Raw genomic sequence first — 61,851 nt, 5'->3', positions numbered from 1 at the left:
TCCGGTGACAGTTCTGGTCGGGATCAACTCATTCTTCGCATTCGGCACAACAGTGATGCCACCCTTCTTAGGAACACATTGGACCGGGCTCACCCATTTACTATCAGCAATTGGGTAAACCACGCCTGCATCTATCCATTTGATGATCTCTTTCTTGACGACCTCTTGCATATTCTCGTTTAGTCGCCTCTGATGCTCTACACTTGGTTTGCTGCCCTCCTCCAACTGAATTTTGTGCTCACAGATCCCAGATGGGATACCTCGAATATCTGCTATGGTCCAACCAATAGCCCGCCTATACTCCCTCAATACCTCCAAAAGCTGCACAATCTGCCCCTCAGTCAATAAGGCTGAAACAATCACCGGTAGTGTATTTTCCGGACCAAGGAACTCATATTTCAGGTGCGATGGGAGCTGCTTAAGCTCCAACTTAGGTGGCTCCATGATCGAAGGATTTGCTAGAGGAGTTGTTCTATTTTTCAGATCAAGATTCAGTTTCTTTGGGTGGTATGTGTATGAGCCCAACCCAACAAGTGAATTTACTGTCTCCTCATAGCCTTCCATGTCTTCAGCATCGAAATTCATCAGAATACCCGCCAAAGCCTCACCCAAGCTCTCTTCTTCCATCTTGTACTCCACTGCTTCATCAACAGCATCGTATGAATCAATTACCGAAATACTCTCATAAGCACTTGGTAACTTCATCCCTTTACTGGCTTGAAAGGTCACTTCTTCATTGTTGACTCGGAACTTGATTTCATTTTTCTCAAAATCCATCAAAGCCCTCCTTGTAGCAAGGAAAGGTCTCCCCAGAATGATAGGAATGTCCCGAACAACAGCACAGTCAAGAATCACAAAATCAGCGGGCAACAAAAATTCACCAACCCGCACAATCACATCATCAACCACCCCAACAGGTCTTTTGATAGACCTATCAGCCATCTGCAGCCTCATCGTAGTCGGTCTCGGCATCCCCAAACCTGATTGCTTATATATAGCAAGGGGCATCAAATTAATACTCGCCCCATTATCACACAAAGCACGAGCAAAATCATGGTGCCCAATAGAACAAGGAATGGTGAACGCACCAGGATCTCCCTTTTTCTGGACAGTTGTGGTTGAGATAATGGAACTCACAGTGTGAGTCAAACTCACGGTTTCATGTCGAACCGTCTTCTTCTTAGTCAGCAACTCCTTCAAATATTTTGCAAAACCGGGCATCTCCTTGACAGCTTCCAAGAAGGGAAAATTGAGAGATAACTGCTTCAGCTGATCATAAAACTTCTCAAACTTAGCATCTTCATTCTTCTTTACCAACCTCTGAGGAAAAGGAGGTTTAGAATTGAAAAGTTGTGTCAAAGGGCGAAGAGCCCCTTTTACAGCCTGCTTGCTAGTGTCATCAGTTTCTCTCACCATCTCTAGAATATCAGCAACCTTCTTGTCAGCAGGCATCTCATCAACAATAATAGGTGTTTCAGACTGCACCTCATTCTCTTCATCTATCTGCTCACTATCAATCATCTTCTCAGCAGCCCCCTGTGTTGTTTTGCCACTTCTAGTAGTGATGGCAAATGCACGGTCTAAACCGCCTCCCCCATTTTTGGGATTTGGAATAGTGTCACTTGGAAGTCCTCCTTTTTTTGGAGGGTGCTGCTCTCTAGATATATCCCTCATCTGCGACTCAAGCTTCTGAATAGCCGCTGTATGAGAACCCACTGTTTCTGTCAGCCCAGATAAAGTCCTTTCAGACTTCGATTGATTAGCCAGAATCTTCTCAAGCATTGCTTCAACTTTTGAACTACCCTGCTCTGTCGACTGCCCTTTTGGTGGTATGTAAGGATTGGAACTCTTGTTCCCAAAATTGTTGTTGTTACTGTAGCTCCCTTGGTTCGCACCACCATAATTATTGTTATAGTTCCCAGAGTTGTTGTAAGCACCTTGACCTTGTTGAGGTCTCGATTGATTCTGATTCTGATTCTGATAACCACCCTGGTAATTCTGTCTTTGATAACCCCCTTGAGAGTTATTAACATAATTTGCCTCTTTAACCTGCATGGGTGGCCCATCAAGGAATGGACCATCTTGAGCATGGTACATCCCTTTTGGCAAAACTACATCATCCTCACAAACATTTACTTTTTTGATCTGAGATTCATCGAACTTCTTCGTCAGCAAGGAAATATTTATTGCAAGCTCTGCCAATGTTTGTTGGGTATCCTGATTCTCCTTCACTATATTCTAGAGCATAACAATGCCATATGGTACCACATCAGCATTGTTTGAGTGCCAAGCCTGATTATGAGTTGTCAGCTTGTTAAGTATGGTGGTCACTCGTCGAAAGGTCTTGTTCATAAAACACCCATCAGCTGCATTGTTAGCTACTGACTGTGTCACTGGATCTAACCCTATGTAGAACTTCTCCATCAATATATTTTCCGGAAAACCATGATTCGGGCTCTTCTGCAAATACTCTTTGAACCTCTCCCAGGCTTCATATAGTTGTTCCCCCGGTCGCTGCTTGAATTCATATATCTTGTCGCGAATCTCAGCCTTCTTGCTAGGGGGGTACCACTTTGTAAGAAAAACAGCTACCATTTCTGCCCATGAAGTAATCAAATTTCGGGGCAGCTTCTCGAACCATGTTCTTGCCTCCCCAGCTAAGGAATATTTGAATAACCTCAACCGAATAGCATCTTGTGGAACATTTTTCTGGATGTGATTAGCACACACATCCACAAAATTCTGCAAATGACGTTGAGGGTCATTCTCAGTAGAGTTTCGAAAGTATCCCTCAAGTTTCAACAGCTGGTATAAAGATGAGTCAATTTTCACTGTAGCAACTCCAACTCGAGGTTGAACAATAGCAGATGCATAGTCCTCCTCTTGAACAAGTACAGCAAAAATATTCTCATCATCAGATTCATTCTCCTGATTGTTCAACCGATTCACCTGATTACCAGCACGCTGATTCTGCTGATTTTGATTCATGTTCACCTAGTTTACACAGAGTAGAAAACAAGGTGTGATGGAATAAGCAAAAGACTTTAATCAAAGCAAACACTATTTAGTAATTTCAAAACCGTATTCCCCGGCAACGGCGCCAAAATTTGATACGCTCAAATTACACCTATTAATGGTATAACGCGGATGTTGTCAAATATAGTAACCTAACGAGGTTGGGGTCGAATCCCACAGGGAATATGGTGTGAAAAGGTTACTAAAATCGTAGATGCTAGGTTTTAGGTCTAATGTCTTAATCCGATTATTTGTGTAAAAGTTGGTTGTTTCTATGACTAATTGCTAAAATATTGCTTTGGTGGAAATTTATGGTAAAAGAAACTAAGGTTGTGTCCCCGCTAGATAGGGTGTATGATCATGGGTGTTGGTCTTGATATACTTATAATGGATCATTATATGAATGCACTTAATCTCTATATGTGTAACTTAACCTTCCAAAATACGGACCGTAAAGTGGTTTACGCCCACGTCGTTCTCTCAGTTGTGTGCAACTTAACCTTCCAAAATACGGACCGTAAAGTGGTTTACGGTCCGTAAACTACTTGGTCGTCTTTCACTTTGCTAATCTTAGACTTCCTGCCAGATGCTTGAATGACTAAATACGAGATGGAATACGGACCGTAAACTGAAATACGGTCCGTAAACTCAGCTCGTAAATCACCATCTTCTCAGCTAGACTTTCTGTTTCTAGGATCCTTTAACACGACCATGGAATACGGCCCGTATTGCAGAATACGGGCCGTAAACTTCAATTTACGACCTGGTTCTGCCTTCAACTGTGATTGTGCCGAATCTGTTCCTTTACCTAAAAAACACTAAAAACCACGTAAAATCACATAGGCTTGCTTAAAAACAAGTAAAACTTAGAGTCAAAAAGCATCGATTGTGGCGTAAAATCACGCCACATCACTAAGCTCCGGGGTAAGCCCCGTGCCCAGGTATACCTTTCTGTCCGGTAGGTACTCGAACAGGATGATCTGCTCCAGCTCCTCTACAGTTGACTTGGTTGCATCCGAGTCGTCCGGCATAACGAACGATCTGGGTACCTCGAAATCATCCTCTTCATGCACTGGATCCGACCCGGTGTGCTTTGATTGCTATTGGGCGTGCTCTCCTCCGGTTACACCCTTTTCCTTATGAACCGATTCTATGGGCCGAGGCGTTGCTTCCTCTACTGCGAACATTTCCCTTGCAGCGGGCTGTGCACCTCGAATGGTTTTTACCCCTTCCGGGGTGGGGAATTTCAACAACTGATGCAGTATTGAGGGCACGACCCTCATACTATGTATCCAGGGTCTGCCCAGTAATGCATTATACTTCATGTCCCCTTTGATCACGTAGAACACCGTTTGATGAATGGTGTCATCGACATTTACAGGCAATGAGATCTCCCCATTTGTGGTTTCACTTTCCATGTTGAACCCGCTGAGTACCCGGGCTACCGGTACAATCTGATCAAGAAGCCTTAGCTGTTCGACCACTCTCCACCAGATGATGTTGGCCGAGCTACCTGGGTCAATCAAAATATGTTTAACCTTAGTCTTAAAGATAAGTACAGAAATTACCAATGCATCATTGTGCGGTTGAATGATGCCCTCTGCGTCCTCGTCGTCGAAGGAGATAGAGCCCCCGGATAAGTGATCTCGGATGCGCTTCCCTTTCCTTGTAATGACTTTTGGCTCGTTCGCTCAGCAGATCTCGGAGATGACCGTTCTTTAGTAACCGGGCTACCTCTTCTCTCAACTGGCGACAATCCTCGGTTCTGTGACCATGGGTTCCGTGATATTCACTCACCATGCTCGGGTCCCGTTGGCCCGGATCCGACCTTAGAGGTTTCGGTCATCTTACATCCGGGACGCGACCGATGGTCGAGACGAGGCCCAAAGTACTAACGTTGAAGTTGTACTCCGATATCTTTGGCAAACCCTTGTTACCGGCAGAACTTCCGGCGTCGCTCCTGAATGAGAGGCCCCGACTGTTTGACGGGCATTCGACCCGTTTACTACCCCGACTTGAGAAACGGCTTGGGCTCACCTTTGACTTTTCTGACCTAAAACTTTGCCTCTCCGAATGGGAGTATAGCCGATACCTTTCCTTCGATGATTCGGCCTTTGTTTCATAACCCTTCCTTGGTTTCTCAAAACTCCTATCCATATTTATTGGGCCCGGGGGGAGCTCGAATTGATCATCCTCCACGCGAATCTTCGACTCGTACCGATTATGGACGTCGGCCCATGTCACAGTCTCGTATTCCAGCAAGCTTTCTTTCAATTTGAACGAAGCTGTTGAGCTTAGAACATTGAGCCCCTTTGTGAAAGCTTGCGCGGCCCATTCCTCTGGAACCGGGGGGAGTTCCATCTGTTCCCTTTGGAACCGGTTGACGAACTCATGCAGTAACTCATCGTCTCTTTGGGTTATACGGAAAATATCGGCCTTGCGGGCCTGCACCTTTTTGGCACCGGCGTGGACCTTGATGAAGGCATCGGCGAGCATTTCGAAGGAGGTGATCGAATGCTCGGATAGATGGTCGTACCACGTCAATTCCCCTTTTGACAGAGTTTCCCCAAACTTCTTCAGCAGTACCGATTCAATTTCGTCCTCCTCTATATCATTGCCCTTTATGGCACATGTGTACGAGGTCACGTGCTCGTGCGAGTCCGTTGTGCCGTCGTATTTCTGGATATCCGGCATTTTGAACCTCTTCGGGATTAGCTTCGGGGCCGCACTCGGAGGAAAAGGCCTTTGGATGTACCGCTTCGAGTCCGGTCCCTTCAGTAGAAGCGGAGCCCCCGGGATTTGATCCACCCGAGATTTGTATGTTTCGACCCTCTTCTCGGTCGATTCTACCCGTTTTGCCAAAGTTTCAAGCATTTTTAGAACCTCGGTGGAGGATCCAACTCCGGATCCATTGCTCTCAATAACGCGTGGCTCCTCCCTTTTGGGTTCAGCAACACCGCTCGTTTTTTCCGGGGTCGCTGCTTCCCCTCCGTTTTGCAACCGGGCTATTGCGATTCCCTGTTCGGCAATCGTCGTTCTCTATTCCTGCAACATTTCAAAAATCAAACGTAAATCAATATTATCATTTGGCGTACTCGGTTCTCTCCGGTCCTGTGCCCGGGACAAAGTGACAGAATTGTGGGTATTTAGAGGGTCAGTGGCCGGTAAGGCGGCATTCTCCTGATCGACGGTGTTTTGTCGATTGAGGCCCTCCCTCGAATTAACGGGATTAGGGTCAATGGGGTTTGGTGGTCCTCGTGGACTGCTTCCATCGTTTTCGGCCACGATTTCGTTGTTGTTGACGTGACCGGATTGCCCGCTGTCGGCCATTTAGTCCATTTTTTCAAATACGAACAGAAAGTGTTTTTGGTTTAGATGGGTAAGGTAGAGATCAAGGAAAAAGGCCACTATTATCTATGCCCCACGGTGGACGCCAAACTGTTTACCCCGAATTTGGATAATCAATTAAATTTGTGAGTGGGTATAAGATATGTGGTTAAGTCTCAATCTACTTGATGAAAGAAAGATATAAATATAGATATGGTATGACGAGAGCGGTGATAATCTGTGATTTTGCTATATACTCATATGCACACTAATGTATGAGTGTTATTCGATTGAAGAAATGCAAGAAATAAACACAACAAATGTGACCGAAATCGGGTACTTGAGAGAGAGATTTTATATATATATTGCTAATACAGAGTATTCTTGATGTGTGAAAAAACCAACCCCACAAAGGAGAGGGATGAGCTCTATTTATAGTGTTGCCTCTATAGGCCTCATACAATACAAATCCTTAAAAAATAAGAGGAAGGACAACTCTGAGCGGGATAGGTTGATCGTACGGTCTGACACACACATGGTTGGTGATTGACCATGACAGGACGCTACCGACCCGTGGCTCACGCGCAACGGCTCTACCGGACCAATAGCCACGGATATTCAGACTAACGGCCCCGACCGACCCGATGATGAAGAAACCGGACCAAACGGTGCCCCTGCTCAGCTCCGGTCCGAGCGATCCTCCGGTTCAAAATGAAAGTCTTCACCCATGTTCTTGTAACCTTCTTCCTTCGGTCCCTCGTCTCTCCGGTTTGACTCATATCCGGTTTTTACCGTATACACTATTATTCATTGGTTGAATTTCTATTGAAACAATCACATAGTTCTCAACAGCCTTAATTGCCCTTTTAAGTTCTAGAATTCCATCTCTTTAGAGTTTTGATTTCGAAAATTTGTGATGCATCGATACTAGAATAACACATAAATCTAGTGCAACGAGATTAGGCACATTGGATAGAAAGAACGTCACTCTAAACGTGCCTAATTAATTAACCTCACTACACCAACGACTTATATTGTTTTCCATTTTATTATACCCTACCTACGTTAGCAACAGCATAGTAATAAATATGCAACGTGACTAATAACTTGAAATAGTTCGACAAAGGGTGTCCATGAAGTCCTAGGTTTGGTTTAAGTATGTCATATATGTTGTTCTTCCCAAAACAAAGATTGTAATATTATAGTACTGTGATAACTTTATCCTTTTCTTTTTAACTTGTTAAGGAAAGTTCATTTTTTCCACGAGTCTTTTATGCCAACTGGTAATTTGCTGGTGTGGAAAACAATTTCTGCTTTCACCTAAAAGAGCTCTTTTTCAGTTGGTCAGGTAGAATTGGAGTACCCAGAAAGGGTTTTAAGTTTTATACACTGAATTTTGTAAATATAAAATGGTAATCTTGTAAGAATACTAACTAATTTAATATCTCTGGTTAAATTATATTAATTCTACATAAACTCATATATCCGTATTGGAGTCCGATTATATCCGGATTTGTATTGCGTTAGGGCCCCATTCGGAGGGAAGCACTCCCTACCAAAGATTTTTCCATTTTCAGAGCTCGAATCCGAGATCTCTGCTTAAGGGTAGAGTAGATGTGGTAATGATCGATAGTACTCTAACTATGCTGTTAGTGACCTTTCTTCAAGAAAAATGACTGTACACTACTATTATTTTATAGAATAATCATTTCCTTTTCTGGAACTGAAAGTTAGGCTACAGGTTGCTTCATTCTGTTTCCATTATATTAGTTATACGTTAGGTCTTCCTTATCATAGTTGCACAGTTATTACTACCTACCTTTCAATTTATGAGATGATATTAGATTCAACAAGAAATTTAAGAAAAATGAAAGGCACTTAAAATTTATAATTTTAAACATGTTACGACATGTGGGTGAATATAAAAGCATGTCATTAAAACAATTGAAAACTTAAAGTGAAATTATTTTTAAATATAAAATTATGTCATTCTTTTCAAACGAAGCAACAAAGAAAAAGTGTCTAACATAAAGGGTGTATTCGGTAAGGAGGAAAACATTTAATTTTCTCATTTTCGTTTGGTAAAAAAATTTGAAAAATATTTTTTTTAAGTAAAATAAGTTCCCTAAAAATGAGGAAAATGACTTCCCTAATGAAAGTATGGAAAACAAGTCCCACAAGTGACATTCCCCCACCACCTAACCACCACAACCCACCAAACCCCAATCACTCCTACCACCCCACGCATCCCCCCACCACCACCCAACTCACCTCCCCCAACTCTAAATTAAAAAAAAAAAAAAAAAAAAGATTTTTTTGTGTTTTCTACACCACCCTCCATAAAAATTTAACTTTTTTTTTATAATTTTTTTTTTTTGGTTTTTTACACTACCCCACCCCCCCCCCCCCTCCATTTTTTTTAGGTTTTCTACACCACCCCTCCGCGACCCCTACCCCCTCACAAATTTTCTACTTCATATAGTATATTATATTTTACTTTTATTAAAAATTATTAAAAAAGTGGAAAGTTTGTGTGGTTAAATTTGGTGTGGAGTGGATGGTTGTGGGTTGTCATTGAGGGTGGGGGCAAGTGGAGTGGGTGGTTGTGGGGGTGGGGGTGGGGGTGGGGTGGTGGTGAGGGGTAGTGGGTGGTGGTTGGGTGGGGATTGTGGTTGGGGCGGGGTGGGGTGGGGGTTGTAAGAAATTTTTTTCCATTTTTATAATTCTTTTATAAAAATATATAAAATAGAAAATTTGGGAGGGGTGGTTGTTTTTGGGGGGGGGAGGGGGGAGGTTGCGCGGAGCGATGATGTGGGGTAGGGTTGGGCGTGCATGAAGATGAAGTGCATTCGAGGGTGGTGGTTGGGTGGGGTGGGGTGGTGGGGCTTGGGTGGGTATTTTTCGAAAAATATTTTTTACTAACCAACCGAACATAAAAAAAAATAAGTAAGAAATTCACTTATTTTCCACTAGCAACCGAACATCAAGAACACATTTTCCTTCGTACCGAACACACTCAAAATGGAACTAATGGAGTAGTTTATAATACTGAATCGCGTGAATTTCAATCTCTTTATTGTTCATTTTCGCATTAGTTTATTTCACTTTTCATTAAACCTCACATAATGAGTTTGCTCACAGCTAGCTCCAAATTCGGAGTCTCGATCTATAGTTTAAGACTCCAATTTTTGTAGCTTAGTCTATATCTACAGTTAATGTGATTTTGTATCGAGACTCCCTTTCCCTTTGTTTTAGTATACGAGATTTCGCAACCTCAATGTCCTCTTTTTCTTGTTGTAGCATAAGCCTTCGTCGCACTTTCATCCCTTTGCCTATAGACAACGGCTTGACTTCGCTATCGCTCATGACTTGGTATAGCTTCAAACACGATTTATATATATATATAGAGAGAGAGTCAATATAAAACTAATCCATTTACAATAGATTCTAAAAGTACATAATATGAAGAGTAAAAAATTTTATAGTCGATCTCAACATACTCGGAATTGAGGTAGTGTTGTTTTTATTGTCCTCAAATCCGATATGACGGCTGAACATAAATTGAAGCAATCTCCATTATTAGCCCCATTGGTATTGAAAGGATGAAAGTCTTCAACAAGTAGACCAAACTTATATTGAAACACAGAAAAATTATAAAAGGCACGAGAAACAAATGATCTTTTTTATTTTGAAAAAGACAGGCTGTGAATTGCAATATATTAGAGGGAAACATATGGAGACAGCTACAACATAATAATATTGAATCCTAGTGCATTGCTGCTGGACTTTTTGTTGTGGATTTCATTCTTATGAATAGTTTTTCTCAGAAACTGATTCTTCAAGCTCAATGCCCCATCAATTGGGGCCTTGCAAACTAATTATTAGATAGATATTAATGAAAATTCATCTGGGATTTTTCCTGGCCCTGATTTTTAATCATCTTGATTGCATTATATGGTTTTGTCTCTGGAAAATTGATAGGTGATATGAACACAACCTATGATGGGGTCGTCTAAATCCAATTGTTTTTATTATGTGTCTCACACAACTGAGAGTAGTTGTGCGAGGCACTTTTTTATCTCACAAAAAAGTGAATTTAAAATTTGTGTACACAAAAGTGTAAGATTTGGGTCCATTTCTTTGTGAGATAAAAAAGTGTCTCACGCTACTAATGTCAATGGTTTAAAACACATCAAAATTTTCGTCTAAATCCACTTCTCTACTTACCAACGACAGTAGGAAGAAAAATAAAAATGGACCATGGGGTCATCTCTGAAAATGTGTACATTTGAAGATAGTTCCATGACCAAGAGGCTATAAGTCAAATGTCAATGCATGTTATGAGTTGGAAGTTGGAACTCAGTGTTCTCTTAGCTCTATCTTCCCATGTCGATTAAGCAAAAAAGGAATTTTATAATGACATGGGTAAGAAAATTCTCATTGTTGGAAAACTTACAGAAACCATCTTATAACCAATTGTAGCTATTTTTTCATAATTACCATTCGTAACTTATTTTTTGAGTATTTCTGGATGTATTTAAATTCATGAATTTTTTTGTATCCTATATTTTTGGGCGAAATTTTAGTGGCCTAACATGGATGGAATCACTTGAAAATGACACTGTATTTACTCGAAAAATACATTGTATTTACTCGATTTACCATGTAAATACATTGTATTTATTTATGATGTATATAAATACAGTCAAATACAGCTGTATGTATATTTTATGAGTCAAACAACACATATGTATTCAACCATGATTCAAATACATATGTATTCATCCATGATTCATATAACTCCGCATCCATGATTCATTCAAATACATATGATTCAAATGCGTTTAATTTAAATACACCTGTATTAAATTCATTCAAATCAAAATATAATCATATACATATATAAATACATATGTATTCAGCCATTATTGCAATATACCTGTAATTATCACCAGTGCTAATTAGCGGATCGTCTATTTCTGGACGTCTCTGATTGGTTGGTTTTCTTCTTGATCTTCCCATCCACAAGCTACTGGAATATTTTGGCCGTGAACCCATTTGGATTTGAGGTATGAGTTTGGGGAGGGGGAGGGGAAGATCTGCGAAGTTTTCTCAACTCCGTCTCTATATTTGGTTTGGGAGCAGTGAGGTCTAATGTATTTTAACCCTGTTTATTGTATTATCTACGGTAGGTAATTTAAATACATATTATAGCTATGCTGGATAATTAATTTAAAGTGTAGTTATTAAATACTCTTATGCTTTGAACACAAGTTATGATGGGATTAATTATGTTGGGATAAGTTATACTGAGATTAGTTATCCTGATATTGTTTCTTATTGATTGTTTGGTTTGTTGTATTCAAAGTAACATGCATTGCATAACTTTTTAGAAAAGGTTGTTTGTTTACAAAAATACACTCCATCTTATGTAGTAGAAAAAGGGTTTTGAGAACCTCAGGGCTATTTTAGTCCATTTCACCGTCTTATCCTGGGATTAGTTATCGCAGGATTACTATTCCATCCTCTGATTGGTATAAGTTATCCCAGCACTATTTTTAATCCTGGGATAACTTATCCCACTATTAGTAACCAAACAAAGGATAAGGTGGTACTAAATTTTTATCCCATCACTATTTTTGCTTATCCATCATACTAAACCTTCCCTTATATGTTAGCTATACCATGTAAAACCCCCTTTATTTAGATTGTTGAGAGCTCACTGGCACAGCCCAATCGAATATCTTCTTAAACTCTCCTGATGGCTCGAGACTTAAGTGTCATTGGGATTTTGAGCGGTCATTTGAACTTTTGACCCTATTTTGTGCTCGTCTTTAATTTTTGACCCTCATAACAAACATTTTTTTCGTGGAACATAATTTATACTTTTGCATCATAATACTCATAAGTTATATCCCACATGATTCTTGCCCCTAAAGAACTTATTTTGCACTAGACATAAGTTCAATTGTTAAAAGGCAAAAATTAAAGACCAGCCCATTTGAAGGACGAAAATTAAAGACCAGACAGTTTGAACAGAAACTCATGCAATTTTTCTTCTATTTTGAATCTACTATGATTATGAACTTTTGGCCCGACGACACGTGACAACAAGGAAATTTGGCACCGTTCATATGCCTACTAAATGACATAAAAATCATAGTTTATGAAGTTGAAACTCGGTATCCCATATTCACGTTTCATGTTATAAATTTATATGCTATAACTGAAAAAGTTTTTCATTAAAATAGCTTACAATTTTCAATTCTATCGATCTCTCTGAATGTTTTATCCAATTATTCCCCTCAGATTTCTCAAATTTCTCCCCAGATCTCTCTATCATTATATGTACTGAACGCCCTCTCTCGCTCTTGCCAAAATCTTTCAATATTTTCTTCCAAAATTTCTCTATTTCATTTTTTGCCTAAGAAATCGTCATTAGTTCTTCATACATGTTGTGTTACCGTGCCAAATTTTATTTTATTTTTCTAGTTCTCCATCAGTATGTTGAAGACCTTAGACTGAAAAACACCATTAAATGACATCAAACTTGGTTCAAATTTTTCAATCTGAGTAGTTGTAATTTGTCTCGATTGGATGATATTGAATTTTGGTTGAAAATATTTTAAGGAGCTTGAATATCAATTTTGGAGGTGTTTGGAGACTAATTGAGGTGGATCTGAGCTGAGTATCAGATTGAAAACTTGAGGTTGAAGACAACTTCGTTTGTGTATTCCCCATTGTTTGTCATGTATATCCTCATGTATATCAATTTTATCATGTTGTATATTCATTTATCTCTTGTATATAATCTATATATGTATATATCCATGAAAATAAGTCTGTGATACACGGATATTTAATTTGATATACACATGCCGCAGCAGCGTCCATAAAAAATTGTATGATATACAAGTGTCACAGAGGCATTTTTAGGTCTGATTTACAACTTGAAATAAGTCCAAATCACCTTTAACCTTACTCAAATTTTGCATACAGCCTCTCCAGATGCTTCCAATCAATTCAGTCCGCACACACTTAGAGGAGTAGGACGTGGGAGGGCAAATTTGATCCAATATGTGAAAGGAGGGTAATTTTTTAGCCAATTTTAATACATTAAGGTATTTTAAACCATTTTTCATATTTTAAACCTCCCATGAAAGATGCTAGTTCTCCAAAGAAAAGATGGGAGTGGATAGTGAAATAGTAAGAATAAAAACTATTACTTTATCTGTCTCAATTTAAGTGTCGTTTCTTTAAGTGTATTCTAAAATGAATTATACATTTTTATATTTAAAAATAATAATTTGAAATTTCTCATTTCTCTCTTAATGAGACGATTTATAGGTATAGCTATATAAATATCATCAGATATAAAATAAAGACGAAACAGTAGTACTATATCAATTGTTTCTTCTAACTTTTGTTTTGTGTACTCCTTTCTATATTTTCCAATACAAACAAGCTCCTCTATATATAGAAAAGGAAAAAATCTTCTAAGACAAGTCATAGTTGAAAAATGCTTCTAAGACAAGCCATAATGCTTCTAGGACAAGCCATAGTTGAAAAAGGCTTCTAAGACAAGCCATAAAAACTTAATGACCAAACTAACTTTGTGGCCAAGTAAAATGGACATACAATATAATATTTACAACACTCCCCCTTGGATGTCCATTAATAGACGATGTGCCTCATTAAAACCTTATTAGGAAAACCCCTATGGGAAAAAGTCCTAATGAAGGAAAAAGAGTACACATATCTAGTAATACGCTTTGAGAGCTGCCTCATTAAAAACCTTACCAAGAAAACCCAATGGGACAAAACTTGGTTAAGAAAAAAAAGAGTACAACGCGTATTTCACTCCCCCTGACGAAGACCAAGATTCAGATGTCGGAGTCTTCGCATTCTAATCTTGAATATCATCTTCTCAAGATTTGAAGTTGGCAAAGATTTGGTGAACAAATCTGCAGGATTGTCACTTGAACGGATTTGTTGCACATCAATATCACCATTCTTCTAGAGATCATGTGTGAAAAATAACTTTGGTGACATGTGCTTCGTTCTATCTCCTTTTATGAAACCTCCTTTTAATTGAGCTATGCATGCAGCATTATCTTCATATAATACTGTGGGTATTTTTGTATCACACTTCAAGCCACATCTTTCTCTGATGAAATGTATCACTGATCTCAACCACACACATGCTCTACTTGCTTCATGAATAGCGATTATCTCAGCATGATTTGAAGAAGTAGCAACAATGGACTGCTTTGTCGATCTCCATGATATAGCAGTACCTCCGCATGTAAACAAATAGCCTGTTTGAGATCGAGCTTTATGTGGATCAGATAAATAACCTGCATGTGCATAACCAACAAGATCTGTACTACCTTTGTTAGTATAAAACAGACCCATATCGCTAGTTCCTTTCAGATATCGCAATATATGCTTAACTCCGTTCCAATGTCTTCGTGTAGGAGAAGAGCTATATCTTGCTAGCAAATTAACAGAGAACTCTATGTCAGGTCTTGTAGCGTTACCAAGATACATAAGTGCACAAATTGTACTAAGATATGGTACTTTGGGACCAAGAAGCTCTTCATCTCTTCTTGAGGTCGGAACGGATCTTTACTCACTTCAAGTGAGCGAACAACCATTGGAGTACTTAAAGGATGCGCATTGTCCATGTAAAATCGTTTTAAAACCTTTTCGGTATAAGCAGATTGATGGATAAAGATCCCATCTGTCAAATGTTCAATCTGCAAACCAAGACAAAGTTTTGTTTTTCTGAGATCTTTCATCTCAAATTCTTTCTTTAAATATTCAATCGCCTTTTGGAGCTCTTCTGGAGTTCCAATTAGATTTATGTCATCAACATAAATAGCAATTATGACGAACTCTGATTTTGTTTTCTTAATAAAAACACATGGACAAATGGCATCATTTATATAACCTTCATTTACCAAGTACTCACTGAGGCGATTGTACCACATGCGCCCTGATTGTTTTAGACCATACAACGATCTTTGTAATCTGATTGAATACATCTCCCGAGACTTTGAGCTAATTGCTTCAGGCATTTTAAATCCTTCAGGAATTTTCATATAGATTTCATTATCAAGTGAGCCATAAAGGTAAGCTGTAACCACATCCATCAGATGTATTTCAAGGTTTTCATGTACAGCTAAACTGATGAGATATCGAAATGATATGCCATCCATAACGGGTGAATATGTTTCTTCATAGTCGATACCGGGTCGTTGAGAGAATCCTTATGCAACAAGGCATGCCTTGTATCTCACAATTTCATTTCTCTCATTCCTTTTCAGCACAAAAACTGTCACGACCCAACCCCGTAGACCGTGACTAGTGCCCGATCTGGGCACCCAGACACATCTATCAAATGCTATCTCAGATTTTATTAACCGCATTCCAGTATATAGCATAAGCCGACAAGACTATATTTTAAATTTAGATAATTTCCAGAAAAATTTCGGCACAGTTTCCTTTGTTTTACAGACTATCCAATATACCCTGCGCACAGAAAATACCAACAAAGGCCACACAGGGCCAACAAAGCAACATTTATACATATGCGGACCGGCCGCCGCGGCGAATGGGATCGCCCAAACACAACATATACACGCATTCATACAGGAAGACCCCCAACCCACAAACATGTCCACAGACCTCTAAACAAACCGACAGAATCATATGACGGGACAGGGCCCCGTCGTACCCCTGAGTGACGTACATTTATACAATAGCAGGAGACTGTACCAAAAATATAGGCTCCGGATAAGAGAGCGCCTCAGAATAGCATAATAAGATCCTAAGCGGGCGGATCAGCGAATCTGTCGTATGTACCTGCGCGGCATGAAAACGCAGCCCCCGAAGAAAGGGGGTCAGTACGAAATATGTACTGAATATGTAAAGCCTGAAGTAGAGAAACCAAAATCATAACCGGAAACAGAACGAACAGAAAGGAATGCAAAAATCCAGAATACCAAATGAATATTTCAAAACATAAGGCATGTGTACAGAAACATATGCCATATCATGTCCGGCCCCCGCCAAGGGACTCGGTAGACAGAACGTGGTCACCCTCCCGACGCTGGTGCCACAACACATAAGGATCAGAATAGGGGATAACCCCATAACATATCATGTCATGTCAAATGGCCATATCGGATCATATCATATCATATCAAAATAGTGTACATGGCACAGCATACTCCACAACCCATGTACACGTATACTTGCCCCCTCACCATCGAGGCACGGCGAACAATGCAGAGGAATACGCTTGACAACATATCCTGGCCCGGGCTCAGTGAAGGAAACATTGAGACATCCACGAGTGGAGTAGTGAGAAACTAATGCAATATGAGACATAATACATTTTACAAGGACTCGATGGAGTATTCCGAACAACAACCGTATTAATGAAACCGCACGATAGTCACGGTGCGTATATTTCGGATAACAAAAATAGATTATGTGATAATAGTCTTCTTGGGATCATTTCCATATTCCAAAATAATTTATAAGACTCAATAGAATAACTTAAACAAGTGTCATTTAGTAGTCAGAAGAGTAGTTAAGACGTTTCCTTTAAAACTTCTCAAAATAGGTTAAAATGCAATAAGAGTGAAATCGAGCATAGTGGGCCCACCTCGGGTCAACTAAAGTGATAGGCTCAATTTACGTACATTAAGTCTATAGAGTCATCCCTGGAGATCTTCGAACAATCTCCTAACTTTCCAAGCAATTTGTGTAAACTTACCAAATTCTTTCAACAAAACGTACTTATAGGATTCAATTCTATTGAATGAAAAATGGACATTTTCAGATTTAGTTTGCTATAAACAGAATATCCCCCGAGGTTCAATTTCAAACCTAGTACATCTAGGACATGCCAAGAGAAAGAAAAGGATAGCTTTACATACCTTTAGCGTTTAGTCGTATTATAACTTGTACTTGCTGCCCAAAAATACTTACCCTATATCAAGATATCAAGAGCTACAATTAGTCTACGAGGGAATTCAATACGTACTGTAACGTTAACAATCCCTTTCAAATATTTAGACCACGTTTCGTTCGCATTCAAACCAACTACATACAACCGATCCAACGTCAATAATCATATGCTCAATACCAATCCGGACAGCCCACATAACATTCCAAATACAACATTCCATATCGATTCACATACGGCTACTACATTCTCAAGTTACTCCTAATAATCCGTAGCCTTAACGTTTTCGTGTAGCAACTTTACAATAACCTAAACAACGTAAATACAATATATATTCTTAACTATCATTAGTCTTTCCAATTTAAAGAAGACAACATGTCCAAAACAGTTCGTAACCACGACACGTCCAAAACAGTCCCTAACCAACAACACGCCCAAAACAGTCCCTAACCAACAACATAAAGGTGCCCGAAATTCTTGCGAACGTTTACGAACATACCAAGCAAACCACATATGATTCTTACACATTATTTCATGTCTTCATTTCATATAATTTTAGTAAAATACGACCAGCAGTCACACGATAAATATATCACCAAATTCGTACGCAAATAGCTAGTCGACACTAAAACCTTACAACGACAACAACATGTTTAATGACATTACTTTCATGATTCTTGGAACTGTTTTAGCATCATTTCCATTCTTACAACAGCCCACAATTCATCTCAATTTCAACTTGAATCATTATGCTTCACTTCCACTAAATGTTCATAACAAGAATCAACACTCAACACATACAATTTCACCTCTAGCACTAAAACAGTCCACTGTTTTGGACTGCTTGTATGCTTCAACATAATTCATTTCTTTAACACCTTAATTCACATAGTCATTATGCATACAATACACCATAATGTCCATAACAACAACAATCAAAATATGACACAAAACAGTCCACAAATTCCTCTAAAACAGTCCCTTTACACGGCTACAACACTACTCCAACAACTTCATGATTTTCATCCATTTATCCATACTACAACACATTCAATCCACTTCCAATACATGTACAAGAATATTAAACATGATTTCATTAGAGTCTTCAACACACGGCTCATTTTAATTTTTAGAAAAACAGTCCAATATCCAACATGCCACATCACAAACGAACTTCTACAATCTTTGTTCATTTACCTATGTTGATACATATTCAATTCATCAACAATACATGCAAAAATGAAATCAATCATGACTTCACCAACACTCACGGCTCACTCTCTACTTCAACTACAACAACAATCCAACAACAACCTTCATGAACTATACATTCAAATCATCATGCAACATAAGAACAATAAACATTCTTACCTTACAACTTGTTCTTCACTTTGGCCGAATCTTCAACCCTATTGAGGTGCTACACCTCCTTGTTTCTTTTCAACAACTACTACACGTTCTTGTACACTAGATGAGGAGTTGATTTGAGGAAGAAAACTGATTTTTTTGGTGGTGGAGGAGCTGCCATAGCCGTGGCTCTCTTTCTCTTTCTAGGGCTTGAGAGTTTCTCTCTCTAAGTTCTAGTTGGTGGAAGATGATATGGTGATAAATGACTTGTTTTAATCATCCAAGATGATGTTTATGGGCAGCATAAGCTCCCTCACGTGTCCACCAAGAATGTCCCCCTTCAAGATCATATTTTTGTTTAATAATACCTCCCACTATCAATTGTCCAAGAATATGACTCATATTTCATGAATTTATGTGTCTCCCCTCTCTTTTATATCCATATAATAATAATTCCCCACCACTAAATATAAATCCACACTTAATAATCCAATCATGGTTAATTAATCCCTAATCTCCATTAATGCTTCTATACCAATAAAATTTATACACAATTTATGTTTTAATTAAAATTGAAAATTAACGATTTCTATTTCGTATCCGAAAATAATTTCGCCTTTAACTTGAGTCGATTTGCTTGCGGATAATTCGTCGTATAAATGTACGGGGTATAACATCCTCCCCCCCCCCCCCCCCCTTTAGAACATTCGTCCTCGAATGTCAAATTAATCTTATAGGGTCTTGTAAGCATTTTGGGGAAAATATATCACAAAGTAGAGGCTAGACTTGTCAATACACTTATATTTCGAAAAAGACATTAGTATACCTGTATCCGCGTTTGGTAGCGCCTCCGGGTCCTGTCGACTAGTCAAGGCATAGATGCGGTTCGAAGGACCGCTTGAACTGGGAGCTCCGCCACGACCTCTGCCGCGGCCTGCTGATGTCGACGTACCCTGCCCCGCAGGGCGCATGGCTATCGAAGGAGACGATGACCCAGCGACTGACCCGGTAGGCTGCGCTGCACCTCCCAAATTACCCTTATACGAGCACTCTCTCACAGTATGGCCCTGGCGGCCACAAGAATAACAAGCACCTGTAGCACGGTAGCACTCTCCAGGGTGGTATCTCCCACAATAAGAACACTGAGGCCTGGGTGGCCTCGTCTGACCGGAACTCCTGTCTACCCGCGAACCTGAAACCCCGGAGCTCTGGCCTGCTCCTAAATACCCTGGGCTATCAAATCTCCTGCCTGAGAACTGCGGAGGTGTGCTCTGTGCCGGCTGGGAAGAATGCCAGCTAGACTGCTGCTGCTGCTGAGGCTGCCCACTCCGAAATTCCTCAAAAATACCCAGCTGATTTGGCCCTCTTGGGCTGTCTCCGATCCTGGCTCCTGTCGGGCCGATGTCCCCTGTGCCGATCCTCCATGCCCTGGGCGTGGGCCTGTATACGGGCAATATCCATACCGTGCTGGGCCGCCAATACCAGGAAACTGTCAACATAATACAGATCCAGCCCCACTATATATCGGTGCATCCGGTCAGTCATGGTAGCTACATATGTGGGCGCATATCGGGCCAGTGAATCAAACTCTAAGTTGTACTCCCGAATCGGCCTGCCCCGCTGCTTCAACAGCAGGAATCGGTCCACCCTGGCGCGCCTCACCTCCGGAGGTAGAAAGTGGGCCATGAAGGCCTCTGTAAACTCATCCCATACAGCTGGAGGGGCACCCTCACCTCTGGACAGCATCCAAGACTCGTACCAATTGGCTGCTACGTCGTGCAACCGGTATGACGCCAACTCAACTGACTCTGTATCAGAAGCACTAATCAGTCGCAGGGTCCGCTGCATCTGTCGAATAAACTCATGAGGGTCCTCTGCGGGCTTTGACCCGAAGAACTCTGGGGGACCACAGGTCAGAAAATCACGAGCCCTCGAACTGTCGCGCCTGTCTGCCCGACCATCTCCTCCTCCCTGTCTATGAACCTGCCCTGCTACCAAAGTAGTCAATAAATGTACGGCCTCCCTTAATGTCCTATCCTCCGCCCCTGGCTGGGGTGCTGGAGGTGCGGGAGCTGGAGCCTCTGGAACTGATAGTGAAGCCGCCCCCTGATCCCTAGTGGCAGCGGTTGGTGCTCCAGACTCCTCTGATGATGAAGACGTAGCAGAGTCTGTTGGTCGGGACGCAATATCACGCATCATCTGAGCAAGGGTCCGAGTACCCTTCTGAGCCCGGCTGGTCTCTCCTACCACGCCCTTTTTCTTCTGGGCGGTCGTCGCCTTCTTCGGAGGCATCACTGAAAGAAAACAACAACGGATCGGAACAGAATCATCCTAATAGCACAGCTCTATCGCACGATCTAAGATTCAAAGGAAGGAAACACCCTAAATGTCCCGTAGTTTCCTGTTTATAGATGTGGTGCACAACACACCGATAAACAAGACTCTACTAGACACGGCCTGTAGACATTCCGAGGACAAACCGCTCTGATACCACTTCTGTCAACATGTGCTACAGGATGTTCAACTTTTATCCCAACTGACAAACAATAATCATCAAAAAGTTGAGACGTAAATTCTCCGGCATTATCGAGGCGTATAGTCTTAATGGGATAATCCGGAAACTGTGCCCTAAAGCGTATTATTTGTGCCAATAATTTCGCAAACGCCAGGTTGCGAGACGATATGAGGCACACATGAGACCATCTTGAAGATGCGTTTATTAGGACCATAAAATATCTGAATGACCCACAAGGTGGATGAATAGGTCCATATATATCCCCATGTAAACGTTCTAGAAAGGCAGGGGAATCAATGTCAACTTTCATTGGTGATGGCTTAGCTATCAATTTACCCTGATAACAAGCGGCACATGAAAATTCACCACTTTCAAGAATCTTCAAGTTCTTAAGTGGATACCCATTTGAATTTTCAATAATTCGTCTCATCATTATTGATCCAGGGTGACCTATTCGGTCATGCCAAAGCACAAAAGTACTTGAATCATTAAACTTCTAGTTTACGATCGAGTGTGCTTCAATTGTACTAATTTTTGCATAATGCAGACCAGAAGACAAAGTTGGTAATTTCTCCAAAATGTATTTCTGGCCGGAGACATTCTTTGTAATGGCAAGATATTCAGCATTTATTTCGTTTAATGTCTCAGCGTGATACCCATTACGCCGGATATCTTTGAAACTTAACAAGTTTCTTGGGGATTTAGAAGAGAATAATGCATCTTCTATAATAAGTTTCGTCCCCTTAGGCAGAAATATAGTAGCTCTTCCAGGGCCTTCAATCAATTTCGAATTGCCAGAAATTGTATTAATATTTCCCCTTTTGTACGCAAGTGAGAAAATTATTTCTCATCTTTGAACATGGCATGCGTTGTTCCACTATCAATCACACAAATATCTTCATGATTGGTCATTGATCGAAATAAAATTTGAGAAATTTCCATAGATTCTTCAAAATGAACATGAAAGTAGATATTATTATTATACAAAGCACTACACAAACTTTATTTACATAACTATGGAAACATAACTATTATAGCTAATAGTAACAACATGGATAAAAATATCTAAACTATTACAGATTCATCACCGATCAGATGATCTATTTTTCCTTCAGAGAGTTCAAAGAAATCTGCCACATCTAGATGCATGGGCTCAACATTATCTTCAGAAATAAAATTTGCTTCGGCATTCTTTTCTACCTTTTTGAGGGAGGCTTGATACAGTGCAACTAGGTGCTTTGGCGTACGACAGGTACGTGACCAGTGCCCCTTTCCTCCACATCGGAAGCATTTATTTTCTGAATTTTTCTTTTGCACAGCTTCATGCTTTTCATCCTTCCTTTTACACTGCTGGTGGTAAAGGGTATTATTTGGTGCAAGACGAGAATCATGATTAAAATTCCTTCATCGACCACGGCCATGACCACGACTGGGGCCACAACCTCTTCCACACCTAGAATGGCGAACATTTACCTCATTCACTTCAGGGAATGGGGCAGTACCAGTGGGCCGGCATTCATGATTTTTCATTAATAATTCATTATGTTGTTCAGCCACTAAAAGATGTGAGATTAGATCAGAATATTTCTTGAACTTCATCTCTCGGTATTGCTGCTGCAGGAGCATACTCGAGGCAGGAAAAGTGGAGAATGTTTTCTCCAGCATATCATGATCAGTGATATTTTCACCACATAATTTCAACTGAGAAATAATTTTAAACATGGCAGAATTATATGCCTTAATAGATTTAAAATCTTATAGCCTTAAATGGAGCCGTCCTTCCGAGCGGACGAGGTCGGCTCGGTGACCGAGGGCTTGCGTGGAGGCGGCATTGCGACCATGGGCTTGGACGTCACTTCAACATTTCTCTACTTTTTTGAGGCCCGAGTGAAGGCATCTATGTCGAACGGATTCAAAGCTCTCGTTCGAACTTCATATACGAGAATTCTAAACAAGAACTCGAGACTTGAAATGAATCCAAGTGGAGGTTCTTTCTCAGGGAAAATCAAAACGTGCTTGTGGAAGTATGACCATCTTCAGGTGGTCATATCTATCTTTTAAATTATTCCACAGAGTAAGAGGATCTTTAACAGTGAGATATTCCCTTTTCAAGTCCTCATCAAGGTGATGGCGGAGGAATATCATTGCCTTGGCACGGTCTTAGTTTGATGCCTCATTTTTATCTTTGATGGTGTCTGCCAGACCCATCGCATTAAGGTAAATCTCGGCATCAAGAATCCAAGACATATAGCTATTGCTGGATATATCTAAGGCTACAAATTCACGTTTAGTAAGATTTACCATTAGTAAAGGGAAAAAAAATCAATACCTTCGAGGCTTTTAAAGTATTTGCTCGAGATGGAAGAGTCTCGTGCTGATAACGTGATATAAAATAAAGACTAAGCTTCAAATTAAAAGGCAAAAGATATACGGAGAGAGAGAGAGATAGGAAACAGTAGTACTATATCAATTGTTTCTTCTAACTTTTGTTTTGTGTATTCTTTTCTATATTTTCCAATACAACCAAGCTCCTCTATATATAGAAAAGGAAAAAGGCTTCTAAGAGAAGTCATAGTTGAAAAATGCTTCTAAGACAAGCCATAATGCTTCTAGGACAAGCCATAGTTGAAAAAGGCTTCTAAGACAAGCCATAAAAACTTAATGACCAAACTAACTTTGTGGCCAAGTAAAATGGACGTACAATATAATATTTACAACATCACATATTTTAACCAAAAGTTCTAAAAGCTTTGCATACCTAGTCAACACCAACGGAAATCTTCACGTAATAGATGTGCGTTTAATTTTCATTTGCATCCTTCCTTTTTTATCCCCTTTGTTTCTTGATCAGTTATGTAATAAAAGCTTGATTTCTATGCACTACAACAACAACATATCCAGTTAAATCTCACAATGTGCGTTTGGGGAGAATAAAGTGTTCGCAGACCTTACCCCTACTTCGAGAGATAGGGAGAGTGTTTCTGAGAGACCCCGGCTCAAGAGAAAACATCACGAAAAGGGTCGGATAAGGACAAGTTATTCAAAGCAGTATGAAAATGAAACTAATGAAACTGAAAAGCCATGATAAAGCAGTCTAAAAAAAAGAGCAGTATCTACCATAATAAGATAATCGAAGTACAAGAAACAACTGATAGTAGTAGGAATCAAAGGATAATAAACTATACTACAAAACTGCGACAAGTAGAACGACGGGATAAACAGGACTACCTACTAGCCTGCTACCCTAATTTGAGTCCTCCATAACCCCCCATCTAATGTCATGTCCTCGGTAAGCTGAAACTGCGTCAAGTCCTGCCTAATCGCCTCTCCCCCAATACTTATTCGGCCTACCTCTACATCTTTTAAAACCGTCCATAGCCAACCTCTCACACCTCGGCACTGGGGCATCTGTGTCCCTGCTCTTCACATTCCCAAACCATCTCAGCCTCGCTTCCATCATCTTATCCTCCATCGATACCACCCCCACCTTATCCCGGATATCTTCATTCCTAATCCTATCTCTCCTAGTGTGTCCACACATCCATCGCAGCATTCTCATTTCCGTAACTTTCATCTTTTGAACGTGCGAGTTCTTGACTGGCCAACACTCCACCCCATACAACAAAGTCGGTCTCACCACCACTTTGTAGATCTTGCCTTTAAGTTTTGGTGGCACCTTCTTATCACACAGCACTATTGAAGTGAGTCTCCATTTCATCCACCTTGCAGCAATACAATGTGTGACATCATCGTCAATATCCCCATTTCCTTGTATAATAGACTCAAGATACTTGAAACTTCCTTTATTTTGGATGGGCTAAGTATCAAGCCTCACTTCCATGTCTGCCTCATGTGACACGGCACTGAACTTGCACTTCAAGTACTATCTATTGGTCCTACTCAACTTGAACCCTTTAGACTCCAGAGTTTGTCTCCAACCCTCCAGCTTAGCGTTAACTCCGCTGCGAGTCGCGTCAATCAAAACTATGTCATCCGCAAATAACATACACCATGGCACCTCGCCTTGAATTTATCGCGTCAAACCATCCATCACCAAAGCAAATAAAAATGGGCTAAGAGTTGATTCCTGGTGCAACCCCATCAAAACTGGGAAGTACTCAAGTCTCCTCCCATTTTCCTTACCCTGGTCTTGACTCCTTCATACATGTCGTTGATCACCCTAATATACGCCACATATACACCTCTAGCCTCCAAGCATCTCCATAGAACCTCCCTTGACACTTTGTCCTAAGCCTTTTCTAGGTCGATTAAAACCATGTGTAAGTCCCTCTTCCGCTCCCTATACTGCTCCACTAGTCTCCTTACAAGGTGAGTGGCTTCTGTAGTCGAGTGCCCCAACATGAATCCGATCTGGTTTTCTGAAATAGATACGCCTCTCCTCACCCTCATCTCCACCACCATTTCCCACACTTTCATAGTGTGGCTTAGCAACTTAATTTTCATGCTCTATGTATATATATTTTACACAGAAGAAAAAGTTATCAATTTTACGAAGAATAGACTCGCATTAGTCATCCATGTGGGGATATTTAAGGGCATGCAACGATGAGTTGAAAGGTGCCAAGTTCCAAGCCCTCCAATGTCTCAGTCACGTTAAATCTTTTGGCAACATTAATGTTAGCTGTTTTTTTATGCAACTCTTGTCTAACTGTCTTTTCTCAATAGCATCTTTTGCCGTACTACTTTGCCCATATGAAGGAAAAAAAGATTAGGACAGTGGAGTTTCTGTTTTAGTGTTAATAAAAACCTAAACCTTATTTTTGGAAGATAAATTAGGATTAGTAGGTTTAGTTTCATACATTGATATCTATACTTGCACCACTAACCCCTTGTGGTTCAACCCCCTTAGTTGAATAAATTATATTTGCATTAGTGATCACAATTCACACATAGTTGGATTAATTTAATGTAGCAAGAAAATAATTTTGCCACTTTACTGTGATCGTGGTCGAAGTTCAATTAACTACTTTAATGACACAAATAGTTTTCTGACTTTAATATCATAATGAATAAAGTTTAGTTAATTTAATGTGATCAAAACTAATGTTGTACTTTATTATAATACATTTGACTCCCTTGTCAAGCCTTCACATTCGGGCACTCCAAACTCCAGATGATGCATTCTTTTGTTGGAGTAAAAGAAATTATGAAGTAACAAAATTATGCACCTAGCTTGCTGTAAGCAAAAACATGAGAATACAGGTTTAGTAGTTCCTTAAAGCATGTATTTTTATTTATGATATACTAATTTGTATTTGGGTGAAAATTATTTACACCCCCAACTAAGCTTTAAAAATCAAACTCCCCCCTCAACTTTAAACAATAGACATTCCTCCCCCTCACCCCCCCCCCCCCCCAACACCACCCTATCCTAATTGACTTTTTTAAATGCATACTTTACCCTTACATTATCAACTTTTGTCTTATTTTTTACTTCTTTAAAATCATGATATTTTTCATTTCTAATTTATGTAACAAATTTCTTATAAAAAATAAATATTATCTTCTAGGCGAAGAAAAAAGTGAGAAATACTAATTGAGTATATAAGTCAACGATGTTCTATAATAAAATATGTAACGGTTCAATTTTTAGGCGGTGTTAAGGCATAAAAGCTACTACGAACTCGTTGGTGCTCTTTCGGACTTGTTTTCTGAAAAGAGTCGCCACCTAATTTTTAGGAAATTAGGAAAACCGGGGATGAAGGGTTTATTCAAATACCGTGAAAAATCCTTCGTAATCCAGAGTTCTCGGTAAGGGTTCTGATGATCCCCTGGGGAAGGTGTTAGGCACCCCAGTATTAAGGATCTGTACTATACGGTTGACATTCGAATTCCAAAGTATGAGTATTTGCACGAACTGTCCATTTAGTGTTTATTCTCGCAAAAAATCTTATCATTTTACATATCATTTTGAAGAGAATTTGAAGATGTTCCTTTTATATATAAGGTACGTAGGTTTGGATTTATAATATCCGGGTAAAATAATTTCCCCCTTTTTTGAATGTAAGGGTGATGTATTTCGTATGGAAAATAGGTATAAGATCGTTATCTCATTTGGAAAAATATGAACTTATAACATTTTTTGAAATGTCCAATTTTGTCCATGCTTGACTCATACTTTATTTGGTTCGACCCATATAGCACGTTTGGAACATTTTATCTAAGAACTCACATGTATACCAATGTATTTTTTAGGAAATGCATTGTTTAAGACAATTTATGAAATTGGTTTTGTTTTTTGGGCTTTTTAGCCAGCATTTGATTTTTGAAAGAGATCTACCTTTTTTGGGCCCAAATGAATTTTTTTAAAAGCTTTAGGAATGTTTAAAGCCTCCCCTTTTTTTGTTTTCTGGTAAATGGGCTTTGGCCCGAAAAATCCCCTTTGTTTTAGCCAATTTTGCCTTGTTGTTTTGCCAAAATTAGTGGGGTTTGGCCCTAAATTATACCAAGTTAGTTATAAAATACTTGCCTATTTTTATCCTTTAGTTCTAGAGAACAAAAACTCAGTTTTGGCTTTGGAAAAACAGTCTGTTTAACGCATTTGCAACACTCAAAGCTTTTTTGAAATACTCTTTACATTCTCTTGTTTTAAAGATTTAAAACCATGTCAAGTAGTTTAATTGATCCAATTTTAAGTTATTAAAATCACTACGCTGAATTCGGGTTTTGAAAGAAGCGGTTTGGGGACTTAGAGTCAATCTAGACGACATGAGCACAGTTAGGGGTGGGCATGGTACGGTATGGTACAGTATTTGAAACTTCGGTTCGGTAACTTCGGTATTCGGTTTTTAAAAATACGATACCATTACCATATCAAATTAATTCGGTACGGTTCGGTATTTTTAAGTTCGGTTTCGGTATTTCACGGTACGGTAATTCGGTAACCATAGTTTATTTGACTTCGACTTACGTATATACTCATGTAATAAAGGATTATGACTTCGAGATTTCTCAATTATATTAAACTAACACCATACACAAATAGACGTATTTAAAAGAAAGTACAAGCAATTTTCTTCGTTAATCAATTGCACAACGGACATTTGAATCACGATAGAGTAATCAAAGTTTCAAAGTCTAAACAACACTAGCCAAAATTAAGCATAATCTTCGGTCCTAAACAATTTTACACCAAAAATTTCATTCAGCAGTAGAGAGAATGTACCATTTCCACCATTTCAAGTCTTAATGTATTGGAAAAATAGCAGAGACAAATTAAAGGCTGCTTCTAGGCCTCAGCATATGTGAAAGACTAAAAGCATGAAAATATTGGATAAAAAGTTAACTTTGATGGTACAATTTTCTATTAGATACAAATTGACATTAAATGAGATGTGATGTAATTTTTTATACGAAAACTAGTCTATATATTTAGCAGTAGTAAATATAATATATATGGATTGTATATATGTAGTATAAACTTCGGTATGGTATACGGTATTTCGGTATCCATTTTATAAATACCAAATACCATACCGAATACCAAAGAAAATTTAAATTCATACCAAATACCATAATACTAAAACCGCGGTATTAAAAACTTCGGTATCGGTATGGTATTCGGTATATACCATACAGTGCCCACCCCTAAGCACAGTTGTCCTAAGACTACTAGTTCGCACAATAAGGATTCCACTATGACACGAGTTTGTACAAGTTTTACAAATGCATAAAAAAAACTCGAAACAAAATGAAGGAAAAAGCAATGAGCAAATGATGTAAAGACTAGGGGCGTACCAAGCCCCTAGCCCACCATTTTCACCCATTGGCTGGGCCTTCTGCGCGCCAAGCTTTCACTTCGTCTTTGCGGACTCAATATCTCCGAGGAAAGAATTTTTCTTATTAGGCCTAAGGCTCAGGCCCAATAGGCAGGCCGACCCGACCCGAGCGATCATGTGGTGAGGGAGGAAAGAAAAAGGGAAACTAGTTAGTTATAATTTTTTAAAATCACAATTATGCTAATAAAAAAAGAGTATAGATCAAACATATACATGTATATCAAGGCAGGCTCAACTATCACGATTATACTAAAAAGAAAGGCCATATACATCAAACAAATACAGGTATATCAAAACAAATCCTACAGTCCAAGCTAGGCAGCTATGCGAAGGCTTATGTGTGAATACCACCAGGCCTATTGGTTGGTCTTTGGTAATGAGGGGGAAGCGTAAGTCGTTGCCCCCGTATTCCCGATGCCGCACAAGTTCCAAGGGGTTTCACGAACCCCGGGCATGGCTGGTCACAGGGAAAGCTAAGATTGTACCTCACCCCAAATTGCCTTGTCCCACACCAATTCAGCCACAAAATTCAAAAATAGAACTTAGGATAAGCCATTACAGAGCTACCCAGATTCACACACAATCTACTTTCACAAAACAAATAAACTGAGAGACTTGTAACAGCAAAATATGACCATACACACACTTATGAGAGAGGCCCCAAACAAGCTGAATGAATCAAAGAAATACAAAACCAAACGCACAGTCATAAGGTGACACAACTGCAACCTATAAGCGTATAAATGGGACAAAGTCAAAACAACATGGTCATAGAGAAAAATAACACAACTATAATATCAAATATGGAAGGACTTAAGAAGATAAATCAAAGTCACACAGTCATGAAGAGACACACAAGTTATGACATACAAAGGGGGGGGGGGGGGGGGGGGGGATCAGTACTAAACACACTATCATGAAATGAACTAGCGCATCTTTGCCTTTTGCCAATAGTTATACAGAACCAAACAAAGATATGGCCATGGCAGAGAAGGGGGACAATTGATGCACTCTCAAGGATAGGTAAACAAAACCCAGATAAGGGAAATTGAGCAAGCCAAATTTGCATCTCTGCCTAACCTTCTATCCTTGCCTCTTATTTTTTGAACTCATATGCACAATTATTCTTCATTTGGTCAAAGCCAAAATCAGCCTTACTAGGTCAATGCTAACTCTAAGCTGGGGAGGGGGGTCTCACTAAGCCTAGGGGGCAGAATCTAGGTGGTTTCCCAGAATTCTTGGCAATGAACCTCAACCTTTACAAACCACAGAAGTTCCATGGGGCCTCTTATTTGAAGGAGGCTGTTACGAACCAGGCTGGGCCTGGCTTTCTTCTTTTCCTTTCCCTAAGACCCCTTTAAAAAGGCCTTTCTTAGGTCATGGGGCTTGATTCATTTCCAGCCTTCTCTATGATCACATGAAGGGGGTATGTTTCAAGGTTATTTAGCCTAGAACTTAATATGAAAGGGTCCTAAATACACATGCTCAAACCAAACAGACCCATCCACTTATGCTAAGGTCAAATCCATTTCCTAGAGACAACAGGGCAGGTTAAACTAATTCAAGTGATGGCAGGATCAAATTCAATCAATACAGGTTATTCAAGCTCCCTTGGCATCCTAACCTCATCCCAGATAGGTCTACATTCTTCATAGATTCAAGTTATGGCATAAGTTTCATCCCAACTAACACCAAAGGTACCCATGACCAAACTAATAGCAAAACAAGCACAACATTTTCACAAAAAGGGGCCTAGGGAAGGCCTCACATGTAATCAAGACTTCAGGCAGTGTTACTTGTTCCAGGTAAAAGGAAGTTTGATAGCATGTAGGACTTTTAGAGCACATATTTTAAAACTGGCAGCTTTTAAACCTTGCCTCTCTTTTATTACCCAAGCATATAATAGCCAGGTTAACTAATCAGGATCACTTGTTAACCAATGAATGAACTTTGAAGGCCTTTGTGAAGGAAAAGAGATTTCTAATGGGCAAGTTATATTGGCACTTAGTCAAAAGGCCTTAGAACAGTTTTGACTCTTAGAAATGAGCTTTCAATATACTTAAACTAATCAGAAGTTTTTCTCAATGAACAAAAGGAAAGAAAAAAAAAGCAAGAGATAGGTTTATGGCATGATCATAGTTTGGAAAACCAAGGATTCAATCATCACATAGGGAGAAAGTTTCAATCAATAAACCAAAGTGGCAAAGTCTCAGACACCAGTCATGGATAAACAAGCTAAGAAAAGGTGGATAAAGGACACATGGCCAACAGCAAGAGCAAATGGCAAGTAATACAGTTGACACTTAGTTTCTCGTGGTGTTGACTCATATCAATACAATACACTTATCAATCTCATTTTTCTTGCACACAACTGGTTTAAACAATAAAACTTAAAACAAGCAAACTCCTCAGATAAAGAGAAACTTTCAGGAGACATGGTGAAAATCATACAACACTTGTACTTTTAAAATATTGACAATAGTTCATTAACTCTAGGTGTATCCCCTCTTCTCTTTTTAGACATAGCTAAGCTGTTCTAATCTACCTAAGACCTTTGTATGTCCCAAGATCATGAGGAGAAGGTCAAAAAATAAGAGAAAACAGTCTCAGGCTCCTGAAAGGGAAACAGGACAGGGTGGGGTCATCACCCCCCCCCATCTCCTTTTTCTGAGTCTCCTTTCAGCAAAAAGGGATCCTGGGCTCCACTGGTCACCACCTCCAGTTCATGCCCATGCTCACCTTTTCCTCTCCTAAAACTCTTCCTCACATCTATGGCCTCGTCCTAATTTTTTAGTGACAATACTAAAGGTCCTAGGCAGGTTCAAAACAACCAACTCTATCACAAGTTCACAACTCCCATAATGGACTCATGAAACTATGTCCAACTTTTAAAGACCTTTACTGCCAAGTTCAAACATGATGCACTAGGAACAGACCTACCATAAACATGTAGCAACAATAACAAGCTAGTGTTCCTGAGCAACTTCAACCCAAATTATAATCATGAAAGGGTCTTTGCTCTTAACCACATTGCATTTTAAAAGAAACACACATTTTTCTTTCCATCAGGATTAATTCATACAGAGAGAAGCAGCAACAGATTCCAATCAATTACTCTAGCCTTAGCCAAATTTTAAGACATTATACCCAACCCTTTCTTAGCCTTATCATTACTCCTTTTTAAAAGAACTCAGTTCACAACATCAAAAAGGGAAAACAAAGCATCCAGGACAGCCACACAAAGACAAAATAAGCAACTTATGTCAAGGTTCCCATTACCCCTCTTCCTTTTTTCCTTATCTTTACAGTTAGCATAACTAGGTGATCAATCTTCAAAAATAAGATTTTTTCTTCACACAACATATTCATGGACATTTCTACACATGATGGACCAAAACAGACTCACACATATGCATATACATATACATATATTCCTGGTCAAACTACCAATCCTTAAACCCCTTTCTTTTAATGCCATTTTTTCAGAATGGATACATGTCATTACTAGGTTAAGGCAAACATGACAATTATCTCCTTGACAAACATATTTAACTAAATGATTGCCCATTTTAACCAAACATAGACCATCTTAAGACTGCTCTAAACTCAGTTCATTATAGCAACATTAAAGACCTTTTAGACTCAACACAAGCACTTACATATTCCACAGGTTCTACTCAGAGGTAGGTTCAGCGAGTTCCCATATTTACTATAAGCAAAACAATCAGACAAATGCAAGCCAAGTGAATACTTTTGATCAAGTTTAAATCCCTTCCCCCCAGAATCATTATTCAAGACCTCTATCTCAACATATACCGATGTGACCCAAAATGCCAAGTTTTCAACCAAATAGATATTACTTAAATGAAGCAAACAGAGATCAGACCAACCAAGGCACATAATCCATCGGTAACCACCAACACCCTTAAGGCCAAACATATCACCAAGTAGAACAAATAGAATCCCACAAAGCACACTGTAAACCTTCAATCTTTAAACCAAAAACATTATTAAATAGACAAATATGATCAGACTAGGTCCATTCATAACAAATGTCCAACCTTTAGACAATCTCCAGAACAAACATACTATCAAATAAACTACTCAACACCAGATCAAACACCTCACTTTAACAGGCTTTTTGGCCCCTTTCTTGAATTGACCTTCAAACCAAACACACTTCTGAATGGACACAGCCAAGAATGTAATCCAAATAAATCACTCAAAAGGTCCTATAACCCTAAGCCAGGTACTGTTACATGGAACACATTGGACTAAACCCAGCATAATACATAACAGAACCCTTTTTAGTCCTCATTTAAAGTATAAGACTCATTATATACACATTAAACAAACACATAGCTTAAACTATATTCTAAATCACACATGAAACTCTGAATCACCTTAAACAAGCATGATATAGACAGAAATTTAAATGGAAATCTACATCAAACAAGCACATTAGCTTAAACTATGTTATAAACCACACATAATCACATTAAATAAGCATGATATAGACAAAAATCTAAATAGTAAGGCAATAAACTAAAAAGTTTTTACCTTTTGCGAGTGCAACCGGGGCAAGCGATGGACTTGGAGGATTCTATCCTTCCAATGCTAAACTCAACCACCAATACCACAACCAAAAAAATGTAGAAACTTTAGAACTAAAAAAATACTGAAACCTTTCGGCTAAGCTTAAAACTTTGACTGATGGAAACTTTAAAACTATGAAAAATTATAATTTTTAAGCCTTTCTCGGTTTTCAACCTCTTCTTTTTTTGAATAAATAGAACCCCAGAATACATCTCAGAACTCATACAACTGATGTGGGACTTGTAGATTTATACAAGTCTTCACTCAAAAACACACGGCCCAGATTCGAGGTAAAAATGAAATCATTGGCTCAAATTACTTCAACACTAACATAATGATGAAAAATATAAAGAAAAAAGGAGGAGTTTGTACCTTTAGGGGGCTGTTTGGCTGGATTTTGTGGAGACATGACCTATACACTCAACTATACGATGGGACATGACCAAAAAACAGGCTGGTGGTTGAAGTGGCTATGGGGCGGCGCTAGGGTTTTACCCCTAGTCGCCTACCCCTTTTCTCTTTGCAAAACGACCCCTAGGGTCTGAAATAAAACTGAAGGGGAGGAGTATATTATCCCCCTTTTAATTCGTTAATGGACCGGGTCTGGTCCATTATGGACTGGGCCTGGTCTCTTTTCCTTTTTTTTTTTAAAAAGGGGCCTGGTATATGTATACATACATACATATATATATATATATATATATATATATATATATATATATATATATATATATATGCACCATGTATATTGGTATATACATGGTGTATATTGGTATATACATGGTGTATATGTGTATGGAGGGTCGAGGATAAATATCCCAAATAAAAAAACCAATTATTATTCTATTAGGACTTAATTAATTTTAAAACATGACTCATTAAAATTATTTTGCAGATACTGGTCCCAATTAATCAACTACGCAAACACACAGAATCAAGGTTTGAGGGTAAAATGGTTGGACAATAAAATAGAATAAATTACTCATTAATCTAATTTTCCTTGATTGAATCAATTAAGTAAATAATTATTCAAAATGGTTTCTGCCTTTGATTAATCTCAATAAAAATATTCCTTGAATATCATAAAAAACCTAATTAAATTCCACAAAAATTTAAAAATTCATGAAAAATTGAAGGGGGGGGGGGGGGGGATATTATCCCAAGTAATTTCATGAAAAATTGCCTAGACCCTTTAGGGTGTGCAATTGATTTTATTTATTGTCCAAGGACTCCGAACACTTAAAATAAATTACGGGAGGTCAAAAATTAGGTGTCAACAAAATAAATTAGCAGAATAAACAAAAACTAATTAATCAAAACTTTAATATTTATTTATACAAGTTAAAAATAACAGGTTATAATAACTTTATAAATATATATATCTATGCAAGTAATGCAAGAACAAATAAAAATAGAGGCTAATTTTTAAAATGATTTATTTATACTATAAATGAATTTTATAATAATTTAAGAAATATTCCATTAGTGACAACCAAGACTTGTTTATTTATATGAACAATAGAGAATAAGAGAGAAGTGAAACTCAAAAATATACACATGCACGTGCATACATATATACATACTTACTGCCTATGATATTGAAATAACAATCATAAAAAATAGCATTAGATTTCGTTACAAATTCATAAAAGTATTATTCTACTTATAATGTTAATGAACTTAAATAAGAATCTATAAATACCTAGATTAATATATATGTATATATATATATATATATATATATATATATATATTATATAATATAAAAATGTATTATATAAATGGAGGATTGAAAAAATAAGAGTGAAATAGTATTGTATAGAACAACGGGGGAAGAATATCTATTGTTCAAAGTTGAGGGAAGAGTTCGATTTTTATAACATGCTTTACAGTATGTTGAGGGAAGTCTATACCCATGCTTTATATAGTTTTTTTTATATATATTGTTTGGTGTTGTTTAGTGGAGCCCACCCTTTTGGACATTATTAGTTTGCACTATTTTTATGCATACATATATATATATATATATACATACTATGTTCAAAACACGATTAATATAACATTATAGTTCGTGCTCCGTATCTAAAACTTTATTAAGTGTTTGCTATGAATACAAAGTCTGCACTTTTTTTTTTACATTGTTTGTTTTTTTAATATGGGATTCACTTTTTTTTTTATATTGCTTGATTTTGTCAATATGGGATACTATGTTCAAAACACGATTAATATAACATTGTAGTTTGTGCTCCGTATCTAAAACTTTATTATATTAGTGTTTGCTACTAATACAAAGTCTGCACTCTTTTTTTTGACATTGTTTATTTTTTAATACGGGATTCACTTTTTTTTTATATTGCTTGATTTTGGTAATATGGAGTCCACCTTTTTTTTTCCCGTGAGTTTGGAGATGGTGGGTTCCACTTTATTTACTTCTTTTCTTTTTTTTAAATATTGGTTGGTGTTTTTTTTTTTTTTTTTTAATATTGGTTGGTGTTTAATATGGGGACCACATTTGTTTTTTAAATGCTTAATTGGTTGGTTTTTTTAAAATTTTTTAATATTGGTTGGTGTTTAATATGGGGACCACACTTTTTTTTAAGTATTTTAAGTATGTTGTTGTACAATAATTTCATTTGCTCCCATTAATGTGTTGATACACATGTGGCAATAAATCCATCATTATTAATTTAATTGTTTGATTTTCTAAGCACTTTTGTATTTTAAGTATGTTGCTGTAGAATAATTCCATTTGCTCCCTCTAATAGGTTGATACGCATGTGGCAATGAATCCATCAGGCTATATGGGCCCACAATTTTTTTTTTTCAAAAATTGGAAAATGGATATATATATATATATATAAGTATGTTGTTGTACAATAATTTCATTTGCTTCCACTAATGGGTTGATACGCATGTGACAATAAATCCATCATTATTGATTTAATTGTTTGATTTTCTAAGCATTCTTGTATTTTAAGTATGTTGTTGTACAATAATTTCATTTGCTCCCTCTAATGGGTTGATACGCATGTGACAATGAATCCATCATTATTGATTTAATTATTTGATTTTCTAAGCACTTTTTTTTTTAACATTATTTGTTTTTTAATATGGGATTCATTTTTTTTTTAATATTGCTTGATTTTGTTAATATGGGATCCACTTTTTTTTTTTTTTTTTATTACTGGTTGGTGTTTAATATGGGGCCCACAATTTTTAAAAAAAATATTAGTAGTTGTTTAAAATATGTGGGCCACAATTTTTTTTTTTTAATATTAGTAGTTGTTTAAAATATGTGGGCCCATAATTTTATTTTTTTAAATATTAGTAGTTGTTTAAAATATGTGGGCCCACAAATTTTTTTTTGGGCCCACAAACGGATGACGAAGACGACGAAGAAGTGAGGAAACTCACTCTTCTATATAGTTAAAATAGTTAACGAGTGAAGTAGAGATCTGCAGAATAGTGTTACATACCTTGAAGTTTATTATTGTGAATGACATTGACCTTTATACAACAACAACAACCCAGTGAAATCCCACAACGTGGGGTCTGGGGAGGGTAGAGTGTACGCAGACCTTACTCCTACCAAGGTAGGACGGCTGTTTCCGAAAGACCCTCGGCTCAATAAAAACATAAAAAGAGGTCAGATAAGGCTAAGAGATTCAAAGCGATATGGAAATGAAGTAACACAAGCGACACAGATAACATAGAATAATCAAAGCACAGGAAATAAGAGATAATAGCATAAATCAGAGCACAAGAAATTATACTACGATAATGCGACTACTAATAAGACAGGATAATGAGACTATCTACTAGCCTTCTACCCTAATGTGGGTCCTCCAAACCTTCCTATCTAAGGTCATGTCCTCGGTAAGCTGTAACTGCGCCATGTCGTGTCTAATTACCTCTCCTAATACTTCTTTGGCCTACCCCTACCTCGTCTGAAACCATCCATGGCCAACCTCTCACACCTCCGCACTGGGGCATCTGTGTCTCTCCTCTTCACATGCCCAAACCATCTCAATCTCGCTTCTCGCATCTTGTCTTCCACCGAGGCCACTCCCACCTTGTCCCGAATATCCTCATTCCTAATCCTGTCACTCCTGGTGTGGCCACACATCCATCTCAACATTCTCATCTCAGCAACTTTCATCTTTTGAACGTGAGAAAACTTAACTGGCCAACACTCCGCCTCATACAGCATAGGCGGTCTAACCACCACTTTGTAGAACTTGCCCTTAAGTTGTGGTGGCACCTTCTTGTCACATAGCACTCCGGAAGAAAGCCTCCATTTCATCCACCCTGCCCCAATACGATGTGTGACATCATCGTCAATCTCCCTGCTGCCTTGCATAATAGACCCAAGATACTTGAAACTACTTTTCTTCTGGGTGGCTTGACTTTCAAGCCAGCCTCCTGAGGTGCTTCACTAGACTTACACTCTAAGTACTCTGTCTTGGTCCTACTCAGCTTAAACCCTTTAGACTCCAGAGTTTGTCTCCGATCCTCCAGCTTAGTGTTAACTCCGCTACGAGTCTCGTCGATCAGGACCATGTCATCCGCGAAAAGCATACACCATGGCACCTCACCTTGAATTTGCCGCGTCAATCCATCCATTACCAAGGCAAATAAAAACGGACTAAGAGCTGATCCTTGATGCAACCCCATCACAACTGGAAAGTGCTCTGAGTCTCCTCCTACTGTCCTTACCCTAGTTTTGGCTCCCTCATACATGTTCTTGATCACCCTAATGTACGCCACAGGTACACCTTTATCCTCCAAGTATCTCCATAGGATCTCTCTTGGAACTTTGTCGTAAGCCTTTTCTAGGTCGATGAATACCATATGTAAGTCCCTCTTCCTCTCCCTATACTGCTCCACCAGTCTCCTCACAAGATGGATGGCTTCTGTAGTTGAGCGTCCCGACATAAATCCGAACTGATTCTCTGAAATAGACACGTCTTTCCTCACCCTCATCTCCACCACCATTTCCCACACTTTCATAGTATGGCTTAGCAGCTTGATGCCTCTATAGTTGTTGCAACTCTGGATATCTCCCTTGTTCTTGTATAGAGGGACCATTACACTCGACCTCCATTCTTCAGGCATCATTTCCGTCTTAAAGATGACATTAAACAACCTAGTCAGCCACTCCAAACCTGCCGGGCCCGCACTCTTCCAAAATTCCCTAGGAATCTCGTCAGGTCCGGCCGCTCTTCCCCTGCGCATCCTACGAACAACACCCTTAACCTCCTCAACCTTAATACTCCTGCAATATCCAAAATCGTGACGCCTTCCTGTATGTTCTAAATCTCCCAACACAATGTCTCTGTCCTCTTCTTCATTTAAGAGTTTGGAGAAGTATGACTGTTATCTCCGTCTAATGAGAGTCTCCTCTACCAATACTTTGTCATGCTCGTCCTTGATGCACTTCACTTGAACCACATCACGTGTCTTTCTCTCCCTCGCCTTGGCTAGCCTGAACAATTTCTGATCCCCTCCTTTCTTTTCTAGTTCAGCATAAAAGGCGTTCAAAAGATGCCGTTTTTGCCGTCGCAACCGCCAATGGTCATGAATGAATGCTTATTTTCAAAATAACTATATATGGGTCGAAGAGGCCCCAAGATGTTTAGATTGAAATAAATGGCGCCCCAATATAAGCTCAATGGTCATGTTGTTAGACTTGGTAAGGTTAATCAAATGATAATTCATGATGAAATGGACAGAGGCAGCAGATCGAAGAATTAAAGTTTATAGATTAACCTATAACGACGTCAAATTAATATACAATAATAATCAAATTCACACTTAAATATTTAATATTTAATGTAAGTACTAGCGGGTTTTTTGTTCAAGTGTGGTGTGAATTCGGAAATGGGAAATGAAAATTTGAACAAGGTTCTTAAGGAACTTTGTCCCTAATTGATTAAAGAGAGGAAAAGTTTTGTGCTTATAAAGCACTTCTTCAAGCTCTTAAAGGTTTGAGAAGAGTAGACAAATCTTGTGTCGTCATCGTCTTTTAGTTTTGATTTTAATCAAATGATCTGATTGATTGATAATATTTCTATTTAATTTTAATTTCATGACTTTTCCGTTAAGCCACGTGGAAAGGTCACTTACTGATCTGCGAAATCTGCAATCTTTCTCCCCTCATTTCTGCATTGTTTTTAACACAAGTGTCGTGTGATCTGCTCTGTTTGTTGAGTTCGCTGAAATTCTACAAATTTCAATTGTTAATATTGTAGAATAGTGTTCCGTTCTATCTTGGAAGGAATGAAACCAAAACATTAGGCAATTTTGAGGGGATTAAATTTCTGAAGGAAACACATTTTTCTGTTGTGCTCGAAACTTATATGTTCTAACGGTTTTTTCCTGTTTCTAGTTGCTATGTATTGAACACAGGGATAACATATACGCGGTCTAAACAAAAATTACTAAATTCGCGTGAACCCATAGTCAACTCTCTGGATCTGCCCTGCAAATGGAATATCTAGTTAATTCAACCAAGGCAAAACAAAATTTTTAACACAAGTATCATTATTGTGTTAATATTGACGCCAGAAATTTAGAATATTTCATTACTACTATGGAACAAGCCCTTTTGTGTAACGATGGATCGTCCAGTTGTTGTTGTAAGTTGTAACAGCCTAATTAGCTTAAATTATTGATATTTGTAGCCTGGTTTAGATCAATGCTTAACATATCATACCAGTAATTAATTAAGCATCAAGCGTATGTTTGACAATAATATTCTTAATAATGTAATATATATCTCAGGGTATCTAATATATATTTCAGTTTTCATATTGCTTAAATTATGTTGAAATTGATCTTTATCAAGATAAAAGATTGCTTGATCTTCAAATACGCGTAATACTATTTCGAAAGACGTAATTATGACTTATGACTCGTTCTAGGCTGTAGTAGTTGCTAAAAACAAGACATGTCCCAACACTAATCCTGATCCTTTAACATTAAATTCCATCTAATCATATACTATGATTATTGCAATTTGCGTGTTGAATGTTGCGACTCAAATCTAATTTCAAAAGTATAGTCCAGCTAATTGGTATCTTTTATTTTATTTAAGCAAGTTGTATTCAATCCAACCATCAATTCGTTATTTAAAGTAATAAAATCTATGAAATACAGTATTTAATAAGCTTGACTGCTTCACTACACAATTTCTAGAGTGTCTTGCTGTCTTGCATCAACTTATGTCAAGCAAGTTTCTCATTTCTTGCACTGACAGAAAAAGTTCGAAAAGGACAATCTTATTTTAAATCTAATGAAGAACAAATCAACCATAAATGATGCGTTCAAGCACTTAACCATAAAAAAGGGAAGATAGGGTAGAACAATTACTACCAACCAAAATAATTTTGGAGTGTCATATCATATTTTCGGTATAAAATATAAAAATTTAAGTGAAATTTATTTTTTAGTTAACTTAGTCAAAGTTGGATGACTTTTACGTGACAAAAAAATAGAAAGATGACTTTTTATATGATACTCCCTCCGTCTCAGATTATCTGTCGTGGTTACTAAACATAATTTTCTCAAATTATTTATCGCTTTAGAAGGTCAAGACACAATCCATTGTTTTCCCCCGATTTATTCTTAGTACAATTTTATCATTATTGGAGATAACTCATAAATAGAATAAATATTTAATGGAGAAAGATTATAACTTAGACATATATAAGGGTAAGGTAGTCACATATCCCTCCTAATTAATACTCCCTCCATACCAATTTATATGAGGGTTGACCCATTTGGGAGTCAAACAGTTATCTCTTTGACTCAATTTTAGACATAGATTCTTCGGGTATTTTATAATAAAATTTACATATTTGAAAATTACATAAAAAGTACTATAAATCTGCATAATTAATAATTCATAATTTATGAAAAGAGTTAAGAAAATCATAGTCAAAGAAAGAGCTGTTTGACTCCCCAAATAGGTCAACTCTCATATAAATTGACACGGAGGGAATATTTTTTAAGGGACGTGTAAAGCAAAAAATGATAAATAATTTGAGAAGGAGAAAGTAAACTTTAAGTACAAATAATTTGAGATGGAGAAAGTAAACTTTAAGTTAGATGACTTTTATGCAATAAACTTTAAGCCGAATGATTTTTATATTAAAAAAAAAAGGTGCTTTTTACGTGATAAATTCAAAACAATGATCACCGGTGAAGTTTACTCGAAGATAGAGTAAAACAATTGCTACCGACCAAAGTAACGTAAACAAGAAATGTCACAACTCTTGAAAATGCTTAGGTGATGCTTCTTTTCAGATACTATTGTTTCGAAAAACTTCTTTCAACCAAACACTATGCTGGGAATATATAGCTTTTTTGTTTTTGTTTTTTGTAAATATATCTGAAACAGTTTTTTTCATTTTTACAAAAACTGAAAAACTTTTCTTTATCATGCTTTTCACTGTCTTTTTTATGAAATACATCACCTTAGGATGCACCACGTTAGAAATGTAGCATACTAGTTAATATAGGGGTTAGTTTCCTAAACCCCCAAAATTTGAAAAAGGAGTAGTAAATTTAATGAGCCATCATTGATCAATTCTGTCAACACAAAGAGGAAATTAATAAATGGACGACCATGATAATATTTAAGTTTCCCATCAAGTAAGTGATGTAATATATGATACTCCCTCCGTCCCAAAAAGATTGACACTTTTAGCTTTTCGAGAGTCAAATTTCTTAATTTTACTGTTTGAACATAAATCTTTAATTTTTTTGAAATTAAATTTACATATTTGAAAACTTTATAAAAAGTACTATAAGTCACCATGATTAATATTTAAAATATTTAAAAGATATATGAAAAAATTAAGATCAAAGAATAACTCATTTGATTCTCGAAAAGATAAAAGTGTCAATCTTTTGGGACAGAGGGAGTAATACTTTTGTTTCTTATTTAAAATTAAATTATATCATCTTTAAGGTAGTTGGGGTTTTTAAAACTTCCTTACCTACTAATTTGACAGGTAAAATAAAGGCTACTGTTCCTGGTCAAATCTCTTTAAACTCAACTCTGAAAGAAAAATTCAAAACAAAATGTTATCAATTGCCCTAAAGTAAAAAGAGTTCTCACTTCACAAACATTTCTTGCGTTTCAAAACTCTGAAAAATTGGCAAATTTTCCCTCATTTCTACCTTGATTATTTTAAACTCTTTCTCTAATTATAACATTATGAGGGAAATTCTAAATTCTTTCTTGCTGCTTTATTCAGTAAAGCGATTAGCGTAGAGATTTAGTAGCTTAGTTGGTTGACTACCTGAACTTTCACCTTGTTGATGAGGGTTCGAATCTTCACATTGTAATCCTCTTCCCCTACCCCTATGTAATAAAAATAATTTTTTCTTTTGAAAAAAAAAGTATAGCGATTAGCTAAAATTTGAAAAAAAGTCAATCCTTTTTTGGCCTGTTCTCTGCTTAAGATATAGACACTATCGTGGAGTTGCAAATTTTATAGGAAAATTTTATAAAGTTATTTTAGGATTTCATATATGGAATGCAAAATCTATGAGAATGACTATTTTTCAAAGACAAGATCATGTTTAAGTTCACTAATAGCCTCCATAAGGGGTGGTCTTGATTTTTTGACCCCGCGTAATAGTTTTTTTTTTTTTTTTAAATAGTCTCTACTTCAGAAAATTCGCTTGATAAAGCTTTTATTGCCCATTGGGCATAAGTTGTGTATATAAATTAGTTTAATGACACAAGCCATGCCTTATAGGTAAGAGTTAGAACTTATGCCTGATGGGTAACAGATGGAAGCTTTTGTTGCCCATAAGACACATTTTCTAGCTCAGCTGGAGTTCAGAATATTTCAAAAGTTCACTCAATTGATCACAAGTTCTGTCTTATAGGCAAAAGTTAAAACTTATGCCTGATGGGCAACAAAAGTTCTTCCCAACGATGTTTTTTTTTCAAATTAAGGTCATTTAAAAAAAAATTAGTGGGAGCAAAAATTCAAGACTGAACACTTTAGGGGACACTATCCGTCATTTCTAGCCATTTTATGTTTTCTCACTTAGCCCATTGCCGTTGATGAAAGGGGAAATAACCTATATATACCGCTCACCCATCTAGTTTGCAGCCAATCTAGCCCTCTACTGTATCATTAATGTATAGATAATGTATACGTTCTGTATAGCTATATATAAACATTATGTATACTCTTATGAATTATGTATATACTTTGTATAATCATGTATAAATATGAAACCAATTCAAATTGCAGTGTATAAAAAATGTGTATGTTCTGTATAGCTATATGTAACTTGTTCAACATTTTTTGTAACTTTATATACACTATATACATTACATATACATTCTTATATATTATATATAATGTATGCATAATATATATCCTTTGTATAACTGTGGATAAACAATGTATTCCTTGGGGGACCAAAAAATTACCGCCAGAAAATCAACCATAACTAGGTCCACTGGCCAGAAATCTTCTCCAGCTCCTTCCAACTCCGAAATCCACCAGATTTGAGGCTCTCTTTCAGTTTACTATTGAGCCAGGCAGTGAAAATCTCCTTGATCGCCACTTCTCTGTCATCGACTCGGTGGCACGCCTTCCACACCATTGAGAAAGACACCGCCGCGATTTGCTTTTTCAACCACATAGCCCCTAACCTCAAATCTCTCACATCTGCTTATCGATTGAGCCATAGCGCCTCAAAAATCCCCAAACCCTGACAATTTTGAGTAATCAAATCAATATTGAGATTCTGACATTTGCAGAACAAAGCAATCCCTGAGTTCCGAATTTCCAAAAACAAACAAGGTTAAGAATATTGGGGAAATCGTATTTAAGTTGAGCTCGCCGGAGAATCGCGATGAACTGATATGCCCAGTTCACAATTTTGGGACTTCTGGATATTGCCCTACCAGAGCATTAGCCGTTAAAACGATCATGCCACACAAAGTTACAATAGATGAGGTGCTATATATCTAACTATTTTCACAAGTAATTTTCTTTTCTATAAATTATGAATACTAAATAAAATGATATTTACACGTTCACAGCAAGTCAGCCTGATCGACGATCGAAAAAGCACTCAGTTGTATGGTGGTCAACTAGAAGAAGTGGGCATGGTACGTGAACAGTAGAAATTGAAAGTTGGCTAAAATTTCGATAATTTAGATTGCCGAAAGGTTACATGGGTAAGAAGTGGGTGGTTGGGTTAAAAACGGCAAACTAGATGCCTGACTGGTATCTGTGTGTAATTATTTGTTGATGAAATTGCCCGAATTTCCTTCAAATGGCAGGTCTTTAATTTTTACCCTTTAAATGGGTTGGTCTTTAACTTTTGCCCTTTAGCAATTTAACTTATGTTTAGTGGAGCATAAATTTTTTTAAGGGGACAATTCGTGCGGGACATAACTTGTGGGATATTATGATGTGAAAATATAAACTTATGTGCCGCGACCAATTAAAGCATTAATTACTCCTAATTAACAACTCGCTCCGTTTATTTTTACTTGTCCACTTTTGACTTTGAACACCTCTTAAAAATGAATAAATGAAGTATGTATTTTACCATAATACTCATATTTTTTGATGTATAGTCTCACTAAATTTGGAAAGGATTTGAAAATAAGTAATTAATATTAAGGGTAAAACAAGAAAAAAAGTTTGTCTTTCCTTATACTAAAGTGAAAACTTATTTTTAATACAATGGACAGGTAAAAGTGATTAGTCGGTACTCCCTCCATATCAAATTATTTATCGTCCTTACTAAAAATACTTGTCTCAAAATATGTCATTTTATTTATCCAAGATAAAATTAAGTAGCTTTTTTCCATTTTACGCTTGTATTAATTACATTAATGACTGATTTTGTGAGTTCATATGCCAACATTTAAGGGGTTTCATCGTTATGAAAAATGCCATGAATATTTTGAGACGGAGGAGGGAGTATAAGATAGAGACAGTTGAGTCATTTCCAACCAATTACCATCACTGATCTTGCGTTATATGGGCGCATGTAATTAATAACAGTGTTTTGACTTCCCTATACTATAACATGATATGCTCCCATGGAACAAAGAAGAAGACTCAAACTTCCTTTCTTCCTCTTCTCTTATAATTTTGTCCTAGTTTTAGCTCTGAAAATCACGTAATATAATTCCAAGAATATACCGCTTGTGTGTGGGGTAGTTAATGTTTTCTCCACCTGTTCACTCTTCCTCTCTCTAAAAAAGATTACATTATATTTTTGTTCTCCATTCTCTCAAAAAATGATTCTTAAAGTGGTATATGATCAGCTTTCTCTTTGTTGATTCATACCCACTATTTGTTTATGTTTTTGTGTCATTTACGTTATCTTCTTGAAAAAAATTATGATCCACATTTGATACTAGTAGTATATATGTGGAATAAAACAAATATTTATGTTGTAAATTAAGAAGAGATGAGGGGATGAGCTTTCTCTTTGTTCATTTATACCAACTATTTGTTTATGATTTTGAGTCATTTACATTATTTTCTTGGAAAAAGATAGTATGATCTACATTTGATACTAGTAGTATTAATATATGTGGGATGAATAAAGATTTATGAAAGAATTGTTGTAAGTTAAGAAGAGATAATGGGGGGATGTGTATCAAGGCCAGATAGTTGTGTAGGAGGTAAATTGAGAGGTACAAAGAAGTTTAGAAGAAGAAGAAGAAGAAGGAGGAAAGCCAACAAGAAAAGAGTATTATCTTCTAATTTGTATGATAGGTCACTTGACAAGATTGATGAGTCATTCCCTTTGGATAACTACAACTTCAACAATCCAACATTTCAAGGTCCTTTCTCTCTCTTTTTAGTTGTGTACATGAATTTGTTGTTTGTTTTCATGTTTTAATGGACTTATTGTTTTGGTTATAGAATGATTGTTGGGTGTTTTTTTGATCAAGAATGTTGTTGAATTGTGAAAGTAATCGGTAGTTGGAGTTTGGAGTTTGATTTTTGAGTGAGTTTAGTTAAGTTGGAGGTTTAAGGTGGAAGAAAATTGGAGATGTCGATGTCGGTGGAGCTACATTTTTCTATAGGGTTGGTCAGATTGGATGGAAAAGTTTCAACCTTTCCTTTTTTCTTACTTTTCTTCTTCTAGGATGACTAATTTAACTATCTAATACACGCTTGAGAATAAGCGCAAAAGTGTTTCCACAATTTGACCGAAATTGTTTAATAAGAACAATTTATCATGTGTTCAGGTGTTCAATTGGAACAAACCGTAGTTAAGGGTTATCGATGTATTAAGCCTGAGCTTTTTTATTTCCTTCTTTTCCTAATGGCTTGAAGAGTCCTGGTCCTGGTTATCAGGAGGGAAGCGAAATGACGAATGAGGAATTGTTTTCTATGTTGTTCAACTATGTTAATTGATTTATTTATTTATAAATGTCTTTTTCTGGAAATGGTAACATATGTTATAAATGTTGTCAATTGCAAGAAATATCAGTAGCTGGGCATTTGCATCATGAGAGAATAAGAGGTGGATGCCTATATTATTATTAAGGTTTTAAATTGTTCTTCTTTGGATGGAGATTGGTTACTTGATCATTGTCATTTATCTTTAATTTGGAAGGACCTGATAAAAAAGTGATGGGGATCAAGTACTCTTTCTTATTTTTTGTTTAAATTAATTAAACAAATTGAGTTTGTTATTTCATTACAGGTTTTGAAATCCGGGTTCAGCAGTAATACTTAAAACTAGTGATGTTTTTATTATGTTTCCTATGAAGTCCTGCAGTTTGTTGTAGGATGCTAATAAATCAGTCTAGAATTATGGCACCATCATTCAGCATGAGGTTATATTGTTATTAAGGGCACTAAGTTCATTTAGGCCGTGTCGGGAGTACTTTTCTTTTCAATTTTATGCTATATTTTTATTGATTCGCAGAGAAACTTAGCTGATGGGGTATAACGGTGATAGCGTAATATAAGGGTCTCAATGGTTATCGCTTTCTTGGTGTTAAAATGGAGTTATAATTAGTGGAAGTCAACTAAATACTAGACCTTTGACCTCAATTTGCGTTGAGGTAGTTGTAGAAACATTCAAAGTCTGATTGGCTGCGTCATGCCGTTCTCTTGCAGCTTGAAATTTGTGATGGCCTCTTTTCTATATGTACATGTCTGTACTACTAAAGTTTCTCATGTTCTTGCAATGTCGTTTTCTTTTCCTAAATGTCACATGCCTTCAGCAAGTGGCAAGTCAAAGTGAGATTGTATGTTTGGTTGTCCATTAAGACATAAGTATGTTTAACTATATCTTCAACGTTGTATCTATCATTCACTGTGAAGGACCTGGTATAGTTTAAGTTTCTATGCTTTTATCCTAAAGCTCTATAGCAGATAAAACCATCATAAATAAGCGTTTCTAATGTTTATTGTTTTATCATGGAAATAACAGGAAGAATTGAGGAGGCATGGTTTGATTCGGCTGCAATATTTGAATCTGACTGCAGTGACAAAGATTTCCAGAGTGTTCCTGATGGTACAGCATTCTGATTTTCAATCTTCTGTTAGGATTTTGTTTCCTTTGAACTTAACAATAATACAAATATAGACACAATTACTGCAGATGTGCTTTCTCTCAACAGCTTTGAGGGTGGACGGACTAGTGTAGCTTCTATCAAAGATGCTAACCATGAGGAACTATTAAGCAATCGTACTAGCAGCTGCGAAAGTTGCTCAGGTAGAACTGTCAAACCACCAGGCAGTTCGGTACATCCAAAAGAAGTGGATTCTCGAACAAAACTTGAAGAACCCCACAGTGAGATCTCGTCCTCAGAAAATGTAGGTAGTGAAAGGGAGGATGGTTTGTTGGAGAACTGTGGAATTCTTTCAAACAACTGTCTGCCCCGTCTTACCTCTACTGTTGTGCCAATAGAGAAGAGATCTCATAGCTCTAGTCCTCCAAGTGCAAGGAAGAAAGCGGACCTAAAAAGTCCCTTCAAATGGAAAGAAGGAAATCCCTATGCCACTCTACGTGAGTTTCTACATCTAGCTTTTGATCTTAGTTGCTTTGGCACAAAGTTCTTCAAATGTGCATCACATAATGGATTAAGTTTGAATATCATTGTTGGTTACTCTTCAAATATTAGTTCTAAACTATCTTTAATCTGTTGCAGTTAGTAATAAGTAATTTTATCTATTGAAGACATATATAAAGACTAAATTTCACGAATTACTCTACGTCTTATAACAGCATTTGGTTGTTTGTTAAGAGGAATATTTTTGAAGAATTGCACAAGGTCTATAACAGCAATTATTATTGCTCAGAGGAATATATTTTCTCAAATTTTATTTGGGGAATTAGCGTTCTTATTGGATTATCCATGTCTCATATTCTTTGAAGCAAAATTGTGTGCCATCTGATGACTCTGTTTCAGCTGTTTTATTTATTTGGAGTTGGTCTTTTGGGATAATAAAAACAATTCTCTGCAAATATGGCTGAAGATATAGTTACTTTGTACAAGGCAGTGAGATATTTCTAAGCAAGTGCCTCCTTACAACAACAACACTGCTTCAGTCCCAAACAAGTTGAGTCAGCTTAGATGAATCCTCACTGACCATGTTTCCCCATTTAAATACATTTCAGACCAACATTATACAAAATAAAAATAAAAAGTAAAGGAAGTTCTCTATATGTCTTACAATGGTAAAAGAATCTCTAATTGGCTAAATGACTCCTAGAAACAGGTTATTTGGTAGCTTATGTATAAGTTCGAGCATGAAAATTCTCTATAAATTTATACTTTGAGATGAAAACAAAAGTGATGATTCGGTTATCTGTGATCCGTTGCCAGATCAAGGAAAAGAGAATACAACGAGCTAATTTTAATTTGTTTTTGGGTACAGTTTCATCTAAAACCGTGCTTGAAAGGCCCATAGCTGGTAGCCAAGTACCAGTTAGCCCATTGGAGAAGAAATTGCCTGACAGTTGGTCTCATATTGAACCAAGTACCTTCAGGGTTCGGGGAGGAAACTATTTTAGGTAATGCGTGCTTCCATTGCATATACTTACAGATACACAGAACAAACATGTAAACACTTATATTATGAGTGTGACAATCTAGTCATAAAAAATGGCATCGATAAAATCTTTCATGCACGTAGTTAAAGGTGTGTTTTTGTGCACGTTATGGTTATCATTTTGATTGTGTATACATGCCGACTGCCAATGCAACTGCTCTCTACTTTTGTTTATGTTGTATCAGTCACATATTTTTAACTTCTGCAGAGACAAAAAGAAAGAGTTTGCTGCAAATCATGCAGCATATTATCCTTTTGGTGTTGATGTATTTTTATCTCAAAGAAAGATTGATCATATTGCTCGACTTGTGGAACTTCCTGTCATTGAACACTCTGAGACACTTCCAGCCATTCTTGTAGTGAATATTCAGGTACCATTTAGTTTAGCTTTAAGAGAATAAGTAAGTGTATTTCTTTTTTTCCCCTCCATTGCTTTGGCTGTCATTAAGTTGGTCTGATGTTTATCATAAAGATAGGTAATTTCTGTGCTAAAGATCCACATGAAATGTGTTTGCGTCTCTTCAAAGTCAAAGTTTTCAACATGTAGGTTTCCACTGTTGGTGGCCTTATAACTTCTATCAATAACAATATAGTATAAAATAAAATAAAAGAAAAGAAACTAGCTTGGGAATATGTTTGCAGTTGAAAGGCATTTTTAAACTTTCCATTACTTTTTGATTTTCCATGTCCCCAGAGTGTTCCTATTAACCTCATCTCAGTTCTCCTGAATCGTGCTTGTTAGTATGAAAGCTTTTCTTTCTTATGTTCAAGTAGTTTATATTCTCTCCATGACCCATTTTGTACTTAAATATTCAATCATTTGAGTTGCTAAGATGTTGTTTTCACCCTTCTTTTTTTCTTATCATTTTTACAGGTACCGTTATATCCTACTGCAAATTTTCAGGGTGAAACTGATGGTAAAGGAATGAGTTTTGTCTTGTACTTTAAGCTTTCCGAAAGTTATGCAAAGGAACTTCCTTCTCATTTTCAAGAGAACATCAGAGTAAGTTCTAGTTACCATTCCTTGTTTCTCCTTTAGCCTGTCTCTAGTTGTATATATCTTCTGTTGCTGCTTAAAGATTTAATCATGTTCGTCTTTTTTGTTCATGCTAACTTGTTGTAGAGCTGTGCCTCTTGTAACACTCGTTTCTCTTCTCGCTTTCTTATTGATCAGAGGGTAATGGATGATGAAGTGGAAAAAGTGAAGGCTTTTCCAGTAGATGCTACTGTTCCCTACAGGGAACGGTTGAAGATATTAGGTCGTGTAGCAAATCTGGAGGACCTTCGGTTAAGTGGAGCAGAGAGGAAGCTTATGCAGGCCTACAACGAAAAACCTGTTCTTTCACGTCCTCAACATGAGTTCTACAAGGTATGATTGCCACATTTGGTTATTGTTAGATTTGAGTTAGAATTGGATGAACAGCTTATTGTTTATTATCGCTTTCAATTTTTTTATTTTTCTAATGTCCAACCACATGATTTACAGAGAATGTCATTTTCATGGAGAAATAAGGATCATCCTCAAGTGATCCGAGGCATCCATTAGTTTAGAGTTTTATACCATGACTAAGATAATATACTCAGATTAAGCGCGTATTATTGGGTCTTTTTTAATTAGAGAAAGTGCATGAACCATTTGGCTGTAGAAATTGTGATAAACATCATTACATGGCCTTTGCCAGTGCTTTCTCACGTCAGTTCTCATTTGAAAGAGCAGTCATACTGTGATGTTTATCTTTTTGCATCAAATTCTGTTCAACAATATTACTACAGTTTCTTATTATATAAAATATGCTGTAGTATATGATCTGATTTTTCTTAGAATAGATCACATAAATATTTAATTTGCACACATCGTCTCATTTCTAACATATTGAAGGAGATATGTTGAAGTTCTCTTATTAAGTTGCTAATGATGTCTTTGTAGGGAGAAACTTATTTTGAGATTGATATAGATATGCACAGATTCAGTTACATATCTAGGAAGGGTTGTGAAACATTCCTAGATAGGCTAAAGCTCTGTTCCTTGGATGTAGGCCTCACAATTCAGGTGAGTTTCTCTCAAATTCTCTTCTTTTCAAAATCATTTGTAAGTAATATTTTATTTTCACTTTTTAAATCAGGGTAACAAAACTGAAGAATTGCCGGAGCAGCTCTTATGTTGTATACGGTTAAATGAAATCGACTATGAGAATTATCAGCAACTGGGGTTAAAAATTGAGCCCCTTGAATAGGTGCACAAATAGTCCTGTACTCAACAGGATATGGCATATAAGTAAAGTTATTGTTAGCTAGTTTTGTGTCCCTGCTGGTGGCTCCCTTTCCCCCAAATTGTCAAAATCTTCGGTGTCTCCATTTAAATGTGCTCTCTGGAGAGGCAAATGGCATATCAAGTGAGCTCTAGATAATGCGTTTGAATTTATGGACAAGGCTGAGAAAATAGTCAATTGAGCGGGCCTTCCTCTTAGTTTCCAAGTTTCATCAAGCAGTTGTCTGTTTATTTTTATTTTAAATTTTTTGCTGCAACTTATTCTTTTAGTGCTTCCTTTCTGAAATGTAAATATGCTCAAAATCCAGAAGGTAAAGAGATCTTGATCCCCCACTATCATTAAAATATGGGGAAGATGAAGTCAAAAAGTTGCAGTCGCAGTTAGATCCTTTGTATTAGGTTGTTTCAAGAAAACTATGTGAAGAATAAAAAATATTGAAGTTCAAGGATCCCCAGGCAGCAAGAATTGCCCACATAAAATCGCTGTTTCATAGTATGAACTCGGGGGGGAATCCATGAATCACTTTCTATACGGGATTTTCCTTCAAAAAGATTATCCGAAAGGTCTCCAACTCTTTTAGGTTTCTATACTTAAAACACTGCTCTGGAATTCTACTTGCGAAATGATTTTCTCTTGCTTCATAATATAACGACTCCTTTCAGTGACTCTGTAATGCTCAAGTAAATTCAGAAAAAAAAAAGCCAAGGGAAATCAGGAAAGAGTTTATTATGAAGAATGATTCTTACAGCTATATCTCCTAGAGCTATACTGGTTTTAGGCAACGACAACAATACTGATAATGCTACAGCTACGCATCTTCCCTATTAGATCACTAATCCTGGGTGACAACTTTGATGTTTCTTGATACATTGGATAATACTGAGGGCAGTTGGAAAATCTTCCTAATCTTCCTCTTTCTTTAACTGTTTGTGCGAGTCTAAGATTGAGTTTCCGTTCACATAATCACACAACCATCGGGCATTCTTTGCAAGACAATGTAAGAAGGAAATGTTGGCTCACTCATAAATATGGAGAAAGATTTGGAATCATTTCGAGTACCAACTGATGCCGCCTTAGGCATAAGAAAAAGTTGATTTGCATAAACAAGTCCCACTTATTTCATATATTGTAGCAAAGGGATATTCACAGTGACAGTGCAAACGACAATAAAAGAACTACATACATTTTTCGTTCAGCGAGGAACCTAGTTTGACTTTAGCTAAAAATAGAATATAGGAGTAATTAAGAAAATAAATTTTACACCAACTGAATGAAGTATCTTAGCTGATTATCAAATCAAGAAATCAAGAAGTAAATGAAGTATTTTAGTTGATTGCTGTCCTCAAATGTTGCTAAATATCAGTTACTTCCATGAGAAAGAACCGATGATGCTGTAGGGCTGCTAACATTCTCCATGCCCCCAACTTGTGTTTTCCCAGTTAGCATATCTATAGCAATTTGAGCAACTTCTGCGAACCAGTCATCCTCTGGAAGTACACTGCACATTTCAATTTTTTTTTTTTTTAATTAGTAACTACTGAACTTTGACAGTGTGAGCTTGTCCATGTTGCCAGTTTCAAACAGAGGAGGATTGGAGTAGGTTGAAGTCAGCCTAAAACTAGTGAATCGATGATGAGTCCTTACAATACAATAACTAATGATGGTGTAATAGAAAGCATTATGATTCTGGGGCTTTGTTTTATTTTCTATCAAATACAGTCAAACCTTTTTATAACTACATCGTTTGTCTGGATACTTTTTGGCTACTGTCGCGAAATGCTGTTATAGAGAATACATAATATAACATTACAATCGGTTCTAAATAAAACTTGACTATTATAGCGAAATGTTGTTATAAAAAGGACTGTTCTTATAGAGAGGGCTGACTGTACCTGTAAGGATCAATTTTGCTTGCAGCAACTGCTTCAATGGCTCTGCCTATGATGTTTTTGATTACTTGTTGAAGATTTCGAGACAAGTAACGCCCTTGTGAAGCAAAGAGTATCACAAACTCCATATCTAAATAAAACTGAAGGGGTGATAGAGCAGTGTTTCAGTTCTCAAGAAAAAAAAAGGTAACTAATTTGTACACGAAAAAATTTACAAAGACGAAAGAAAACAAATAATATAACAAAAGAACCTGTTGAAGGCCAAGTGGACCTAAAGGCCTTGGCCCTTGCTCAATCTCTTCCCAAAAAGTTTGATCTTCAGAAAGCCATAGAATGATAGTTTCAGTGAGCCTCATCAAAAGAATTGTAGCAAATCTTTCTCTTCCTACAAACATATCTGATGCTATGCTTGCAATTCGAGTCAACTTTCCAAACATTTCCTGATATACTGGAGATGGAAACCACTCTATCTCTTCTGGATTTCCATCCATATTTAGGTACATGTCTGGACTCAAACGAACGCCACCATCTTCCAAGAAAATGAGTTCAAGTGCATGTTGCCTACAAAAGCTGTCACGCAACTGATCAACTAAACGTTGGAGTCTTCGCTTCAGTTCTCTTTGCTCTACAGGACGGGATTGCCTCTCCGTACTTCGTTTAGATGTATCATCCGTCTTATTATTAGATTGTTGTGAAGATGAAAGCTTGCCGGCTGCACGAGGGATTAGCTCATCTGCTAACAATAATGCATTAGCTAGTAAAGCAATCTGTTCGGGTTCTGTCTCAGCCGTTCTTACAATTCTATTTACAGATCCTTCAAGGTTCTCATTGTCCACTGAACCAGGTAATGCTTTTATCAACATACTTATGTATGCATTAAACACTTGCATCACACCTTCCAAAGTTTGCTCAGATAACTGTAAGATTTCAAGAGGACTAATGTCCTCGCAGAGTTCCTGAGAGAATTATCAAGTTTAGTGCCATAAAGAGATTCAGAATATTACATACTACGGAAAGATTACTGAAGCGAGTTCAAAGTATCATCAGATAATAACAGACAGGCAAAGTGCATAACAGAAAAGTTTTCACCATCCACAGAGAAAAACAAGAATTGGCTATATATCAGACGAAAAGCTAAATGCAAGTAGAGGCGGAGCCAGAAGTTTTAGTTTATGGGTTCTGGACCACAATTATTTTTACTTACTGGGTTCTTGCTAGATTATTTATAGAGATAATTACAGTTGAATGCCTTTAGGTGATCTATGTTACAAAATAGCCAGCAAATATATGGGTTATGTATATTATACATATTGTATACACAAATATATGTATAATACACATAATTAGTGTATTGTCTACACAACAACAACAACAACATACCCAGTTGGATCCCACAACGTGAGGTCTGGGGAGGGTAAAGTGTACGCAGACCTTACCCCCACCTTGGAAGGTAGGGAGGCTGTTTCCGAAAGACCCTCGGCTCAAAAGAAAACAAGGGAAAAGAGTCAGATACGGACAAGCAAATCAAAACCATGTGAAAATGAGAAATAGCAAGAGCAAACGACGTCATGATAAAATAACAAAGATAGAGAAGACCAACACATAGAAGCAGGATAAAAATACTCCTAATACGAGAAAGGAAACCTCGCGGCCCCCCACTAGCCCTCTACCCTGATACTCGACCTCTACCCCTTCCTATCACCGTTCATGTCCTCCGGTAAGCTGGAGTAACGTCGTGTCCTGCCGAATCACCTCTCCCCAGGACTTCTTTGGCCTACCCCTCCCTCTCTTCAGGCCCACCACTGCCATCCTCTCACACCTCCTCACTGGCGCATCAGCGCATCTCCGCTGCATGTGGCCGAACCACCTCAACCTCCCTTCCCGCATCTTATCCACCACAGGGGCCCAACCCACCTTATCCCGAATCACTTCATTCCGAATCCTATCTCTCCTGGTATGCCCGCACATCCATCTCAGCATTTGTATACACAAATGTACATATAATATACATAATTAGTGTATATGTTTTGGAAATTTTCCCGTAATTAATTTCGGCCGACGGGACAAAAAGCACAAAAGCAACTTACACATATTAAATGAATCTTTTAATACAAATACAAAGTTTGAGTCAAAGCTACTGGGTTCGGTCGTATCCACCATTGTGGCTCCACCCCTGAATGCAAGAGTTAGTTATTTTGCTGGTAAAGGACAAAATTAATCACCTGAACCATTGTGTTGAATCTATGAGCACTGCTTGAGAGTTTTGGCTGGGAGGCAATTACACCAGCAAGAGATGCAGTTCCTAGAGAACGTGACCCAGTTGGTGGATAAGTTAGCGACCAATCATCTGCAGCAGCAAGTGCAGCAGTGCACTGCTCAATCCTCTTTATATTGGCATACAGTGCTTGCTCAACACAGGGCTTAAAGATTTTCAATAGAACCGGTGAAAGTGCCAATCCGCGAGCTTCTAGCAGAGAGCAGTGCCCGAGACTTATGTGAACACTCTCAGCAACAGGTCTTAAGCATCCTGATGCTGCTGGTGAAGCTATGACATATCTCTTAATAAGATGAGCAAAATTCTCAGTTTGGTTGACAGCCCAAGTTACTAGCTCAGATGAATAAGAAGGTTCATCATCAAATAAGGTCAAGGAATCATTTGTGGCCTGTGCAATCGTCGAGAAAACAAGCTGCGAAAGAGCAGCACTATATGCTACTCCATGTGAAGTACCTGAAGGCCGAAGACCTTGCATATTACCATGCAACTTCTGCTGGTGAGAACTTAACATTAAGGTATGAGCACGGGGCCCATCACCAAGGCGTTTTAGAGCTTGTACTGCAGAGCGAAGCTCAGCAGCACTGACTGAAGGCTGGAAAGAAGCTTCTGCTAACTGTGCTGCTAACTTTTGCTTCTGTTCAGTGATAACTTTCTGCAATGATAATAACGCCAATGGAGTCAATGTCGTCTGTTTACTCTTTGCCATATTTTCACCTTCATCTAGCACATCCAAAACTTCATCGACTCTCTTCTCAGCAAGTAGCACTTCAAGCTTCTCTATAAATTGGCCTAACCAACTCTCAGTATTGGCGGTGTCATTGTCGCCATGATTAGACCTATCATCTTGTGTTGAAGCGTCAGAGCTAGACAGAGAATCAACATTGATTCCTTCAGCTAAACCATGAACAATTGCTGCTCGAGTAGATAGCAGATTTCTCAAGGCAATAAGCTGTCCCTCAAGATTGGAAATTTCCCTTGATGTGCTGCATATATAAAACGTATAAGACACTTCGATGCACCAACAGCCTAGATACACTGCAAAAGGAGTGATAGTGGTTGTTTCAGACTAAAAATGTGTTGCTTTTTTAAATATTTCCTGGAAAACAAGAGAAATCAAATTCACAGGCAAAAACCTTATGCACCTTTAAACCAAAGTTCAGTTCTAGGTAGCGATATGTGAATAGCTCCCATTCAAGCTCAATGAACATCTAACTAGAGGAGTGAGATTCACTGCAAGCAACGCTTTCAATTCTTTTTGTTATATAAGAGATTTACTTCATGGCAAGTGTAGTTCCCATGGCAGACATGTGAACAGATCTTCAAGTTCTACGAATATCTAGCTATGGAAAGATATCAATTCTTGTAATAATAACAATTAACTCGACGACAAGTCTAATATTTTGGTCCTTTACACCGCTAAATTCCAACTGCTGTTTCATTTCCCATATCATTCATCATAGAGTGGCGAAAAATGTGGATCACAGTGAACAGGAACTAAAAATGACCTTTCATGTACACTTGAAGCCATTTTTATCCTTTTTAATCAGCTGGGACTTAATTAGTTGGATAGTTACATATAATCATTCTATGGCCACATATAACTCACAAATGTATGGCAGAGTTTGCTTACCGTATGAAAGCGGCATAGTTAGCATAAACACTTTTCCTCATTTCCTCTGCAGAAGCCTTCCTCAAGTCCACAAGGTAATGGCATAAATGCCTTATTTCCTGTAAAATAAGATCCAAAGATTTCTTTACCTTGCACCTTACTTTTCAACAAAATAAATCAACTCCTCCCTCCCCCTTAACCCGGAAAAAGAAGAATCTTTACATAAAGCAAGCATGTCATTTCTTATAAACCATAGCCAATCTCAGACGTGAATGGCCATATAGGTTAACTTGATGGTGTAATTATGATAAAAGAAAATGCAAATTGTCAATCAAGGATATGAGTATTTCTTAGCTTCCGTTATCAAAATGAACAATAATTATTTTTCCCTTACTACAGGAAAAATAGGCTAATCACTTCATCAAAATTTCGAACTAGGAACACCAAAAGAAAAGAAACAATTTTCTCTTTCAACTAATTCAAACGTTACTTTCCCTATAACAATTTCGTTATCGTTGCCCATGTTTCCTTCTTCCAGATCATATTTAACAAGAATGCACTAATAGCTACGTCTCCAATAACAATGAAAAACAAATCATAGATCCTGAAGCTTAATCTTCGAACCAAAAACAAACAAAAAGGGCAGTGCATTTGTTAGAGGGAAAAATATTAACTCAAAACACATAAGCGAATTTAGGGCAGGTTCAATTGAACGCACTGCTTTCAGTTCCAACTACGTATGCATATACAAACACACATTTATCATTTATATACATCACACACATTATCACTCTAATTCTGAATTCGCTTTGCTTCCCGTAAGTCAATTTGATTAATCTTTGAAGTTAAATTAGATTAGATTACTCAACATTTTAAAATTAAAATTAAAATATTCAAAAACTACTATAAGTCGCAATTCCTCTCATGTCAATATGACAAAAAAAAGTTACACTTTAAAATGTTGGTCAAAATTTATATATTTGAATCTCGAAAAGTGAAAATTGTAACATAAATCGGACCATATGAATTTACGTGCATGGGGATGGGGACATATATAAAAGAAAGATATAACGTAACGTAACCTTTTCGCTCATGTGACGACATCGATTGGTGACATAAGAATCAGGATCAAAGGCAGAAGCTTTAAAGACTTTAAGCTTATCACTAAGTGAAAGATCCTTCTCCTCAAAATCAATAGAATCTCCTATGCTTGACGAGAATGAACCTCCATCCATCATTGCCATTCGTTTTTACACTGCCAAAATAAAGAAAAGAAAAAGCTCTGAGGAACAATTATGAATATGATCACGACATTAACATGTGATTGAATTTGGAGGTGGCTTTATCATCACTACATCACGGTGGACTCGCTCCTATTTTTTTTTTTTCTCTCTTTTATTTTTATTTTTGTTGATTAACACTAGTTTAAAGTTAAAGGGAAAAGATAACTTTTTTATTCTTATCATGTATCCAAATCTATATATAATATAAAGCTAAGCATAAATAAGGTGATGTGACACCTCTTTATGGCTAGCATTCTTATTTATCTTTTTTTCTCCTTTTTTTTACATTTTTTGGTTCATTTTTGTACATAATCTACCAAGTAAATGGACTAATAAAAGCTTCATAAAATTATTGAAATCATACCCACATAGCAAATAACCAAGGCTATCATAAATCTTTGCAATAAATCCAATTTACCGTTTGTATAAATCAGCCCACGTAGGAGCAATAAAACCCACGTGCAGGAGCACTATAACATGACCGTAATGGCAATTAAATTACTATTGATGCATTACATAAATTTTGCATATTGCAAGTGCTATATGTATATCTATATTCAACAACACACTTTTAGGAGTAAACTGCAATTTAGATGAACATAAATTTTCTACTCTCTTCCTTTTCTTGTAGAACAAACTTTCTTTCAATTGAAGATGTTGTTTCAATATATTTCAATTGAAAATCGGTTTTGATATGAAAATAGCAGCATGAGGTTTAAAGAGACCTTAATCAACTACACAAATCATCCGGCTTACAAATTTTGCAAAAGGATTGAGAGTATAAGATGCTACAACAATTTGGAAATCATTCTTTGATTTCTTATTCCTTCTTGAGCATCAAATATTGTAAATTAATATTTTTTATTTCACGAGACTCTATCTAAAGTTGTCCTTTCATTTTATATTTGAAGTAGCAATGTTGTTATATTTACTACAGTATTATTCATGCTTTAATTTGACTTGAAGAAGAAGAAGGCTCTTGAATGGGGATTAGCTTGTCGTAGTGGATATCGACAAGAACTCAAAAAGAAATTATGTATTAATTTCAATTTTTTTCTTCTATTTTTAATGATTAAGGTCGTAACAATGATGTGCGTATTGTATTATTTTCTTCTTTATATATCTTTTCCGTATGTTCTCTTTGTGATTCCTCTTTAGCTTGATTTGTATATGAATTTTTTATTATCGTAAGTGTATAATTTCTTTTGGTTCAAAATAATTACTTATGATTTTTTTGGAATGCTGCTAACTACTAACTAAAATTTTCCTCTATGGAATCAATTGTACATCAGCGTATTTATATAGAAATGGCCAAGTGAGTGATTTTTTTTTCCTATTTTACATTCTTTTTATGTAAGGAGAAACTTTCGAAAAATATTTAAGAACCTTGACTTAGATATATATATATATATATATTAAATATATATTATTACATAAGAACATTATTATTTATATAAAAAAGGACATATTTTTCTTCAAACTTTAAGAAAGATAAGTGATTAATATCAACTTTAAAAATATAATCCATTTTTATAAAAGTCGGGCATTTGTATGCTTTTATAGACAACTTTTAAGACATAATAGCTCTTAAAGCATGAAAATTGTCACCAAATTACTGAAAGCGCTCTATATTTCCGATTTAGCTAATATAAACAAATTATATTATCTATATATTATAAATACCTCTTCTATCTGTATTATATATAATAAATCATCGGTGTTTTTATCACTGCGTGAAGCGCGGACAAATTCACTAGTTATAAGAATGTAGGTAAACTTTCGAGAACATGATCAAAATGGCCCTTATTGTACGAGGTTGGACGATTTTAATCCTTCACATATGCCATGTAATAGAAATAGTCTTTTATGTATGAAAAAAAATGATCATTTTAGTCTTTCATATATATTTCCTCCGTCTCATAATAAGTGTCACCTTAGCAAAAAAAACACGCATATTAAGAAATCAATAATGCAATGTGAAGTTTACCAAATTATCCCTATATAATAAAACTAAATTACTTTTTTTGCTCTTGATTAGAGCATGCACAAGTAGTAAACCTTTTGACATTGGTTGACATTATATTGGGAATCCAACAATATCAAGTTACTATATGGCTTTTCCAAACATCATTTAGTTGCTACTTTAACTTGTTAGTTTTTGTATAAAGATAGAATTGGAAAAAACTAGCCAATCTATGTCTTGGTTTCCTAAGGTGACACTTATTATGGGACATTTTTTTTTTTTTTGCTAAGTTGACATTTATTATGGGACGGAGGGAGAACTACGTAACTGAAATAGTCCTTAATGTATGGAAAAACTAATCATTTTAGTCCTTCAATATGCCAGGTTACAAAAATAATACTTTATGTATGAAAACAATGATCATTTTAGTCCTAAACCTTAAAGTAACAGTGCAATTAAATCATTAAGTTTAACCAACAATTCACGTGAGTGAAGCATAAACTAGTGTTTTAAAAGGCAGTTTCAAGACTAGCTTTGGGGCGAGGCACTGGCTAAACACCCCGGGGCTCACGTGCGGGGCTTAGTTCCTGTGAGGCATGCGCCCTAAGTGTCCGACTGTACGCCCTAAACACGCTTAACGCCCAATGCTCGGGGCTCGCCTAACAGTTCTTACACAAATTATATGTTAAATTCTTTAATTAAAATCATTGACCCTCATAATTTTTTAACATGTGAATAATACTTAATAGTTTTTCATCTATAGAATAAGAAGATTGAGTGTAACTCAAATCAAGTCGTAGTATTGCATATTTACTATTTGAGAACATCGTAAGGGTGAATATCACTTAATATTTCTTTTAAAAATACATAGCTGATTTGTACATTTTCACTTGTCATTGGTCGTTTTTC

The 61,851-nt window shown here is 37.1% G+C and overlaps 2 protein-coding genes and 1 non-coding gene across 5 annotated transcripts; 2 read left to right on the top strand and 1 right to left on the bottom strand.

The window, feature by feature from the left end:
* The first annotated feature begins 2,440 nt into the window (after positions 1–2,440).
* LOC132616359 (small nucleolar RNA R71) lies at positions 2,441–2,546 on the top strand. The gene has a single exon (XR_009573146.1). It is a non-coding gene; the product is annotated as a small nucleolar RNA R71 (small nucleolar RNA).
* A 41,340-nt stretch (positions 2,547–43,886) lies between these two features.
* On the top strand, positions 43,887–52,371 carry LOC132612592 (uncharacterized). Of its 2 annotated transcripts, none has more exons than XM_060326673.1 (10): positions 43,887–44,568; positions 44,655–46,421; positions 48,029–48,112; positions 48,185–48,607; positions 49,480–49,615; positions 49,862–50,024; positions 50,528–50,656; positions 50,828–51,022; positions 51,581–51,703; positions 51,777–52,371. In XM_060326673.1, exons 2-10 carry the CDS (start codon positions 46,220–46,222, stop codon positions 51,885–51,887), a joined length of 1,566 nt encoding a protein of 521 aa, XP_060182656.1. In that variant the 5' UTR covers positions 43,887–44,568; positions 44,655–46,219; the 3' UTR covers positions 51,888–52,371. The 2 variants fall into 2 exon arrangements, with proteins under 2 accessions (XP_060182656.1, XP_060182657.1); XM_060326674.1 differs by having other exon boundaries at positions 43,889–44,568; positions 48,200–48,607.
* Positions 52,372–52,512: 141 nt separating this feature from the next.
* On the bottom strand, positions 52,513–59,322 carry LOC132612590 (exocyst complex component EXO84A-like). 2 transcript variants are annotated; one of them, XM_060326671.1, is made up of 6 exons: positions 58,779–59,322; positions 57,718–57,815; positions 56,035–57,070; positions 54,064–54,768; positions 53,816–53,952; positions 52,513–53,421 (listed from the first exon to the last, which is right to left on the bottom strand). In XM_060326671.1, the coding sequence occupies exons 1-6, from the start codon at positions 58,938–58,940 to the stop codon at positions 53,283–53,285; spliced, it is 2,277 nt and encodes a 758-aa protein (XP_060182654.1). In that variant the 5' UTR covers positions 58,941–59,322; the 3' UTR covers positions 52,513–53,282. The 2 variants fall into 2 exon arrangements, with proteins under 2 accessions (XP_060182654.1, XP_060182655.1); XM_060326672.1 differs by having other exon boundaries at positions 56,035–57,122; positions 58,779–58,799.
* Between the last annotated feature and the right edge of the window lie 2,529 nt (positions 59,323–61,851).

Source organism: Lycium barbarum, chromosome 10 (assembly GCF_019175385.1).
Source record: "Lycium barbarum isolate Lr01 chromosome 10, ASM1917538v2, whole genome shotgun sequence".
Taxonomy (NCBI): Eukaryota; Viridiplantae; Streptophyta; class Magnoliopsida; order Solanales; family Solanaceae; genus Lycium; species Lycium barbarum.
This window is presented reverse-complemented; position numbering and strand designations above follow the sequence as displayed.

Bases quoted from the DNA above. Each gene is read 5' to 3' on its own strand.
- LOC132612592 (XM_060326673.1), top strand. From the start codon at position 46,220: ATGGGGGGATGTGTATCAAGGCCAGATAGTTGTGTAGGAGGTAAATTG. The intron at 46,422-48,028 runs GTCCTTTCTCTC...TGGAAATAACAG, and splicing joins CAACAATCCAACATTTCAAG to GAAGAATTGAGGAGGCATGG. The intron at 50,025-50,527 runs GTACCATTTAGT...TCATTTTTACAG, and splicing joins TTCTTGTAGTGAATATTCAG to GTACCGTTATATCCTACTGC.
- LOC132612590 (XM_060326671.1), bottom strand. From the start codon at position 58,940: ATGGCAATGATGGATGGAGGTTCATTCTCGTCAAGCATAGGAGATTCT. The intron at 57,071-57,717 runs GTAAGCAAACTC...TTATATATGCAG, and splicing joins AACTATGCCGCTTTCATACG to CACATCAAGGGAAATTTCCA. The intron at 54,769-56,034 runs GTGATTAATTTT...TAATTCTCTCAG, and splicing joins GATTCAACACAATGGTTCAG to GAACTCTGCGAGGACATTAG.